Genomic DNA, 70,183 nt, shown 5'->3' with positions numbered 1-70,183 from the left:
TCTCGCACCAGGCTGGCATGGCCTTCCCTGGGGGAGGAGAAAGCAGAGTGAGAAAGGCCCCCATTCCCAAAGGCTGACGTATACACAAACTCTCCTCATCACCACCCCAATCCCCATCCACAGCAAGGGGAGCAGAGACCCTGCAACCCTTAGCTTGCTCAGCATTCATCCATTCAATGTATTCATTCACTCATTCTTTCCCCTCCCCCCACCTCCCAGCCATGTTCTCAGACATTATCCCATTTAATCCCCTCCATGATCTTGGAAAGACGCAGCGTTAGTGTGTGTGTTAAGAGGGGACAAGCTTATCAATTGACATCCAGCAAGTTCTGGGCCTGGGATTTGATGTCTTGGCCATTTACTAGCTGTGTGATCTTGGGCAAGTTCCTTGAGCACTCTGTGCCTGTGGAATGGACATCAAACTCCCACGTCAAGGGCTCTGGGGAGGATCAAATGGATAAATGCGTCCCAAAGCACACTGAATAAGTAGGATTGACTATTGCCATTTCCACTGTACACATGTGGAAACTGAGGCCTGGGGAGGAGAGGTACTTTGTAGAGTCACAACTCTCAAGTGGCAGAAGCAGGGTCTGAACCCCAGTGTGCCTGCCTTCTGAGCCTCTACTCCTCTCTAGGCCTCAGTTTTCCCTTCTGTCCAATGGAAGGACCCCAACTCAAGGAGGGTCTGGGCCCTGAGCTCCATGGGGGAGGGGCAACAAACTTACCAGATCAGGGGGTGGTCAAACGGAGGGACGTTCACCCAACCATCCCTCTTGGCCAACTCTTGCGCCTTCAGACTGGCCTCATCCCAGACCTTAAGAGAAGCGAGGGCCTCAGGAGCCCCAGGAATCGGACTGCTGTGGAGGCTGGAGCAGAGCCTGAGGTCTCCTGCCTGGCCCCAGGGTCTGATGGGCTGGGGAGAACCCCAAGGGTGAGACCAGAGCTGGGGTGGGCCCGGCAGCCTCCTCAGTCAAAGTCGGAGGCTTCCAGTCGGGTAAGTAGATGTCACGTGCTTTCCGCAATCCCAACAGGCTGGCCTGCAGTGGTAGGGGAGGGTGAGCTCCAAGGCCAGCTAAGCAGTTTTTCTGCTTCTAACCAGCCAATAGGTGAGAAGCCCCCTGAAATCAGAGCCCCAAATAGCAACTTGGCCCCTACAGATGGTGTCCATGAAAACCAGCGATTGCCCAGTGGATGACCTGCCAATTGAGTTCAAGCAGCCAGAGGCAGCCTGGGTCTCGACAGACCTACGTGGACCACATCAAAGGTGGGTGCACTTTTCTCGTGGGCTTGGCATCTGTGGCAGAAGTCCATGTCCCTGGCAGCCCAGCGCAGAGGTCACTTGCAGGGTATTTTCTGGCCAGGGGATTCTGCGGGGCAGTGGGCAGGATAGACTTCAGTGCCGAGGGGCAGGCCCTCTGACCCTCCCTGTGTGTGTCCTCCATGGGAGCCCCAAGTGGGGACTGAACCCCAGTTGCCCACAGAGATGACTCCCGGACACACCACTGTAAGCTTTCTTCCCTTCCCTGTCTCATTTCTATGTCCTCACAATCTCTGTAATCACCTTGCAAATAAACTACATGCACCCCATTCCTCGTCTCAGGGTCTGCTTCTGGGGACCCCAAACTAAGACAGGACTTCGGAGGGGCCCCCGCTCTGGCCAACCCCAGCAGAAGCTAAGTGACAAATAACAGCCCCTCCTCCAAGGGACAGAGGGTGACAAAAGGGCCGGAGGTCACCTTCGCCCATCCTCTGGCCGCCAGCAACACCCATGCTGGGCCCAGCCTGTACCAGGGGACACAGAGAAGACAAAGAGATAGTCTCTGTCCACAGAGACTCCACAGAGACGTCGAACCAAAGAGATGGGCCTCATTCTCTAGAGTTATTGAAACAAACATGAGACCCAGAACTATGCAGCCCTTAGTGCCACTCAAGAGCTTCCTGCCTCCTGTCCACGGCCCAAGAGCAGTCAGAATGAGGGCCCACCGTGCCCCTCTCCTGCTCAGACTCCAGCCATGGCTCCCCATTGCCCTATGCCAGCCTCACCTACGAGCCACCCTGTCGGCCAAGGGGACTGTTCCCCTCCCCCTCTCCAGCCTCACCTGTCACCCCTTCCCCCAGGGGCCAGGCCACAGCAAGTGGAGTGCACCAGGCTCACTCCCATTCCAGGCCTTTCCAGGCTCCTTCCTCTGCCCATGACCCTCTCCCCAATGGGAGGACTTGTATTTCCCTTTCAAGATAACACAGGGGACCCTTCTTGGGGAGCCTTTCCTGGATCACCTCCCCAGGTCTGAGGCACAGGACCACTGCCCAGTTCTCTTCCCCCTCCCTCCATTAGAATCACACGTCCACGCCTTTTGTCAGGTGACTGCTGTTCCTCCCACCAGGGGCCAGAGTCCATTTCCTCACCTACACTGATGTAGGTCCCAGCTGTGTGACTTGCTTTGGCCAGTGGCATGTGGCAGAAGTGTCAGTGTAGCCGTTCTGAGCCACAGCCTCAAAAGGGCCTTCCTTCCCACTCCTCCTGCCATTCACTTGGAGAAGAACACGTCCGAGGGGGCCACCAGTCCAGAGGGATGTGGGGGACATGTATGCAAACCTTAATCCTGCCTGCAGCCTGGCACAGAGCCACCCTGGCCCACTCACAAGCCCACAAGCAAGAGAGATCGGGTTTCTCATAAGCCGCTGATATCTGGGGGATGTTTGTTATGCAGCACAATCTAGCAGCAATAGCTGATTAAAACATTATGTTTTCTCTGTTCTTCGTCAGGGCCGGCTCTTCCCATCACAACACTTACTGCAGTCTCTTATCACCATCTGGTTATCTGTGTGTCTCCCCAACAACACCTGAGCTTCATGAGAGTAGAGACAACGTCTTACTATCTCTATATCCCTAGCTCTAACCTAGTACAGACACATAGTATGACTTGGAAGGAAGGAAGGAAGGGAAGGAGGGAGAAAGGTGTTGGGGGGATGGATGGATGGATGGATGGATGGATGTTGGACAGATGGATGGATGGATGGATGGACAGATGGATGGACAGATGGATGGATGGATGGATAGATGGACAGATGGATGGACAAATGGATGGATGGATGGATGGATGGATGGATGGATGGATGGACAGATGGATGGATGGATGGATGGATAGATGGACAGATGGATGGACAGATGGATGGATGGATGGATGGATGGATGGATGGATGGATGGATGAATAGATGGACAGATGGATGGATGAGTGGATAAATGGGTGAATGGATGAACAGATAGATGGACAGATGAACGGGAGAGAGGGTGATGGACGGGAGGACAGTTGAATAGATGAAGAAAGAGAAGAAGGGAGAAAGCAAGGAAGGAAGCTGGACACTAAGTATTTGCAGACCAGCTTTTAGTTTTAATTTTAATGGTTTAAAAAAAAATCTCTTTTCCAGGGAAATGTTTTCCTTCCTTCTAGGAAGGTAGAAGGATTACATGTTTGCATTTCTGTTTCTGTGGCAACAAGATGAATCAGCGCAATCCCTGGTGATGGGCACCTTTCATTATTGGGGTGGTCTCAGAATGAGAAATGATGCCACCATCACCTTTCTTTATACTCTTTGTCTCATCAAATGGCAAACATTTTTAAATGAATAATACCAAGTGTCAATGAGGTTATAAGGAGACGAACACACTCCTGGTCCCTTAGCTTCCTGTTTCTCCTGGGTTCATGCCGATGAAGTCTTCTCAAGGTAGGTAGAGGCAGGAGGTCCCAGGCTTCCATGTACAATATGCCTTGCTCCCACCTCTCAGCTCAGCCAGAAGACTGGGCTCAGGGCATTGCTCATTAAAAAAGGAAAGAAAAAAGCAGGGAGCTACCCTCTCCTAGGGTTGAGGTGGGGGTAAAGAGAAGAGCCCACCCCAGCTGGCTTCTCCTTCCTGGGGTCCTTACCTTTCCAGTCAGCTGCACCTCAGCTCCCTCCCCCTGCAGCCTCCTCACCACCTGCAGGGAGGTGCCCTCAGGGAGCACAATGGTGGCAGGGATGCCCAGCTTCCGAGCAGCATAAGCAGCCGCAATGCCTGCATTGCCCCCTGTGGAAGCAACAGAAGGGGGTGCCATTGTTTTAGCCTGTCAACACACCATCTTCTTTCCCCTCCATTTCCCTTTGTGGGTCACTCCTTCCCAGCACTTGTATGCCCCAACTTTTGAGTTCTCTTTCTGGTCCCAGAGGTGGGTATGTGATCTAGATGGACTCAATCAGAGAACTCAAGCCCCTAACCCATGATTGGTTCAGGGCTGAGTACATAAGCCAAGCTAGGTGAAAAAGACCAAATGATGGATTGAGGAAAACCAGTAAGAAGGGGTTGCTTCCTGTTCACTAGAGCTGACAGGATGATAGGAGGCAGGCCCAGAATTCCTGATGGCCATCTTGCTGCTATGAAGTCTGTATGAAAATAAAGCTAGTATAGGGTGCCTGGGTGGCTCAGTGGGTTAAGCCGCTGCCTTCGGCTCAGGTCATGATCCCGGGGTCCTGGGATCGAGTCCCGCATCGGGCTCTCTGCTCAGCAGGGAGCCTGCTTCCCTCTCTCTCTGCCTGCCTCTCTGTCTACGTGTAATCTCTGTCTGTCAAATAAACAAATAAAATCTTAAAAAAAAAAAAAAAAAGAAAATAAAGCTAGTATAGAAAAAAGACAAGTCAAGGGAAAAGAGATACAAAGGAGAGCTCCTGGATCCAGCTATACCTGAAAGCCACTTATCCCAAGAATTTCCAGTTCTTGGGGCCTGTATCTTAAACATGTATGGAATGGGTTTCTGTCACTTCGGATATGAGTCCTGAATATGGGAAGAGGGCTTAAAGAAGACACATGAAGTGGCCATCTTGAGGGGGTTGAAACCTGGACATTTACTGCAGCTCTAGCCAGCTCTTCCTCCCCCCAACGCAGCCCTGAGGACCCGCCCTGAGGGTCACCTGAGGAGCACACCAGGTGTCTGCATCCCTTCTTGGCCACCTGGGAAGAGAAGGAATGGGGTTGAGGACTGACCCAGGCAAATGTCATAGAGCCTGTATGGGATGGAGTCAGTCCCTTCCCAGCCCACCCCAACACTCCTCGCCCCTCATCCAGCCCCATACAACTTTACTTCTCCCCTCCTGCCCTCACCCCTAGCCAGTCAGCATCCATCTCCCCGCTCCTCTTTCCTGAACCCTCTCACTCCTCCCCTCCTGCCAATACCTTACCTCCTGGCAGAAATGCCCAATGCCTCGGATCTTGAAGGAGCCAGACGGCTGCACATTCTCACACTTGAGGAAGACAGTCGTGCCTGCCACCTGGGAAAGCGCCCAGCTCTCCAGCAGAGGAGTAACTGTGTGGAAGTGCTCAGGCATAGTGCAGCCTGTCAGAGAGTTCTCCATTCCAGCAACCACTGGGAGGCCTGCAGGAGATCATGAAGGCCATAGCCTGGGCAGCTCCAGCAAGAGTCCCCTTCCCTGGGGCACAGGGGTGAAGGAGAAGAGCCTCAGCTGGGCTCCTTAGCCTTATCTGGCTACCAAGTTGTGAGACTCCAGGCAAGTATCTGCTCCTCCCCAGGCCTCAGTTTCCCCATCTGGACAAAAAGGCTTGGACTAGGGACCCTTTCATTCTGTAACTATGGCTGCCCACAGGGCTGGGGGTGTAGAACATGGCCAATACTTGGTGATGAATGAATGAGCGTGGGAAAATTCATTCATTCATTCTTCATTCATTCATGCATACATGCATGCAAAAAAAAAAACCTTTACTGAGCACCTACTATGTGCCAGGTAGGTCCATGTTTTTGGGGCGCACAAGTCGGAGGCAGCCCCTGCTTTGCCAGAGCTCACATTCTAGTTGGGGAGACAGAATCACACAATTTCAAGCAGGGGTGATGGGGGTGGGAAGCAGTGTATTAGCAAACATGGTCAGAAAGGGTCTCTCAAGAGAGAAAAACTTTTTCAAAACTTGAATTATGGAGCATTTAAACACAGCAAAATATCGAGAACTCTCTAAGGAGCCTCTGGTGTAACCCATCACTCGGCTCAGGCAAGTGCTCGTGGCCTGCTTTGTTCCATCCCCACCTGTGCCCACCCCCGTCCCTGTACAATGCTTTTTCCCTCCTTTATTCTCACTAGATTTTCTTCCTATACTACTTCATCTGTAAATACTTCAGCATGGATCTCTAAAAGCAAAGAACTTTTTAGTTTATTTTTTTAAAAGATTTTATTTATTTATTTGACAGAGAGAAAAATCACAAGCAGGCAGAGAGGCAGGCAGGGGTGGGGGGGAGCAGGCTCCCCGCTGAGCAGAGAGCCTGAAGTGGGACTTGATCCCAGGACCCTGAGACCATGACCTGAGCTGAAGACAGAGGCTTAACCCACTGAGCCACCCCGCGCCCCCAAAGCAAAGAACTTTTTAAACAATATAACCATATGGTTTCACAACTGTAAACATTCGTGTAAACTTGTTGAATTCTTATTCAAAGTGAACTAATTTTTTTTTAAGAGAGTAAGAGTGAGCATGGGGAAGGGGTTGTGGGAGAGGGAGAGAGAGAGAGAATCTTAAGCAGGCTCCACACCCAGCGTGGAGCCCAACGGGGACCTCCATCTCACCACCCTGAGATCATGACCTGAGCTGAAATCAAGAATCAGATACTTAACCCACTGAGCCACCCAGGCTAATTTTATTTTATAGAAATCGTATCTCAGTGATGCTAATTTAAAAAAAAAAAGTCACCACAATATCATTATCACATCTAAAACTATTAATAATCATCTCCCAATATCATCCAATATCTGGTAATCGCTCACCGTTCCGATCATCTCGTTAAATGGGACACATGGTTGGTTTTGCAGTTAGTGTTTGGGGTTTCTAACAATTTGGATCAGGATGGAAATCGGATCTGAGAGTATCAGGTTGGCCGAGAGGGCTTTGAATTCTCTTTTCATCTGCAAGTTCTCCAAGGGGAATGTTCCAGAGGAGTGACAGCAGGGAGCCCAGGGAAAAGCATTCCTGCAGAGGAAAGAGCATTGGAGGCACCTTGAGGGAGAAATGAACTCGGGCCATTGCCAGTGCAGGGAGAAGAGATTGGGCACAGGAGGCGAGCAAAGAGAGGTGGGCAGGCCCTCGGGGAACCTTCTAGCGGTCAGGAGCTGGGATGTTATCCTAATTACGCTTGCAAGGGGAAACCGTCGGGAGGTTTGAAGCAAAGGCACAGTTAGTGAATGACCCCCTGGGAAAAATCAAGAAACAAAAAGGGAGGAAATGGGAAGTGAGGGGAATAGAAGGGTTTTTTCAAGAAGCTAATGCAACCCATCTTTTTTCTCTGGGGCAGAAAAAGCATGGAGCCACGCCCTGCAGTTCCACTACTGGCCAGTAGGAGGAGCGCTGCAGCCTCCCTCACCCTCCAGGGCCCAAGCTTCTTGCTCACCTTTTCTTAGTCCTGGCTATGCCCACCAGAGGGTTCCAGATCTCCTGTCTCTGGATTGGACCCCAGGGCCCTGGCGGAAATAGCCCTGAGGTTTCCTGGGCCCGGCAGAGTCTAAGCCACCCCTCCTCCCCCCATTGCGTCAGGACACTGGACATGGCACTAAGGGAGAGAGATCAGTGGGTCACTCAGAGTCAGCATACCTCAGCCTGGGTCTCACCTCGGCTCTGGGCTTAGGGGGTCAATCAGGGACCAAAGTTAGAAACCAGCTCTGTATTTCTAGCTGTGTGACCCAAACAAGAGTCTCCACTTCTCTGTGCCAACATCCCTTCTGCTCTATTCTATGTCAGACATCAGCGGAGTCCTCTAGAGGCACCATCTCTTTGGAGCCTTCTAGCCATGCAGGCACGCTTACCCTTTCTCCCGCATGTCTACAGGGCACCCACGAGGTGTAGGCCCTGACCTAGGAACTGAGGATACCAAGGTGAGCAAGACAGACATCTCCTCTTGGAGCTGATGGGGAGATCAGCATTCGACAAATAACTGTATAGACAAACAACATAACCAAAAATGGTGAAAACTACTAAGGAAAGCACACATACAGGGAGTCTTAAAGAGGAGAACTAGGACACTTGTGGATAGAACAGGAACGGCAGGAAATGACCATTAAAACTGATAAATGAGAATGACTTAATCATACAACAAACTAGAAGAGTTTGGGCATCACAGAATCACCATGCAGACACCATGAGGCCATATCGTGAAGGCATCAACTCTATGCCTGACATATAACAATAGCTAACAGTTGTGTGGGACCTACTGCTGGCAAGGCACGGTGCCAAGGACCTCGTATACCATCTTGTATAATCATTACGACAACCTGGAGATAGGTTCACTTATTAGCTCCATTTTATAGATAATGACGCTGAGGCCCAGACAGGTTAAGTAACCTGTCCGAGGTCACACGGCTGAAAGTGGCATGACCAGGATTCAAACTTAGGCAGTGCACTTTGGCATCTGTGCTCTTAACACGATGCCACACTTTATCTATGAGCTGCTGCTGCTGCTGGTGATGGTGATGGTAGTGGTGGTTAAAGGTATGAGCATTTCCTCTTAATTGCCAGTCATCCTTAGGAGCCAAATGCCCCTGGATCAACCCCCAGGTTCTCCCAGCCCTCTGGGTTACACTAAAGGCCCACAGGAAAACAGCAAGCTTGTCAAATGAACAAGCCCCCAAACTTCCTACAGCCTCATCAAGCCCAGATGCCCATAAGGGCCCAGGCCTCCCAGACTGAGGTCAAGGGCTGAGATGAGACCGTGGCCTAGGGACACATGGCTCTCACAGCATGTGGCCACCACTGGGGCTGAGGTGGGAGCCCTGGGCCCTCCCTATTGTGGAGCAGTACAGTGGGAAGTCTGGGGCTTGGGTTCAGGTCCCAGCAAGCATGACCTTGGCCAAGTCACCTTTCCTCACTGGGCCTCTCCTGCTGCCTCTATGAATTGGGCCCAAGGACCATCTACTGTTTCTTCCTCTTTGTCCCTCAGGCTTTTCCAGAGATCACCTGGGTGACACTAACAGCACTGGCAGTGATATGGGAAACTGAGGCAGAAGAAAATCATTAAAATTCCTTACCTACTGACAAGCCCTTGAAACAGACAGAGTGGCTCTCCCCTGGAGACTCACCTGCCCTCACCTTGAGGTTATGCTAAGGACAATCCTGGCCTGACTGACCCCCTACTCCAACAGGTCCAACCAGGATCCTGTAAGTCTACTTTAACAATTCCTTGAGGAAACTTTATCTCTAAACCTCCAAGATAGTGTCAACAATCATTCCCAAGCATATGACCCACTGATATACATCTAAAGAGTCTCACAAGAAGATTTTTATTACTGGTAATAAATAACCTTTCTCCCAACAATAGCTAGCCCCTCAAGGTCCTAGAGACCTTGCTTCCAAAATTCCTTAGAGACTGACATCATCCCTAATCCCCTTTGTCCTCACCAACAGCCAAGTCCACCCCTACTCTGCCTCTAAAAACTCTGACTGTAATCTGGTTCGGGGTCCAAGTTCCTATTCCGCTGTATCGGGTATACTTGGGCCCAAGCTTAAACTTGTCGAATAAACCCTCGTATGATTGCATCGGTGTTGGCTCCTTGGTGGTCTCTCGGGCACGAAAACCTGGGCACAACATGTGGAGGTCCCACCGCGATTTGAGAGACCCCCAGGACCCCGCCCCGGAGGGTCCTGCACCTGCTGGTGAGTGCACTTGTTTTCCTGTTTGCGCGCATACTTTCTGGGAGCTCCAGTCTGCATTTTTACCTGTAGGAATTCCAAGCAGTATCTGGGTCGACATTGGCTTCAGCAGACGCGCTGGCTGGCGGGCCGTCAACCGGGGGTCTTGGGAGATGTCCCTTGCCCCCGCCTGGAGGACGAAGTCCTCCTCTGGGGGGAGAATCCGCTGCCATTGCGGTCAGATCCTCCCTTAACTTACTTACAGTTTTGTCTTCGCAGCCGTGCTGGATCGTTTGTGTGAGTGTGTTCTTGCTAACTGTCATAAGTGTATTTGTCTTGCTGTGGGCTGAGGGCGTGATGGGACAGACACAGACGACCCCTCTGTCTCTGATGATTACCACTTCTCGGATGTCAGGGAGAGAGCTCGTAACCGGAGCACAGACATACGAAAGGGAAAGTTTCAGACTTTCTGCATGTCTGAGTGGCCAGCTTTTACTGCTGGATGGCCCCGGGAGGGAACTTTTCAACTGCCCATTATCTTACGGGTTAAGGCTGTCATCTTCAGAGAAAAACCACACGGCCACCCTGACCAAGTACCTTATATCCTGGTCTGGCAGGACATGATCGAGAATCCTCCCTCCTGGCTTAAACCTTTTCTCCCTCCCAAAGCAGGACCTACATCTGAGATCCTAGCCCTGCGGAACCCAACTCCTAAGTCTGACAAGAAAACAGAGTCCGAACCAAAGACTCCGCTTTCCCCAGTCCTTCAGGGCACTCCCACAGAGGACCTGATTTTCCCAGCACCCTACCAGGTCCCCTCGCCCCACTCCCGTCTGCCCCTCCAGCAGAAGCATCAGGGGCTGCTGAGGGAGTGCCACGCCCCCTCCCAGATGGAGGGGCCCCCATGGATGGGCTGGCAGCAGAGACACATAGATGGACCCATAGGGCAGCCCCAACCCCAAACTTGGGACCGGCCGATTCCACTGTCCTTCCCCTCCGCGCCATGGGACCCCCCGATGAAACGGGGGGACAGCCAATGTTATATTGGCCATTCTCTACTAGTGATCTATACAACTGGAGAACCCAACATGCAAAGTTCTCTGATAACCCAAAAGATCTGAGTGGTTTTTTGGATACTATTCTTTTCACCCATCAGCCCACCTGGGATGACTGCCAGCTGCTCTTACAGGTTCTTTTTACCACTGAGGAAAGAGAGCGAATCCAGGTGGAAGCCCGAAAGGCCATCCTGGGTGACGACAGACAGCCAACTCAGAACCCCGATCTCATAAATGCAGCTTTCCCCTTGTCTCGCCCCACTCGGGTCTACAACTCGGCAGAAGGTAAGGAGAGGCCCTGGGTCTACCACCAGACTCTAGGGGCAGGTCTTAAGGTTGCAGCATGCAAGCCCACCAATCTGGCCAAGGTATATGATGTAAGACAGGGTAAAGATGAAAGTCTGGCGGCTTTTCTAGAAAGGATCATAGAGGCGTTCTGACAGTACACCCCTATGAATCCAGAGGCCACAAAAACCAGAGCTGCCATTGTTACGGCTTTTGTTAAGTAAGCCGCTCTGGACATTAAAAGGAAATTGCAGAGGGTAGAAAGACTAGGAGAAAAGAGCCTACAGGCTCTGTTGTGGTGGCAGAAAGAGTCTACAATAACAGAGAGAGAGAGCCTGGAGGAACAACAGGCTAAGATAAGTGACCGCCAGACCCAGAACCTAGCTAAGATCCTAGTGGCCACGACCGCGGAAGACCCACGTGAAAAACAGAGACGTCTCAAGACGTTGGGTTCAGGAGCAGGTAAGGAGCATGGCCCCCGTCGAGAACGCCCCAAACTGAATAATTGTGTATTGCAAGGAAGAAGACCACTGGGTAAAAGATTGCCCCAACAAAAAACCAAAGGCCGGGGCGCCTGGGTGGCTCAGTGGGTTAAAGCCTCTGCTTTCGGCTCAGGTCATGGTCTCAGGGTCCTGGGATCGAGCCCCGCATCGGGCTCTCTGCTCAGCGGGGAGCCTGCTTCCTCCTCTCTCTCTCTCTGCCTGCCTCTCTGCCTACTTGTGATCTCTCTCTGTCAAATAAATTAAAAAAATCTTAAAAAAAAAAAAAAAAACCAAAGGCCTCTGCTACTATCCTGGAGGTCAAAGATTTAGACAACTAGGGGGTCGGGGTTCAGCACCCCTCCCCGAGCCCGGGGTAACCTTTAAAGTGGAGGGGCAACCAATTAAATTCCTAGTAGACACCGGGGCACAGCACTCTGTCTTGCTACAACCTCAAGGAAAGTTGACAAATAGAACCTCATGGGTACAGGGGGCCACAGGCACTCAACAATATCCGTGGAGGACCCAAAGAACAGTGGATCTCGGCGTGGGCCGGGTATCCTAGTCCTTCATGGTCCTCCCTGAGTGCCCCTACCCCTTGTTAGGCCGGGACCTACTTACCAAGATGGAAGCCCAATTAGTTTCCACCCTAAAGGGGCAAAGGTTCTGGATAAAGAGGGGCACCCGATCCAGGTGCTTGTCATGAACCTGGAGGACGAATATCGTCTTCACCAAATGCCCCCAGCACCAATGACTGACATTGACCACGGGTTGCAGGTGTTTCCCCAAGCGTGGGCAGAAACCGGGGGAATGGGACTGACCCAACATCAGCCGGTGATATACGTGGAACTAAAGCCAGGAGCAGATCCAGTCAGGGTCCGCCAGTACCCCATGCCTCTCACAGCTCGGACAGGGATCACCCCACACATCCGGCGACTGCTAGACTCGGGCATACTGCGGCCTTGTCAGTCGGCATGGAACGCTCCCCTGCTGCCGGTGCGAAAGCCACACTCTAATGATTATAGACCGGTCCAGGACTTGAGGGAAGTCAGCCGACAGGTGATGGACATGCACCCTATGGTCCCAAACCCCTACACTCTCCTCTCCACCTTGCCCCCAGACAAGACTTGGTACACAGTGCTAGACCTAAAGGATGCCTTTTTCAGCTTACCCTTGGCTTCAAAGAGCCAAGACCTCTTCGCTTTGAATGGGCGGACCCGGACAAGGGCATCAATGGCCAACTCACCTGGACTCGACTACCGCAAGGATTCAAAAATTCGCCCACCATCCCCGACAAGGCACTACACGAGGACTTAGGTGAGTTCCATGCCGAGCACCCTAATCTGACTCTATTACAATATGTAGATGATATCCTGTTGGCAGCAGAGGATCAGGAAACATGCCTACAAAGCACCAAGGATTTGCTCCAAATGAGAGCAACTCTGGGATACCGGGCTTCAGCTAAGAAGGCCCAGATCTGCAGAATGGAGGTGAGCTACCTGGGGTACAGCCTGAGAGACGGACAAAGGTGGTTAACGGATGCACGGAAGGAGACCGTCATGAGGATCCTGCAGCCTCGAAACATCTGCCAGGTGCGTGAATTCTTGGGGTCGGCTGGGTTCTACCGGTTGTGGATCCCTGGTTTTGCTGAAATCGCTAAGCCCCTCTACGAGGCCACAAAGCAAAGACAGGACTTTGTGTGGACTGAGGCCATGAACACAGCCTTCAATGACCTTAAACAAACCCTGCTTTTGGCCCCGGCACTTGGGCGGCCTGATCTGACTAAGCGCTTCCACCTTTATGTGGATAAAAAGGAAGGGGTGGTGAAGGGAGTATATAGTATATATAGTATATACTATATATACTATATATACTATATATACATAGTATATATATATATACTATATAGTATATAGTATATATTCAGTATATAGGCCCCTGGAAGAGGCCGATGGCCGACCTCTCAAAGAATTTAGATGCCATGGCTGCTGGATGGCCTCCATGCTTAAAAATTATTGCTGCAGTGGCCACCATGGTTGAAGATGCTGATGAGCTGGCTATGGGGCAGGAACTAGACGTCACTACCCCACATGCCATTGAACAAAAACCCCAGAATGATGGATCAACAATGCCCGCTTGACCCATGACTAGGGCTTGCTTTTGAACCCTACCAGAATTCTGTTCCAGGCGCCAACAGCCTTAAACCCAGAGACACTGCTCCCTAACCCTGACTGGGAACCCCCTCTTCATGACCGCCAAGAAATCCTGGCTCCGGTGCATGGAGTCAGAGCTGATCTCCAGGACCGACCGCTGCCGAATGCAGGTAACACCTGGTGTAGAGACGGCAGTAGCTCTGTCCGGGAAAGAATCAGGTATGCGGGGGCCACTATGACCGCAGAGACAGAGACTGTCTGCGCAGAACCGTTAGCGGCTGGTACATCTGCCCAACGTGCAGAACTGATTGCGCTAACCAAGGTGCTAACAATGCAAGCAGGCAAGCGGATAAACGTCTATACTGATAGCAGGTATGCCTTTGCCACGGCCCACATCCACGGAGCCGTTTATAGAGAAAGAGGGCTCTTAACAGCAGAAGGAAAGACTATTAAAAACAAGGCAGAAATCCTTGAGCTCCTAAGGGCCCTCTGGCTGCCTAAGGCACTGGACATTATCCATTGACCAGGACATCAAAAAGCAGACACGCGGGCGCCTGGGTGGCTCAGTGGGTTAAGCCGCTGCCTTCAGCTCAGGTCATGATCTCAGGGTCCTGGGATCGAGTCCCGCATCGGGCTCTCTGCTCAGCAGGGAGCCTGCTCCCTCCTCTCTCTCTCTCTCTCTGCCTGCCTCTCTGCCTGTCAAATAAATAAATAAAATCTTTAAAAAAAAAAAACTAAAAAACAATAAGGAGACGATAAAGCAGACACGCTAGTGGCCAGGGGAAACAGGCTGGCCAACTTAAAGGCAAAAGAGGCAGCTCTTTCAGTGGACCATGTCTTAGTGACCACACTGCCTGATCCGGGAGCACCGAGCTTGCCAGATGACCCCAACTACACTGACGCAGACTTACAGTGGATTAAGCGTCTGCCCATGACGCAATGCTACATGGCTGGTGGAGAGCTGCCGATAGCAGCATAATCCTACCAGAGGAACTGGGATGGCGAGTCCTATCCAAAATGCATAGGAGCACCCACATGGGAACAAAAAAATGGAAGACCTGGTGGGACATGCAAAGATCACCATCAAAGACTCCCGATCAAAGATCGAACATTGTGGCAAATTGCCACAATGCAATTAACTAATGCCACCGCCCATGGATCTAACCTGGGCACCCGGGGGGACCGCCCGGGAGCCTGCTGGGAAGTAGACTTCACTGAGGGAAAACCTGGAAAATATGGGTACAGGTATTTACTAGTGTTTGTAGATACTTTTTCAGGATGGACAGAGGCATTTCCCACCAAACATGAAACCGCACAGACCGTGACCAAGAAACTGCTGGAAGACATCTTACCGAGGTCTGGTTTTCCCATTAAGATTGGATCAGACGATGGACCAGGCTTCGTCTCTAAGGTAACATAGGGAGTGGGCACTAGTACTTGGGGCAGATTGGAAATTACACTGTGCATACAGGCCCCAGAGCTCAGGACAGGTAGAGAGGATAAACAGAACATTAAAGGAGACCTTAAGTAAATTAGCCCTGGAGACTGGCGGGGATTGGGTGACTCTCCTCCCCTTCGCCCTATATAGGGTACGAAACTCCCCATATAAGATGGGACTTACCCCCTATGAGATCATGTTCGGTAGTCCCTCACCTATTATTCCTAATTTAAACCCAAGGTGCTTGCTGAGTTTGATGATCACCAACTCCCTTTCTCCCTCCAAATGTTACAACAAACCCATGAACAGGTGTGGCCAAAGCTGAGGGCCCTCTACGAGACTGGGCCACCCCCGGACCCTCATCGATATCGACCGAGTGACTGGGTGTACATTCGGAGACACCAACACCAGACACTCCAACCGCGCTGGAAGGGACCCTGCATCGTGATCCTGACCACTCCCACCGCTCTCAAGGTCGGTGGGATTACTCCCTGCGTCCACTACACCCACATCCGGCCAGCTGACCCACACGCTGTTCTCAAGGACTTTGTTCCAGAATGGAAATGTGAGCCCGACAAGGACAATCCCTTAAAGCTAAGACTGCGCCGTTCTCACTTCCCCCACTAATGTTGCTTATGCCATGTCCCCCTCACGCCAGGGCCAATCCCACCAACCACTTAACCTAACATGACAGGTAACAAGTGTTTCTAATGCAGAGGTTGTATATTCCCTCTCAAAAATTGCCCCACCACAGGCTTGGTTCCCTGACCTTACTCTTGATCTAACAAAACTACTTGGGGGACACCCATCTCCACGGATTAAGAAGCCAACTATACAAATGACATTTTTATGTTTGCCCGGGACACCTTACAGAAAACCAGGCAAGGCAGTGTGGGGGCCCCTCCCACTTTTACTGTGCCAGCTGGAGCTGTGTCTCCACTGGCGAAATTTGGTGGGCGGCTCCCAACAAAGATGATTTAATTACTCTTAAAAGAAACCGCACATCACAGAGCTCTGAAACCAATAATCTGATCACCCTAAAATTCACAGAGCCCAGAAAACTAGATACAAGATGGCAGGTAGGACTTACTTGGGGCTTAAGAATCTATGACGTAGTAAGACTCAGTTCCCAGGACTTGGGAAAACTATTCATCTTGAGACTCTCAGCCCAGAATAATCAGGTTAACCTAGGCTCAAACCCTGCACTAGCACCTCCTCCGCCCAAACCTCGGACAACTGCTAACTCCCCAGCACCCTCCCCTGTACCTACCACGCCGTCTGCGTCCAATAACACCCCTGACGCAGACACCATCACTCCTGTCTCTGCCTCCTTCCCGCAAGATCCTCCCCTTCCTCAGCCCCTCTCAGCACCCACTTTGGGACCTGATGCTCCAAGCTTACAGGTTCCTCAATGCAACCAAGCCCAATCTTACACAATCTTGCTGGCTCTGCTATGACATCCAGCCTCCCTTCTATGAGGGAATCGCGATGTTGGGTCAGTACAACATAATCTCCCACCTTAATGCCCGTAGATGGCATCAAAAGACTCAAGGACTCACTTTACAATCAGTGTCGGGTCAGGGACTCTGTATAGGCTCCCCCTCACCCCAATACCGGTCCCTATGTAATGAGACAAGACCTATATCTAACTTAGACTACCACCTACCTCCTCAAGACGGTTGGAGGGCATGCTCTACAGGCCTTACCCCCTGTCTTCATGGTCAGATTCTAAATCAGACAAAGGGTTTCTGTGTGTTAGTTCAGCTACTTCCTAAAATTATCTACCACTCAGATGAGCAGGTACTTCTTTTTTTTTTTAAGATTTTATTTATTTACTTGACAGAGAGAGATCACAAGTAGACAGAGAGGCGGGCAGAGAGAGAGGAGGAAGCAGGCTCCCCGCTGAGCAGAGAGCCCGATGCGGGGCTCAATCTCAGGACCCTGGGATCATGACCTGAGCCGAAGGCAGCGGCTTAACCACTGAGCCACCCAGACACCCGAGCAGGTACTTCTGTGGTTCGATGCAGATACCCACAGACAGGATAGAAGAGAGCCCATCTTGGCTATCACCATCGCCACGCTGTTGGGAACGGGATTAGCAGGTGCAGGGACAGATATTGCTTCACTAGCCATACAGAACTCCCACTATAACCGTCTCAGGGCAGCCATGGATCTGGACACAGAACAGATAGAGACCTCTATTTCCCACCTCCAAGGCTCCCTAACCTCTTTGTCCTTCAAAACAGGAGAGGACTCGATTTAATCTTCTTACAACAAGGGGGGTGATGCGCTGCCTTAAACGAGGAATGTTGCTTCTTCACGGACCACTCAGGAATCGTCCGAGAATCTTTGGCAAAAGTCAGACAAGGTTTGGCTGGATGCAAACGGGAACGGGAAGAGCAGCCAGGTGGGTTTGAATCACGGTTCAGTCATTCCCCATGGTTAACTGCCTTGCTGTCCACCCTAACCGGACCCCTCATTGTCCTCTCCCTCTCCTTACCTTCGGGCCCTGCATTATCAATAGATTAGTTACTTTTGTCAAAGACGGAGTCGGTGCAGTTCAACTCATGGTACTCAGACAGCAATACCAACCACTGGACTTTGTTACTGAGGCCAGCTTGGACCCATGATTGGGTCCTACCTTAGGTTCCTCTGAGAGGGGGAAATGTGGAGGCCAAGAAAACACGGCTGTACCCGCGTCGAGTCCAGCCCTGGCCTAAGTGCAGCCATCTTGACGTTCCAGATTATCACAAAATATTTCCTGGGTTCTGACCTACTCAAGTGAGCATTTTAAGCCGTCCCTCTCTCCTTTAAAGATTGATTTAAACTCCTGGACTGGAAAAGGGGTTTTTTGTCAAATAGCAAAAAAAAAAACTTATTTGAGCTTCATTTTCTTTTTGTTACGCTAATCATGTTTTGCTATTTTCTCCAGTGTCTCCTCACCGGACTTCAACTCCTTTGCTGTCCTAACTTCCACAGAGGATCCTTTCCACCTGGGAAGATCACCTGAGCATTCTCTCCTGGACTCAGCTGCCTCCGTCTTTCCTAACTCCCCTACACACTCCCCAACTGACCAGTGTTGACCCAAGTAGGTAGGGTCAACTCTACCCCCCTATTCAGCAGGAAGAAGTTACAGAAGATACCTTCCACCTTCAACAACCTTAAAGATTTAAGGGTCAACATTGTTCAGGGGGGAATGATGTGGGGAAACAGAGGCAGAAGAAAATCATTAAAATTCCTTACCTACTGACAAGCCCTTGAAACAGACAGAGTGGCTCTCCCCTGGGGACTCACCTGCCCTCACCTTGAGGTTTTGCTAAGGACAATCCTGGCCTGACCGACCCCCTACTCCAACAGGTCCAACCAGGATCCTGTAAGTCTACTTTAACAATTCCTTGAGGAAACTTTATCTCTAAACCTCCAAGATAGTGTCAACAATCATTCCCAAGCATATGACCCACTGATATACATCTAAAGGGTCTCACGAGAAGACTTTTATTACTGGTAATAAATAACTTTTTTCCCAACAATAGCTAGCCCCTCAAGGTCCTAGAGACCTTGCTTCCAAAATTCCTTAGAGACTGGCATCATCCCTAATCCCCTATGTCCTCACCCGCTGCCAGGTCCACCCCTACTCTGCCTTTAAAAACTCTGAATGTGGGCGCCTGGGTGGCTCAGTGGTTAAGCCGCTGCCTTTGGCTCAGGTCATGATCTCAGGGTCCTGGGATCGAGTCCCGCATCGGGCTCTCTGCTCAGCAGGGAGCCTGCTTCCTCCTCTCTCTCTCTCTGCCTGCCTCTCTGCCTACTTGTGATTTCTCTCTGTCAAATAAATAAATAAAATCTTTAACTAACAAAAAAAAAAAAAAAAAAAAAAACTCTGAATGTAATCTGGTTCAGGGTCCAAGTCCCTATTCCGCTGTGTCGGGTATACTTGGGCCCAAGCTTAAGCTTGTCGAATAAACCTTCATATGATTGCATCAATGTTGGCTCCTTGGGGATCTCTCGGACACAAAAAATTGGGCAGAACAGCAGAGTGCCCAGTCCTGCCCCTGTGGCAAGCGGGACCTGCTGCCCAGCCATCAGAGTCCTTAGCACCCAGCCTTCTTCTCCAGGGCACAGACCACAGAGCACCCTGAGTTAAATCACTGTTCCTGGGAAGGTTTTGCACCCATAACCTTCACTTTCTGTCCGCTCATCCTGAACCTTGCCCCAGAAGCTTCCAGACGGCCCTACACTCACATTCACACATGCACACAGATCCCTAGAGGCACCACTTGGCCCCAGGCCCTCTTACCTGACTGCCTAGCAGTCCCCAGACCCAGCTTGGCTCCAGCCAGCAGCCCACCAGCCTGCCTGGGCACCAGCTCTTCCCAGCTTCCCCCAACTTCCTGTGGTCTTGGCCCCTCCTCCCGCGTTAAAGGGACAGCTCCACACTGTCCCACTGTGAAAGGGGACAAGATCAACTTTCACCCCCTCCCTGTGCGCTGTCCATGGTCCCATTTGACAGACGAAGAACCAGGCTCAGAGAGGGAGACTTACTTGGCCAAGGCCACCCAGCCAGTGAGAGCCACTCTGGACCACCTCTTCCGTGACACAGACATGCCCAGATCTTCTTAGTCCGGGTCCAGGGCTTGCCCTGAGAGTCAAGCCATCACCCCTGACCACTGTCAGGGTCAGCTTAGCGCAAAAGCCCAAAGAAACAATGGTTACCTGCCACCTGAGAAAGCAAAGTTTTTTCTGAAGCACCTTCTCACCTCTAATATTTTACACCCAACAAAGGAATTCAAACAGTCATTTATGGTTCAGATGAATGCCTCTAGCCATTTGTTTGCTCAACAACTATTTACTGAACACCTACTATGTGTCAAACCCTGGGAACTTTAGCCTCTGACAATGCAGCCTGTCCCCTCCTCTCATGAAGTCCCAACAGGCCACCAGAGAGCCGTTGCAATCTGTGTTCCCAGATGTGGTCAGGCAGGAATGGGGCAGGGCTCTGGACAGTCAGAGCGGGACCTTACCTGGCCCCAGAGGGCTGGGAAAGCCTCTTGGAGGAAAGCAGGTTTAGGGTTGGAGATGTGGGCAAGGGCCAGAGTCCACAGGGATGTCTGTGCTATTCCAGAGTCTGGACCTCACCCAGGAATACTAGGGAGCCATAGAAGGCTAGAGGCAGAGGAATAACATGATCAGATTTACATTGTCTCCATCTCACTGGGTGAAAGTGAGCTAGTCATATCCATCTTGGAGCCTCAGTTTCCTTATATAAAAAATGGGAGGTGAGCTCCAGGAAAGACCTGGCAGGCAAAATATTCCTTGCCCTTCTAGGACCGAGTGTGATCTCCCCAGGCTTGATGGTTCACTTCTGACTGCTTGGGGTAAAGTTGAGCTGCTTGGCCATGATCCTTGATGAGGATTCTGGCAGCTTCATTGTCATCTTCCCATTAAACATATACTCACCCTTGTCTGGTGTCCTCCTGAACTGGGGACAGACCCATGGCTAAATCCAGTCTGTACCCTGAGGTGGCCTCTGGACTAGAGGGGAGAGGAAGCCAACCAATTCAGTGATAATTTTACCACCTCCAGGAAGACGAGAACAGAAGGTCCTCACAGGGCAGCTGGGTCTGGGTGAAATGAGGGCGGGCTTCCTGGAAGAGTGGGGCCGTAGCACACAACTCAGACTTGGACGAGAAACATGACAGCCCTTGAACAACATGGCTTTGAACTGCGCTGGTCCATTTGTATGTGGACTTTTTCCAGCACAGGACCATAAGCATAGTTTCTCTTCCTTACAATTTCCTTAATAATATTTTCTTTTCTCCAGCTTACTTTATTGTAAGAAATCAGTATAGAGTATGTATAGCCCACAAAATGCATGTTAACCAACTTTCTGTTATTGAGAAGGTTTCTGGCCAACAATGGGCTTTTGGGAATTAGGTTTTGAAGGAGTCTCTGGTAGAGTTATGTGAGAACCAAACGAGTTAATATATGTAAACTATTTAGAACAGTAGGAAGTGGGGCACCTGGGTGGCTCAGTGGGTTGAGCCTCTGCCTTCAGCTCGGGTCATGGTCTCGGGGTCTTGGGATAGAGCTCTCTACTCAGCGGGGAGCCTGCTTCCCCCTCTCTCTCTGCTGCCTCCCTGCCTACTTGTGATCCCTCTCTCTCTGTCAAATAAATAAATTAAAGAAAAAAAAAAGAACAGTAGAAAGTGCTTTCTGTGTTTGACGCTATTGTTGGTATTAGCATCATTATAAGAGGTGACACAGAGATATGGCAGAAATGCCAAAGGTGGCAATGAATGTTCAAAGGTCAGGGATGACATCATCATATCACAGAATGTTGGCAACATCCCGGGGAGGTGTATGTTGTAACAAAGTCTCTATTGTGGAATCAGACTTAGCTCAGAAAGGCCAAGTCACTTTCCCAAGGTCACACAGCGGTGGCAGAGCCAGTGTTCAGAAGCAGAGGGACCTGGCTCCAGAGCACTTGGCTTGGAAGAGCATAAGGTGGGAATGCCAGGATGGCTGCATCAGAGAGCAGATAAGACTGGAAAGGTGGACCAGGTCACTGACCCTTCCTGTCCCAGAGCCCAGAGCTATGTTCGTCAGCCAGCCCCTGTCCCTGACACCTAGGGCCACCAAACAGTCACCCAGGCCAGTCCCCTGGGTTATTCATTAAGCTTCATTTCACCATCCTCACCTCCAGATGTCCCCAGGGTGAGGGAACAGCATGGGGAGGAGGGATGGAGCCCCAGACACAGGAGATGAGTCCTCCTGAATTGCATTTGGACTCTGTGTCATGCACTTTCCAGGCCACAGAGGCCCAGTTGCACTAACCAGGTGAAAGAAATGGGCCTGGGGCGGTGAAGCAAGCAATCTCGCTGGTGAGTAAGCCAGCAGCCGCCTAGTTTGAGACCCTCTCTGGGTTTGAAATACTTATCTTGGCAAGGCTCAAAAAGTCCGAGACCTCAGCTGAGATCCTGTGTTGTGTTGAATGTCAGAAGACCCCAGTCCACATCTCACCTGGCTTTCTGAATTAAGCCGTTCATTTATGCATTCATCAAACATTACTCCAAAAAACCAAAATCTAGATCCCTAGGAAGAGAGAGATGAAGACAGATACTCCTGGCCCTCCTGGCTTATAGTCAATGTGTCAGTAAACAGATACATGAAGTGTTATAGACACAGCAACAGGAAAATGCAAATCAGAGCAACAATAACTGCCCTTCAACAAAAACAACAGCAACAAACTATTGGGTTGGCAAAAAAAAATTGAAAGGCATAAAAGCAATAACAACCAGTGCTGGTGAGTATGAGGGAAAATAGGCACCTTCCCACATTGCTGGTGGGATCAGAAATTGCTGCAGCTTAATGGAAAACAGATCTGTCAATATTGATTACAACTGATAAATACCCATTCTTTTGACCAAGAAATCTTAATTTAGGAAATTTATTCTCTAAAATTAAAAGTGCCAGAAGGCGGAGATAAGAGTATGAAAATGTTTATTAGGATCATCTTCACAGTAACAAACAAACAGACAAACAGAAAACTGAAAGCTTGGATGCCCTTGAATTGGGAAATGGTTGAGTAAGTCATCATATACCATCAGCATGCAATTTCGTGCAGCTATCTCGAAGAATAAATTAGATCTAAATTTATTGACCTACAGAGATATTCACGGAGCATTGTAAGCGAGAAAATGAAAAAATATATATGTTCAGTGGGTTAGAACTTTTCTTTTTTAACAAAGAACGGTGACCCAAAGTGCCTTAAATACCGGTCATGTAAAGATCTACAGGCTTGAGGAGAATCATGCTGATCACGGTGGTTGTCCCGGGGTGACTAGGGAAATGAGGAGAAGGAGGAGAGGGGGCAGGGGGGCATAATGAAATTGTGGATGGAAGTGTCCCATTATCTGCCCTGCCCAATACACTAGCCGTTCATCCCCTGTGGCCACAGACCCCTTGAAATGTGTTTGTGCGTTTGAAGAACTGAATTGCAAATTTTGCTTAATTTTTACTAAGTTCAAATACTGCAAGCGGCCAGCAGTGACCAGATTGGACAGCACAGGTTTGAAGAATCTGTCTAGGAGATGGTGTGGACCCAACATGAGACAGGTCATTGTCACCAGGGAAGCGGGGGGCATGAATAAATCCTTCAGCTTTGTGTAATGTGCCCCCATCCCAAGACAGACAGATTTGAGTGACCTGCAGATGAAAGATAATTACCAAACAGCACAGTAAGGACCCCATATAAACATCCCTGGATCTGTGTAGCATACAGATGGATGCAACTTTAAAAAAAAATTCCACACCTGGAAAAAAAGAAGGAACTTCCCAATGAAGACACCTGATAAACACCGTCAACCAGACGGTGAAGGTCAACATCAACAGTGTTAAGTCATGTTGGCAGTTGATACAGCCTTTGTGTCATGTGCTGAGAAGAGCACTTTACCTCCATGGTCTTTCTCCGCGGATCTTATAACCCATTCTACTCATGAGGAAAAAAAAAAAAATTACAAAATCCACGACCAGGACTCTCTGAAACTGTCGAGGTCATAGAAAACTAGGGAAGTTTAGGGAACGGTCACAGCCAAGAGTAGCTTAAGGAGACATAATGATAAAATACAGTGCACTATCCTAGGTGGGACTCTGGAGCCGAGAAAGGACATTAGGGGAAAACTAAGGAAGTCCACATAGAATATGGACTTCAATGAATACTAGTGCATCGATATTGGATCAATAATTGGATTAATATTGGGTCAATTGATCCAATATTGATCAATAATGTGACAAACGTACCACATTAAGGGTACTTTTCTTAATAACAGTGGAAATGGGGAGCTGGGAATACAGTGTAGAATACTGTCTACACAGTTTTAGATTTCCTTTTCCATAAATCTAGAACTATGCCAAAATAAAGAGAGGGTTCTTTTAAGTCCCTACACCCAAACCTGCAAAAGTAGTGGAAAATAAGAACACCCCCTTAAGAGTGAATTCTTTGCAGAAAGCTTCTCCTCAGAGAGGACTCAAATAATGAGGCTGTTTTTGTTGTCATTAAAATAGAGCTTCATTGACAAACCCAATCCTTGGACAGAGATGTCGAGAAGCTAGTGGAGGACAGAGAAAAAGCTGAAAAAGACATCGGCTGCAACCATTAGATAAAGAAGGGGCAATGAGTGAGAACTATCCCACGATCAGCGTCTTTATTTTTTTTCCCTTTGCCAGTTATTTGTCTGCACAATCGGGAAAATGCATGCAATGGGGCATGTGTGAGGGAGAAATAATCTTTTGAGAATACTAATGTATCACTCCCTCCCCCTTATTCCCCAGGAAGGAGAGAGAGACAGAGAGAAAAATACAGAGACAGAATGCAAGCAAGCTAGCAAAAAAGAGTCCTGATTTGTAGCATTTGCTGATTTCTATGGTGTTAACACTCCCACAGTGGACAGTTCCAAGCAACGAAAGCTTTAACCACTGGCTCGAAAACGTCCTGCAAAGTTAACAGTTGGTAGGAGTTTAGTCCTGAGCTCCACTGCTGGGGGATGGGGAAGGCGGGCATCCTACAAGCAGGGAGATCTTTCTGCCTCTGGGAGTGGAAATAATAGCAAAATAAGAGAAAGACGTTATGACAATGGCCACAACTCAGGGGGAAGCCAACTTGAGTTGCCAGCCATTCTCTGGAATGGTTGCCATGGGCCCCAGACTATAGGACAAGGACCCACATGGCTGGGGCTGAGTAAGGGGCTCTCAGGCAAGCTGGGGCAGGGGGCAGATAATGGAACCATCCAGCAACCCTGAATGTTCCTGACATCTTAATGTGAAGGGGAAACCCCTCATTGCCTCCAATGAATTATCTTCTTGAAATAAAAATTAAGCCAAGTTAAGGGGAAAATATCAAGAAGTCTCCATGTGTTGCACATGGAGTTTGTGGCCTGAGAGTTAATCCTACTGCAAATATCTTGATTTTTCTACGAACTTTGGACAAAAATCCCTCACGGGCCCTCTGGACCTGGCCAACTCCACCCATCACATGTTGATGGATGGCTGGTGATAAGCCCATGGGGGAGGCCCAGCATGGCCATGTGGTTCTGACCTTGGCCGTGGTCAGTTTTAGCCATAAGTGTCCACCAAGAGACTGTTTGCCACATTTTTGGATGACGCAAAGCGGGGAAGCATCACTACAGATGGCGTTGTCGATTGACCCAAGAAAGGGTCACAAAGTCTCAATCAAATCAAATGATGGACTGAAGCCAGGTGAACGAGCATGAAGAGGGCTGGATGCCAAGCCACAGAGATTAAGTACATCAAAACAAGATAGACCTGATCTGATTGGGTTAATTTCACCAAGAAAATAAATCTTTTAACTTCTCTAGAGGTCGCTTGAGTAGCAGTTGGATATAGAACAACAGGCTTTTAAGATTAAGCTCATTTCACCCACATAGGATTAGTTAATTTCTCCTGGTCATATTAATAAAAGTATAGAAGATAGAATGAGGGAGATATTAGTCTCATTCCATACTACTCTTAGGCAGAGTCTCTCAACCTTGACACTACTGACATTTGGGGCCAGATAATCCTTTGGTGGAGGGTAGAGGGAGCTGTCCTGTGCCCTATAGGATGTTGAGTGGATGGAGGCAGGAGTGAGGAGTCCAGCAAGGAAGGGGTCAGTGCAGACCTGTCCTAAGTCTGCTCATGAGTCCCTGGGAAGAGACTCCAGTGGCTGCCAGGCTGCAGAATCCCAAAGAGGTACCAATCCAGACTAGACGGGGAGGAAACATGAGTGAGGAGGGAAGACTCAGGGAAAAGAGACCAGACGGTTTGAGAAGGTCCTGGATTATAATAACAAAACCAAAGATAATCATAATAGCAGCTATATTCTTTGAGCCCTTATTCCTGTCACAAGGCTGATTCATCCCCATTTCTGGTGGCCAGAAACCAAGGTTAAGGAAAGTTAAGTGAGTTCTCTGAGGTCACAGCTGGGTGTCAATTTCAACCCAGGAGTGATGGACTCAGGAGCCTGAGACCTTAACCAATCAGCAGACTCCAGGGCTGGCTGTTCCAGCCACAGTGGACAAACAGATGAGAGCTGCCCGTTCCTTTCGAAGCTGTGAAAACAATCAGTATCCCCACCTCCCACAGTCAAGGACATACCGATCTGGCCATCCTCGGGGACACTTCAGGGGAAGGTGTGATGTAACAGAGCCAGCAGGCAGAGGTGAGGGTAGAAACTTGCCCAAGGTACCCCAGCCAGACTCCTGCCCCTCCTCCTGGGACTATAGGTTCTGCCCTCACCTTTCTGCATTGGATAAATCCAAACCTCAGTTTGCCCATCTGCTAAATGGGAGAAGGTGACTTTCACTTTCCTCCCCTACTTCTGAAGATATTTTAAAGGAGGACTAGATGGGAGAGGAAGTTCCTCGTGCCCCATCACCCAGAACTAGACTCAAATGCCCTTTTGAGCACCAGAAAATAAAGATGACCATCACCTAGTAAGTGCCCACAAGTCACTGCGCACTATCCTTATAACTTCACACCAGTTGGGTTTAAATCCTCATAACAAATGTAAGAGTTGGACACTACTATCAGTTAAAGAAACCGAGGCACAGAGAGGTTAAGTAACTCATCCAAGGTCACACAGCTAATCGATGACAGAAGTTGAATTAAAACTTGGGCCTGTCAGGAAAGTCACTCACTTGCTGTATGAAAACTGACACACGTTGGGATGCTGTAGTCACCGGCCCAAACAGATGCCCCTGATGGCTGTACACTGACAGCTGCCAGCCTTCCCCCAGGACCCTCCAGCAGCTGCCTGGTCAGAATGTCCCCATCACACAGCCAGGCTTCCTGCATCTGATGCATTCTCTTGGGTGAATTCCCTGCCCTCCTAGGTTCTTGGGTTCCCACCCACATGATAGGATACAAAGGCACACACGCATCCACACATGTATATATATATATTTCAAGATTTTGTTTATTTAGTTGAGAGAGAGTGTGCGTGCACAAGTTGGTGGCAGAGGCAGAGGGATAGAGAGAAGCAGATTCCCAGCTGAACAGTGACCCCAATGCAGGAATCGATCCCAGAACCCCGGGATCATGACCTGAGCTAAAGTCATCCCTACATATTTCTTCTTTTTTTTTTTTTTAATTTTAAGTTATTTTAAATTATTTTCTTGATTATTTAATTATTTGTCAGAGAGAGAGAGCACAAGCAGGGGGGAGCAGCAGGCAGAGGGAGAGGCAAGTGGATGGAGAAGCAGGCTTCCCGCTGAGCAAGGAGCCCAATGCAGGACTCAACCAGGACCCAGTGACCATGACCTGAACTGAAGGCAGATGCTTAACCAACTGAGCCAGCCAGGCACCCTACATATTTCATAAATATTTAAAAATGAAGCTATACCCAGGCAGGAAATGTGTATCCACTGCTGACTGGATAATAAGCACACGGCCCATCTCTATGATGGAATATTATTCAGCCATGAAAAAGAATGAAAGCACATCCTGTATCTGGAAAACACGATGCGGGGGCACCTGGATAACTCAGTGGGTTAAAACCTCTGCCTTCAGCTCAGGTCATGGTCTCAGGGTCCTGGGATCGAGCCCCAAGTGGGGCTCTCTGCTCAGCAGGGAGCCCGCTTCCTCCCTCTCCCTCTGCTTGCTTCTCTGCCTACTTGTGATCTCTGTCAAATAAATAAATGAAAAATCTTAAAAAAAAAAAAAAAGAAAAGAAAAGAATACCCAGTGCAGAGGGAAAGAAGCCAGACACAAAAGGCCACACGCCCTATGATTCCACTGATATGAAATGTCCAGAACAGGCGAATTCACAGAGACAGAAAGCAGACCGGTGATTGCTGGGCGTTGCAGGGAGGTCGGAAGGGGAGCAACTGGGAACAGGTTTGGGGTTTTTCTTTGGGGTGATAAAATGTTCTAAAACTGATGCTCCATAAATGGGTGAAATATATGGTATGTGAATTGTAACTCAAAAGAGTTGTAGTTTTCAAAAAAGGATGCACTCAGGACATGGCGCATTGTTGTTGAAACCAACGGAGCAATATGCAGAGGACCCAGGAAGGACAGGATCGCCTCTTTCCACCCCTTGCCGCTCCCTGCCCTCCCCCAGTCCCAATACTGCCGCGGGGGAGAGGAGACGAATCCAACATGATGAGACAGTTGTCACCCCTGGCCACGTCAGGTGCATGTGATGATAACCTCACATGGACACAGCACCCAAAGCCCACATCCGGGTCCTGTGAATGCGACACCGCTGGGCCAGACGCCCCCACTGGCCTCCACCCGCCCCCGCTCATCAGCCTCATGTCTGCAGAGGGCTCAGAATTCCTGAGCCTGTCCCCTCACCTGGGACACGGGACTCAAAATGCCCACTCACCCGGTGCTTCGGGGGTTCAGTGAAACCCCACGTAGCAACACTTGGCTGGGGATCAGGCACAAGCAGAAGCTCCGGCTACTTGAGGGCCGGCTGTATACACTCAGAGGCACCCAGGGACGCTGTGCCTGCATGGGACCTCCACGACGCCCACGTGGCGTCAGTTCGGCCGCCCTGTATCTCCTGCGCATGCGTGTGGGCATCCTGCTGAGACCAGGGCTTGGGAGTCCCTGAGGAAGGTCAGCATGTCCCACAGAGAGGAACCGTTGTGCAGGCTGCTGGTGCCCTCACTGCCCTCTGTCTCATTGCTATTCTCGTCCTGGCCGGCGGGACAAGAGAGCTTTGTTGAGGGGACCAGGAAAAGATCCGGCTGGACGTGTTTGGACACACCACCCCTGTGGACATCCAGACAGACCCCTGCACAAAGCCAGGGACAGGCAGGAGGCTTGGCATGGGGCGGGGAGTGAGTTCAGGTGCATGTGATGATGAAGATGATGATGACGGCTGCTAACACTCAACACTCGGGTCCAGGCCCCATACCTACACATAACATTGTTATGTCATCTCATCTGAGGAAGGACGCTCCATTTTCATCCCCATTTTACAGATGGGCAAAGGGAGGCTCAGGGATGCAAACTGACCTGCCCCGGGCCACACGGCTGGTAAATGGCAGAGCCAGGATTTGAACCGTGAGCCGCCTGGGTCATACCCATAAAGCCATCTGCTCCTTCAGGACAAGTCATAAGGGACGACAGGGAAAGGCCATTTACATTATAGCAGGCAGCCTGGGTTCAAATGCCTGCTCATCTCTTACTCTCTGGGTCTCAGCTTCTCTTTCTTGAAAATGAGGATAAGAGTACCCCTTCCTCCCGTGGTGTGTTTCCTGGGTGCCTACTATGTGCCAAACACACGCTAGGGCTGGGAAGTGCAGGATCTCAGGCTATCCTCCTGCAAGCCCTTGGGAACAGCCTTGGGAAGCAGGTGCTGTTCCCTCCAGCGAGTGAAGAAGCTGAGAATGGGAAGGGAAGGGGCGAATGGGGGAGAGCCAGGAGGAAGCTGCCAGCAGAAGCTCAGCCAGCTTCCCCCTCGCCTCCTGGAAGCCCCAGGGCAGCGGGCCAGGGGCGGGGCTTGGCGGGGGGCGTGGCCATCCCTGGGCCCTCATTGGCTGCCCGGAGGCGCCCTGGGAATAAAGCCCGGGACCAAAGCTCCAGATCCGTAGCCCCTGGGACAATTTCGGAGACATTCCACCTGTCCATCTACCCTCCATCTCTCTGAGGACTCTCTACCCAGCCTATCCATCTAGACCGTCTCCAGGCCAACCCTTCCCCGACTACTCCCTCCGTCCCGGCCGCCCAGCTCCACCACCTTGGGCAGGTAAGTACCCGCTCCTCCCCCACTTGCAATCTGGAGTGCCTGTGGCCAGGGGCAGGGGGAAGAGGTTCCTGGGAAAGAGGAGATAGAGTCATTTGAGCATAAAAACCCATGTTCTGAAGCCAGACTGGCTGGGTCGGCATCTAGCTCTGGGCCTCAGTGTTCTCATCTCTAAAATGGGGATAATAACAGCCCCTTCCTCGTAAGGTTGTTGTAAAGATGAAATGAGCATGCACTTAAAATGTCCAGGCAGATATAATAATAGTTCGTTTTTATTGAACTCTTGCTTTGAGCCGAGTGAGAGGGGAGTGAGTTCTGACCTAGAGGGGACACGAAGGCAGACTGCAGCTTCCAGTGGCCGCGCTCCTCCATGTTCGGCACAACTTCAAGATGTTGTACTAGAAGGAGTACTAGAAGGAGGGGGTCTCTGCCCCTCACCTGAAGGCAGCCAGCCACAGGTGGGGGAGAAGACTTCCCAAATCTACCTGAAAGGGGTCTTGTGGGGCATCCTTCCCACTCCCAACCAGGAGAGCGTCCTGAGGCCAGGGCTTGGCAAGGTGCACAAGGTCCACTGAGCCAGAACGGGGGTGCCATTGTTTCGGGGAGAACCTCCAGGAGGCTAGTTAAAGTTAATTCAAAATGATACGGGATGTTCCTATAAAGGAGTGCCTCTAGTTCCTGGCTTTGGTTCAAGAGATCTAGAGGAGAACACCCCCTCCCAGGCCCTGAATGTTAGTTAATTCAGACAGACATGAGCTATCCCTGTTTGGGGGTGCTAAGGCTTGTGGGGTGGTCAGGAACCCCATCCCTCACTTGTCTTCTACCCAGGTGTATCTAGCTCAGTCTGGAAGGGCTGGTGGCCAAGCCTAGGGCTGTCCCAGGTGGTGTCATTGGAAATGGGGGGGTGGTGCGTGGAGAGAGACAGCCATCTTTGCTTGGCCTTCTAGCATGAGGGAGGACGTTGTGGGGTGGGGACCAGATAGGCTACTCACCCAACCACCTGCTGATCAAAATCTGGCTCAGCCCAAGTTGGGGAGAATCCAGGAGAAGAGGAGGAAAAAGGGCTGCACGTCTTTGGCCAGACTCTGGGCTACATCAGATTCTCGATCACCTGGAGCTGGTCAGACCAGGAGGTCTGAGCCACGCCCATGGTCCTGGAGAGAACCTAGCTCCTGTGCTAGGCTATCTAAATTCAAATCCTGCCTCCCCCATCCCCCAAGCTGTGTGGCCTTGGGCAAGTCACATTAATATTCTAGTAGCTGTGGCTAGAGTGACAAACCGCCCCAAGGTGTAGGGACCTAAAGCAAGAGCAATCATTGTATCGCTGTCTGTCGTGGCTCTGGGGCTTAACTGGGTCTCACTAGGGTCTCTCAGACATCTGCCCTGTGATGTGTGATGGTAGCTGATGTCTCAAGGTCACCTCCCATGTCTGACAGGAGATACTGGCCATCCGCTGTCAGGTAGAGTATCTACATGTGCCCTCTGCGTGAGGCCTGGTCTTACTCCCATCATGGCAGCTGGGGTTGGAGACGGAGCTGCCGGAGAGAGACAGCCAGGCGGAGGTTGTGTCCCCTTCTATGACCTCGCCTTGGGAGGGGGGCTGGAGTGGAGCCGGCCCACTTGGGCTCCAGAGAGCAGACCGTGCCATCTCTTCCCAGCTCCACGCTCAGTGATGTCATGTTGGTAGCTTGAAAGTGGCCTTTGGGAAGGTCATGTACAGCACAGAAATGCGCACACAGCAAATCAGGGCTTGATTTTTCTTTGCGGAGTCTGTTGTTAAATATTCATCCACACTGCGATGCTTGGAGGCCACAGAGTGTCCCTTCCACCTAGAGCCACAGGCCAGCTCCTCCTCCAGCGTCCCTGAGCAGGAAGCACAGACCCCACCTCTCACTGGGAAAAGCATCTGTGTCACATCATAAGAGATGTGTGTGGGATGGGAAGAGCTTTGCAGTGGTCATTCTGGGAAACACAATCTGAGCCTTTTTTCTTATCAGAATGGACTAATAATGCACCTCCTGCGATTATTAAAAGGATTACATGCATTAATATCTATAAAGCTTAAAACAGTGTGTGGCACATGGTAATCACTTTAGAAATGATTATTACATAATAAAATAATTATTATAAAAAGTCTACTCTAACTGGGGATGGGGCTTTCAGAAGGTCAGTATGAAAAAAATACATGCATTTAAATAGGTATTTCCTATGCACAATAAAACATTCAAAAAGCACAAAAGGGATGCTGAGTGCCAGCCCTCTCCACAGAAGCCCCTCGCACTCATGAGTTTCTTGCATATTTCCCAAGATGTTCTAGCACATAAAAGCTTATGGATTTTGTGTGTGTGTGTGTGTGTGTCCCCATGTTTTTGCACAAATAGACTACACCTGCTATCCTGCCCCTTTTAGCACTGAACCATCTTTGAAACTCACTCTGACTCAGCACCTATAAATCCATCTTCATCTCATGTCCCTTGAAATGTCCAAGGTCTGAGTGTTATTTCTGAAGTTCACAGCTTCCCAGCGTGTTTTGTGTGTGTGTGTGGTGGGGGGGGGGTCCTTGTCCCCATTTTACAGATGAGGCAGCTGAGGCTGAGGCAGGATTGCTTGCATGATGTCCCCTGGTGAGTAGGCAGCTCAGCTGGGATTTGAATTCAGGTCTCCAGGATGCTCCTCATCTGGGCTCTTCCCTCAGCCTCATGGGAAGCGAGGGGAGGGGTCACTCGCAGGCATGCTGAGGGCTACATGGCAGCGGCCAGCACCATGGCCAGCTCTCCTGACCCTCTGGGTGTCCTTTCTTCCTCCCAGCGATGACGTCTGGAGAGCCCCTGCACGTCAAGACCCCCATCCGTGACAGCATGTCCCTGTCCAAAGTGGCAGGCACCAGTGTCTACCTCAAGATGGACAGTGCCCAACCTTCAGGCTCCTTCAAGATCCGCGGCATTGGACACCTGTGCAAGAATGTACGGGCGGGGCTCTGCATCTTTGGAGCGGGGGTGGCTGGTCCTTTTTCCTCAGCGGGGCCAGGCCAGCGTGGTGTGCTGACTCCCACAATGCTCCAGTATCTGCTAGTAGCACTCCCTCTAGAGAAGGAGTGCCCACCACGGAGGGTCTCCTCGTGGACTGATCCCAGAGCTGTCATTTGCCTGCTTCCCCCACTGTCCACCCCTGCAACACTTCCCTGAGCCAGTCTCTTTGGGAGAAGTGATGTCATCTGAGAGGCTAGGGCAGCGCAAAATCTGTGTGAAGGAAGGAGAGGCCAGTGTATACTGGAATCACTGGGAAGCACTCCAGGTGTGGCGGGGAGAGCCCAGGGGAAGACTGGGAGGAGGGCCTCACCCTCCCCACCTTGTCTCTACAGTGGGCTGAGCAAGGCTGTGAACATTTCGTCTGCTCCTCAGGTAAGTGGTCTGCCTGCCTCCTCCTGTGCCCTGCTGTGTGTCCCTGGGCTAGGCGCTCTACCTCTCTGGGCCCTGGTTACCTGAGCAACGAGCCAGGACAAACATCCCCAGTAGCCCCAGTTTGGAATTCCAGGGGGAGGCAAGTAGTCCCTCAGGGAGGTGTTCAGAGTCCCGAGGTTGGAGATGAGCGGTCCCCTTCGGGCTCCCAGGCCCTCCTGCCCTGACACACTCTCCACCCCCCGTCCCTGGCAGCGGGCAACGCGGGCTTGGCAGCCGCCTATGCCGCCAGGAAGCTGGGGATCCCCGCCACCATCGTGGTGCCCAGCACCACACCTGCCCTCACCATCGAGCGGCTCAAGAATGAGGGTGCCATAGTCAAGGTGGTAGGTGAGGTGAGTACCAACCCAGGGCAGGGGCCGCGGAGGGCGTCTGGTGGCAGGGCAGGATCCCCCAGCCCCTCACCCCCTCCGACCTCTGCTGTGGTCTTGCAGACGTTGGATGAGGCCTTCGAGCTGGCCAAGGCCCTGGCAAAGAACAACCCAGGCTGGGTCTACATTCCTCCCTTTGATGACCCCCTCATCTGGTATGTGGAGCCCAGAGTCCCCCGGCGCAGGTGGGGTCCATCTCCCATAGCACTGGGTGGGCACTTGCCACAATGCATGTCATCGCCCCACGGGCACAGCAGTTGTATGTGCTGGGCATGCCAACGGGCATGAGAGCAGGTGCACACGCACAGTTGCCAGTGCCCGTTCCCTGCGGCCATGAGGGCACGTATGAGCTCAGATGCACACGTACCTGCAGCCAGGTCCCCAGAAAGCTGACCCCAAGACAAAGATTTCAGGGAAAGCAGTTTACCTGGGGAATGACGCAACAGAGAAGGGGGCAGGGAGCCAAGGCCAGAAGAGAGCGGATAAAGGGTTCTCAGGGGCAGGCAGACCTCGGTGGACAGCCAGAGCTTACTCCATCAGGGGGACCCCTGGGAGCCAGTGTGGAACCCAAACCAGAGTGATCCAGCTTGTGTGGAAGAGGGTGCTGGGAGCTTATACACCACTGCCACCATTCCGGGTGGCCACAGGCATTGGCTGAAGGCCGCTCTCCAGGGCTGTCATCTCCTCCTACATTTGCAGGCAGCTCCAGTAGCCAGAGGAAGCTGTTGCGTGGGCATGGGGATGCTGGCGGCTGGAAATCAGGGAGGAGCTGGGGAGGGGGTGACTAGCCCAAAGCCCCTCGGCTGCCTGGGATGAGGACAAGGGGCATCTCTAGGGCCCCTGTGTGGGATCTCCAGGGAGCCCAGCCTTAACTCCGCCCCCCCATCCTCCAGGGAAGGCCACACTTCCATCGTGAGGGAGCTGAAGGAGACGCTGAGCGCCAAGCCAGGGGCCATCGCGCTGTCGGTGGGTGGCGGGGGCCTGCTGTGCGGAGTGGTCCAGGGGCTGCAGGAGGTGGGCTGGGGGGACGTGCCTATCATCGCCATGGAGACCGTCGGAGCCCACAGCTTCCACACTGCCACCACTGCCGGCAAGCTCGTCTCCCTGCCCCAGGTTACCAGGTGAGCGGCAGGGCTGCCTCCATTAGCTATTCATGAGCCTTGGGAAGCCCACCTCAGGGCTGGCTGCGAGGTAGACCCTCCCATGTCAGTCCCATTTTACAGATGAGGAAACCGAGGCTCTGGTCACTTGCCCAAAGTCACACAGCCACGAGTGGTACTGCTGGGACTGGACCTGAGTCTGTGTGACTCACTACTGTGAACGTCATGCTTTCTCACACGAAGAGTCCAATATTAAGCAAGTATTGACTGCCCTGTGGCAGGGTTTTGCACACCTCATTCATTTGCTAATCATTTACTGGGCCCCTCCTATATGCAAGCACTGCCAATCCTAGGCCAGAGTAGTAAATAACACAGCCCCTGCTCCCAAGTTCATATCCCAGCCCCCAACCTTTGACAGATGGTATTTAATTAGGATTAGGTTTGTCACATTATATAGGAGCCCCAAATAACAGTGTCTTAAACCAGATTGAACTTTACTTCATCTCTTACATAAAATGAAAAAAAAGTGTCTACAGGTAGGCAGTCCAGGGGCTCCAAGAAGCCAGGGCACAGGTCCCTTGAGTTTGTTCTCCATCATCCTTATCATATAGCCCTATGGCCCAAAATAGCTGCTTAAGTGCCGACTATCACACCCACGCTCCATCTGTCAGGAGAAAGGGAGGGCAGAAGTGATGCCCCTTCCCTTTAAAGACAGACACAGTACTCCCAGTTACCTCTCATTGGCCAGAACTTAGTCACATGGCCACAGCTACTGCAAGGGAGGCTGGGAAATATCTTCTTACCAGGTCTCCACGTGTGCAGCTAGAATAGATATTGGGTAGATAAGTCCTTACCACAGAGAGGGAATACTGCGCCCCAAATTCTGGATTCCTGAGCCTGGCACCCAGGAGCTACCACGTTGGGCTCTGATCCTGCACTGTTAGGATTGAGGAATTAATTGTCGAGTGCCTACTGTGAGCTATGCCAGGCTTAGGACTAAGGTGGTTCAAGCCCCAGGTGCTCCTGGGCAAGATGGGAATAGAAAGTGATGACTCCAGGGAGCAGGGAGAAAGTGAACGCACTGATGATGAGTGCAGGTCCTGGAGGTACAAGGATCCTGCTTGAATTGCTCCCACCACCACTGCCTAGGCACATAACTTTGGGCAAGTGACCGGCACACTCTCTGCCTGGATTTCCTCTCCCATTAAAATCAAACCAATGAATAGCAAAAATGGTTGTGAGAATTAAATAATGCCTGCAAAATCCTTGGCACTTAATACTTGTGCAAGAAATTGTCACTATGCCTGCATCATGGGGAGGACCCTTTGAGGAGGTGGCCTTAATCCTGAGCCCTGAAGGATAGGGCCAGACCTGGGCGGGCAGAGCCCCTTTCAAGGAACCACAAGGCGGTCTCTCTGGCGTTTGTTCCTCAGTGGGTGTTGAGCACAATATGCTATTTACCCCCAGTCAAGCCTCTGTGCTTTATTAGAAAAGACTTCACTGTCGGGGAGCCTGCCCACGGACCCCGCTTTCCTGCTCTCTCTCAAATCCGTCTTACTCTTTCTATCCCTCCTCATCCCAATCTCTGCCTCCCTCCTCCCTCCTGTTTCCCCCATTCCCCTCCTTTTCTCCATCCCCATCTCTCCCAGTGTGGCCAAGGCCCTGTGTGTGAAGACCGTGGGGGCTCAGGCCCTGAAGCTATTTCAGGAACACCCCATCTTCTCTGAAGTCATCTCGGACCAGGAGGCTGTGGCTGCCATTGAGAAGTTCGTGGGTATGTGCTGCGTCCTTTCAAGACCTGATCTGCTAGCTCAGGAACTAACTGGCTATCCCCGTGGCATCCTAAGAGATCCCATTCCCTGCAAATTTTCCCGACAGTCCTATCTCCCACCCCGATCTCCCACCCCTTCCTAGAACTTCCCACTTGTGAAAGGTAATACAGTGCAGTTATAGAAGTAGAAAGACCAAAGCCACAAGTGAAGAAGTAAGTTTGATAACCATGACAGCAGGGAATAGCAATTAAATATTTTAAAATGCGAACTGATAGCCCTGGTGAAAAGGGAAAGTATGGGCCTCAAGCCCAGCTTCAGAAATGGGTCTGTAAGTAGACTGGTTTCCTTCTGGGTTCAGTCTAGGTCAGGGATGACACATGTATATGTGTGCAAGCGCACACACACACACACACACGGCAAGCACTCACACTGCCACTTAATCTGTATTAGCACCCAGTGTGCACATCAAACACGGCTGTCTTGCTCAGATGATGACTCAAGCCTTCTCCACATAGGGATGAGGCAGTTACAACCATTTTACCAGTGCCCTCACTCATAATGAAACCTAGTCGTGATGCGGACTTGGAAGGCCAAGCTGGGGCAGTGAGGGGAGGTTTGGCCTGGGACCGGAGTCTGTGGCCAGGTCCGAGAGCGCAGCAGCTCACACCCTCAGGCTTTTCCTATGGCCCAACAGCACCCCGCACCCTGCCCCCAGGCCCCACCCTCATCACTCCCTCCTCCACAGATGACGAGAAGATCCTGGTGGAGCCCGCCTGTGGGGCAGCCCTGGCCGCCGTGTACAGCCGCGTGATTCAGAAGCTGCAAGGAGAAGGCAAGCTCCGGGCCCCGCTGTCCTCCATCGTGGTCATTGTCTGTGGCGGCAGCAACATCAGTCTGGGCCAGCTGCAGGCCCTCAAGGAACAGCTGGGCATGAAGAACGGGCTGCCCAAGTGAGGGACCATCCCCACCCGTCTGCCTCCCCTCCCCGGGGGACCCCTGGAGGAGCTGGAGTTTTATCCAGCACCTCGCTGTAAATATTCTGTCTGGGAGCCTCGGCCCGGGCCAGCCGATTCGTTTCTCAGTCCCATGAGCCCGCTGTGCCGAGGGGCCGCAGCTCCGAGGTGGAGCCGGGCCGGCAGCCAGCGAGGCCATGAACCGAACCTCTCTGGCCACAGCGCAGTGGTTCTGGGACTGTCCCTAGCCACCGTGGCTCGGTGACGGCTGCCCATGTATCCTACACCAGGTCCCCAGCACGGGGCGGGGGGGACGGTGGGCAGGAGGGGGTAGATAGTAGCAGGACAAGCGTCCCCTCCCTGGAAGGCACAGAGGGCTGTAGTCCAGGACTGAGAACCGTCTGTCCTCTCCCCCAGGAAGCCCAGCCTGGCCCCACCCCCCAGGCATTTTTCTAATTGTAGCTTTTTCATTGAAAACGAAAAAAAATGTATTTATGAAATGAAGATCCTTTAAGTTTCTCCTTCATCACCATCTGCCTCCCTCCCTCCTCGCCCCGCACCTGCCTGCTTGTAGCCCTGCCCCCTAACCCCTGCCCCCTAGAACCTTGGTGCCCCATGGCTGTGGGGGCCGGGAACCCTGCTCCCAGCTGGGCCTGCATGCTGGGAGGCCGGAAGCAGGAAGGGAGGAAGGTGAGCAAGAGCTGGGGCAAGGGCTGCCTCGTTGGAGCCAGAAGTCCATCCTGCTATCAGAATGACTTGATCACAGAACCAATGGGAGCAGAGCAATGAGCCCCCCCCCCCGACTGGGGGGGGTGTAAACTGACACTGGACACCCATCTCAGGGATTCAGAAGGAGCGGACTTGGACTTGAGAAGAATGCCATGCCAAGCCTCTCAGACCTGAAACCCTCTTCCCAGGAGAGCGCTGCTGACGGGAAACAGGGAAGAGGGCCTGCGGGGGGGGGGGGGGCGGGGGGGCGCCCCCGGGGCCGGGGAGGGGCGCCACCACACCAACCCCCGCCGCCCCCATGCAATTCACTGAGTCCCCAAGTTCAGAGTGCAGCTTGAGACCCCTGCAGTCCCTCAGGACATGATGCAGATCCACACGGGTCTGCAGAGCCCCTGCCCACCCCGACTACCAGCAAGGACTGGGAGATTCAGGGGAGAGTGTCAAGCCCACCCCAAACCCACCCCGGACACAGGCTCATCCACTGACTTCCAGCCAGGAGGGACAGAAACATATTTTATAGGTGATGGGACATCAAGGGCGGGCAGGCAGAGACAGCAAACCATCCGTCCCTTGGCCCCAGAGTTCTTCCTGGGGGACAGAGTGGTGCTCAGTTCAAGAAAGCCTGTGCGGAACAGGGTTGCTTCCAGCCTCGACTGTCCCACTTGAGTCAGCACAAAACCCCCCAAAGAGGCAACGCCTACACCTCTGTCCACTAGAAGAGCTGAGGCGTGGAGGGCTGGGGTCAACCAGCTGGCTAAGATCAGATGGGGAGAGACTCTGTTTCGTGTCGGCCTATATCCCACAGTGGAAGTTGGGAAAGTCTTGTTGGTTACCAAGGCCCTGGGATAGGTGCTCAAGAACATCTGAATGGATGGACGGATGGATGGATGGACAGATATAGATAAATGAATAGGTAGATGGATAGATGGATGACAGATGAATAGGTGAGTAGATGGAAAATGGATGGATCTATGGATGGGTGGATGGATGGATGGACGGACGGACGGATGGATGGACGGACGGACGGATGGACGGACGGATGGATGGACGGATGGATGGATGGACGGACAGGTAGGTGAATGGACGGGTGGCTGGGTGGCTGTGTGGATGGACGGACAGATGAGTAGATGGATGAATGAATGGAAGACCGCAGGTGGACATGGGTAGGCAGGTCAGCAGACGAATAAACGGACAGATGAACAGACAGAAGAATGGACAGGAGGATGCATGGGTGGATGGTGTAGAACCCAAACCAGGGAGGACAAAGGGCACCAGCCCAGCCTCCCCCACTATCTAAAAATGCACAGCACACGGGCCACGGCCTCTCATTTAATGGCAGCACAGTCTGCAATTTGGTTCCTACAGCAGGGGAGCTGTGGGCACTGCCCGGAGGCCAGGGGCAGGCCCAAGCTGGGGGCAGAGGGCACGAGGCTGCAGGAGAGAGGCTGACACTCTTCTCTGCCCCGAAGGCCCCTCCAGCCTCAAGTCGCCAGAAACTTTGGTTTTGTTTGTTTTCAAGTTTCTGTCCTCAGGGAAGCTGTCCAGAAGGGGAAACAAAGGGGCTACTTCCCGAGCGAGCAGAGCAGCTGGGGCTGGGAGACGGAAGGACCGATGCCAACCAGAGGCAATGCCCAGGTCTTGGGCCAAAACCCCACAAGTCCCAGAGCCACTGGCAGGAATGACACTGGGAGGCGGGAACTGGAAATGTCCCCTCCTGCTCCACCAGAGGCCCCAAACCCCATCCGAGGACCCCTCCCAAGCCCTCAAGAAGAGGCAGCATGAGGACAGGGCTCCAGCGTAGGAGAAAGAGAGAAGGAGACAGAGGAGAGAGAGAGATGCAGAGAGGCGGGGGACAAGGGAGGCACTCCCTCACTGAAGGGGAGCGAGCGAGTCAGTGCTGGGCCCCATCAGGCCGCGCATCCCAACCAGGAGATGATCCGGAGGCCAGTGAACCTGGCAGACCCAGGCCCCCCAATCTGGGCACAGCAGGGGACGAAGGCCACAGAGGGGGCGGGCAGGAGGTCAGGTTGGCGGCCGATGGGTGGCCCCAGTGGCTGTCAGCAGGGCAGAGAAGGAGAGTCAGTCCCACCAGACCTCGATGGGCGAGAACTTCCAGAGGTCAGGCTGGCCCATGTGCAGCAGGCCACTGAAGGGCGAGGAGCTCCACTGGAACGGAGGCAGCTGGTCCCACGTAGGCCCACTGACTGCGACGATGTGAAAGGCCCTGGCCAGCGCCATGCTGGTCATCTGGAAGCCAGGGCAGAGGTCACTGAGCACCAGCCTGGGCTGGGCTCCGAGCTGCCCCAATCCAGACGGCCCTGACCCCAGCCCTAACTTGGCCCCCACCCGCAGCCCCGTGCCAACCCTGCCCCCTGGTCCGCCATCTGCTCTGACCCCAGCCACCCCGTGCCCCGCAGCGATGACACCACCCCAGCCCACCCCCTGCCCCCAGGCCCGGGGTGGGGCAGCACCTTTACGTCTATGCCCCCATGGGAGCGCTGGTGCAGGGCCTGGAAAGGGTACGAGCCGTTGGCGGGGTTCAGGTCAGAGCGGGCCGAGATGGCGTTCTCTGCGTTGGCCTGGGGGTTGCAGGCTTTGCACAGGGACAGGGGGTCGTGCAGGAAGTCATTGTACCTGGATGTGGGAAGGGAGGGGGCATCAGGCGTGCTGGGCGGGGGAGGCCAAGCTCCCACTGGTGGCAGCCCCGGACACAAGCCACCTGCGTTCAGGTGCCCAGCTTCCCTCACTCTTCACCCCACCATTCCACGCCTGTCCTCACATCCGCCGAGGCAGCCCTTCCTCCAGAGACCCTCTGGGGCCCCCACCCCCGATCTGGGCTAGATCCTGCCCCTCACAGCAGGGCTGGGGGCTCAGCCCGTTCCACCCTCCGTGCCCACATCCCCGAGAGGGCTTGACGGATCTCACATCTCCCACAGCGGGGGCTCCCTGCTTTGGGCCATTCCTCTGGCTGGTGCCCAGCTCCAGGGGGCCACTCAGCAGCGGGCCAGCACCCACACCTGTAACGTGTGCTTACAGCTGGCCACTGCCCTGCAACCCCCGGGCTCGTAGTGAGGCTTACACACGGGGGCCAGTGAAGCGCGTGTAAAGCTCTATGGGACTCGCGGCACACGCTCCCCCACGCACCTCATGAGCCGGAGCATGGAGTCCAGGTCGTGCACCAGCGACTGGTTCCGTCGGAAGATCTGGGCTCGGGGGCTCCCATCATAGGAGAACCAGTCCCCGTACTGGGCCACCAGGGCCTGCATCCCGCTGGCGTTGAACACACTCTCAAAATACCTACGGGGGGAAAAGGACGGTCACTTACTGCCCCTGCCCATGCTGGCTGTGCGCGGGAAGACAGAGGGGTGGTCACACCAGAACAAGATCACTAACAACCACAACAGGACAGTGACAGTCATGTCTTCTGTGTGTGCTGGGAGGTGGCTCACTGGGGTGACCAAGCTTGGGCTCTGTGGTCCAAGAGACATGGTTCAGATGCTGACTTCACCGCTGAACAGCTGGGGAACGCGCCTTGTTTGGAAAGTTAGGCATTTGCTAGAGGCCTCAGTTTCCTCGTCTGTGAAATGCGAATGGGGGTCATGGCGACTGTGCACTGGTTGTAAGGAGCAAATCTCTCATTGGTAGGGTACAGTGAGTGTCCGGAGGTGATGGCCGTGCGGCCTGGTTACAGCAGACCTAATGGGGGAGACCCAGCGGGGGCGGCACCTGAGCCTGGCCACCCCCGACCCTCCCCCCGTGGGCACAGCCCAAAGTCCCACTACTCTCAGCCAAAGAAAGGCCAAGGTGGTTTCTTCATTCTGTGGGTTGAAAACATCACGCAGGGAAGAAGCCCTGACCAGCAAGGAGAACTGAGTAGGGGTGAGGCATGGGCACGGGTGGGGACATACGGTAGGTTGTAGCTGGCCCAGTAGGTCTTCTGGTAGAGTTCTGAGGTCTTATCGGCCACCACCACCATGCCCCTGGGACCAAGAAGAGAGATGGAGCAAGACTGGTGAGAAGAGCGGCACCTGTGGGCACTGCCCTGCTCAAGAACCCCACGCGGCTCCCCATTGCCCAGAGGTAGATTAAGTCCTGGATCTTCCACCGCAGCCCGAGGCTGCCTCCCCCTCCCACCTGGCCTTCCTTAGATGGTCACCTTCCCACACACATTCCGGCGTGCATCCAGACCTTCGCCTAGGCAGCCCCGGAACCCCCTGCTTTCCTTTCCAGGCTACTCACGGGATCTGCTCCAGGACGGTGAGCACCCTGTTCCCGGGGCTGGGCCCGCCAGGGACAAATGCCTTGTAGTCCACAATCATCCACTGGTTGTTGTACCTGCCGGGAAGGAAGGAGGAATGAACACACCTTGGGGCCACTGCCCCAGCCTCCCTGCAACCCCAGGGCCCCGCGCCACCAGCAATCAAGAGAAAGAAGTGGCACTGGGGGGGAGGGTGAACTGACATCTGTCACCCTGACAGTGCAGCTTGACCAGGTGTCCTCGGCTCCCACCATGCTGTCTGTCTGCTCCAGAGAAGGCTACGGCTCCCCAGTGCTTATAGGAATACAGATCGATTCTTCAGCCCGACGTTGTAAGTCCCTGCACCATCTAGCTCCAATGTCTCCGGCTCAGAGGGCCCCCACTGACGCATGCCCACTTGCTCAGACAGCTCTCCCACCTCCAGGGCCCTCAAATCCCAAGTTCACTTCCTGGCTTCCCTCTGAGGGCCTCTCCCTAGATGGAGAGCCTGCAGGGGAGAGAAAAAGCCCCCGTTTCCCTAAGTATAAAACAAGGGAGAAGACTTTAAGACACCTTCTACCTCCAGCAGGAACCATGAGAGGGCTCTGCAGAGGGTATGGGGGGGGTGTGGCCCTGGTGCCACGTCCCTTGGGCTCTGTCAATGGGGAAATTGGCCCATTTCTAAGTGCTGGGAGCCCACTCACGTGCCACTGTTGAACCTTTTAAAGATGTCTGCCCAGGCGTCCCCGTCCAAGGCCAAGCGGTTGGCCGCCACATTACGCAACCACTCCAGCACACAGTCCTTGGGCTGCACATACTTCCAGAGGGCCGGGTTCCTGTTGCCGATGGTGGTCTCCAGTGTCACCTGTGGGAGGGCCAAGGGGGTGCTGCACAGAAGGGCCCCCTCACTTAGGATGAGGGCATGCTGTCACCAAGTGGCAGTGCTGATCAGTCAGGATCCGTACATTGATTAGTTTTTCGAAACCTCACGTGCTGCTTTGGGTGCACATTCCTACTGGTTCCCTGGCTGAGCACCGAGAGAAATTCACAATCATGCATCCAGCTTTGCCCTGGGAAAGAGCCCCTGGGAGAGTCAATGGCACTGCTCCTATGGACCTAGTCCTCCAACCGAGTCAATCAACTCTTTCCCCAGAGAGACAGCATCCCATTTCTACCCTTTCTTGCAGTTTTGCGGAGAAAATCAGCCAACTCGAAGCTGGGAGCCTGGCAGACCATCACAGTCTCACCGACCTCTTCCAGCCCTCCTGGGAAAAACACAGCATGGCTACTAATGCTCCTTCTTACTGAAAGGTAAACTGAGGCCTGAAGAAGCTAAGAGACGTGCCAAATGTCACAGCTGGTCAGTGGACGGGCCAAGATTCCATCAGCAAACTTCCAGCTCTTAAATCAATGTCCTCTCCTCTATGGCAGGATATTAGCACGCTTCCTCCTCTCTTATGCAAAGCCCCCAAACCAGCTAAAAGATAGCAAGAACCATAAATATGATGTTAAAAGGAAGAATCTGGAAGGCAAGCCTCTTAACAGCAATACCCAGGTGAGAACACTTTCTTCCACTCTTTTCGGCCTGTACCTCCCTTGTCCCTCAACCAGCCACTCTGGCTCTCCAGAGCCACTGCCAGGATTCAGATCAATGCGGCCCAGAAAGCCCTGGAAGGCAGTTTCCCCTCCCAGGATGGGGGAGTTCTGAAACTGGGGCTGTACTTAGGGAGTCTGCAGACTTACAGGGGAAAACACCACCTCTTCCTTCCCACTGCTGCCAAACTGCATTCAGCATCTCCCTGCACCGTGAGCACCGGTGACCCGCCACCGTGACGTGAGTGGTACCTGAGACCGTCACCAACAGAAATCAGATGTGTTCCCACCATACGACAGGGTTGCACCCGTCTCAAAATATCACTTATGTGCCCCGTTCCTTCGAAATTAAGGTAGTTAGCACATCCGCTCCGAGAGCCTGTGATTTACTAAGTTCACAAAGCAGCGCATATATAATGTTAAAAGGTTATTTATGTAATATTTCGCCAAACACCTTTTAATATCACTGGTTTCCTTTATGATCCCATGTATTTTGGTGTCTGCATCTGAGAATGTTATTCTGAGAAGGGGTTCACAGCACCCCCAGATTCTGCCAAAGGGGTCTGTGGCTTAGCCACCGTTAAAGACCCCGGTGGGAGGTACGTTTCCTGCTGGGACCCCTCCCAGGTCACTGGGTGAGACCTTCTCAGCTGTTCTTCCCCAGACGGTCCTCTCCTTGCCCCAGCCAGACCGTAGCGAGGGGGTCCCCTCAGTTACCACCTGGTCCTCTCACGCCTCCTTCCCCATTCCAGGGGACTAAGCCCCCCGCTGCTCTCAGAAGGCAGCAAGAAAAGGAAAGAGCCCCTTGTCACCGAGCCGCAGGGAAACTGGCACCTCCTGCTTGGAGGGTGTTTTTAGGGCAATGTTTTCCTCTCCTCCGCATGTTGCAATCTCAGGGCTCAGTGCCCCGGCGAGGGGTGCCAGGAACAGATTTCTAAACGAGCCTGGACCCCAGCCAGGAAAACCGATAAAAACAACACATTGTAAAGAGCATTTATTCAGAAAACCTGGCCGGGGTTAGAGGGAGCGGAGGCAGGATGAGAAACAGCAGGGCACGGGGGAGGGAGGGATGGCTTATGCTAAAGACCGCCAAACAAACTAGGTCACTGAGGTCAAGGTCAAAGATTTTGCAAAAGGGCCCCTCAAGTGCAGCGAAGGCTGAGGAGCTGGCTCAGAATGCCGAGTCCAGGGAGAATGCCGGATCTGGCAGCCCCGACCAACAGGGACTGGGAATCTGTTTGTAAGAATCAACCCGCCGCTCCCCAGTGGTCCAAGCACCAGAGCAGAAGAGGCCCAGCGTGGGATGGTGGAGAGGGCGGGCGCTGCATCTACCCACCTGCCCAAAGCTGCCCGGTGACCCAAAACCCCTGGGAGAGAAGGGTCACATGGGAGGGACACTCACCAGCCCGCTGCCCATGATGTAGAAGTCGTCACAGGAGAAGAGTGTGCCAGGGTAGGACGAGAAGACCACCTTGTTGCCTGGAGCCAGGGGAGAGTTCTCTGCAGGGGGGCGGCGGGGTGGGGGAGGAGAATGAGCCCAGCAGGGGGTGGGGGTACAGGTCAGACAAACCCATCTGGGGATCCCCGCACCCCAACCCAAGAGCCAGAGGCTCCAGGTAGGAGAGCAGCTGGTCTTGGGGGAGCCTCCATCCGTTCTGATATTTTAGCAAACCAGGCCATGAGCCGCTGGTGGGAAGGGGGACTGGGGAATGATGGCTTCCTGGGGTTTCCTTCCGGGGTGATGAAGGTATCCGGGAACAAGATACGGGTGATAGGACACACACACTGCAGATATTCTAAATGCCACTGAATTGTTCGCTTTACGCCGTGTGAATTTCACCTCAATTAAATTATAATTTTTTTACTACCAGAAAAATTTTTAAAAAGTAATGCAGGTTTTTTGTTTGTTTGTTTTTCTCTTCTAGAATAGGCATAACTACCTAATGGGAAAGAAACCAGAAGAGTCGCTACCTGAAGAATAACTATAAAGGGGCACTCTTTACTGAGCGGCGGTCACAGGACTGCATGTGTGTGTCCAGACCTCCCAATATAGACATCCTAAAGGTGTGTGTAAACTAGCCATCAGTAAAGTTAATACGGGCCCGGGGGGTGGGGCTCAGCCCAGGATGTCATGTAGCACCTCTCAGAATGAAAAAACTTGAAATGAAAAATGAAAAAAACAGAATGAAAAACTTGAAAAAGCTTGAAATGAATATAACACCCAGTGCTGGCAAATTTGGGGGAAAGTTGACACGCTCATAGACTCGTGGACAGGTGTAAACCAGACCAGCCACTTTGGGGGGCAATTTGGCTGTATGTATCCAGAGACTAAAATATTTAATTATACCCATCTTTTTTTTTTTTTTTTTTTTTAAGTAGGCTCCACACCCAGCGAGGAGCCCAATGCTGGGCTTCAACTCACAACCCCAAGATAAGACCTGGGCTGAAATCAAGAGTTGGACACTTAACCAGCTGAGCCACCTAGGCACCACTAATTATCCCCATCTTCATATTTTTTTCTTTTAAGATTTTATTTGAGAGAGAGAGCAAGTGGGGGAAGGGGCAGAGGGAGAGGGACAAGCAGATGCTGTGCTCAGCGCAGAGCCTGACATGGGGCTCCGTCTCACAACCCTGAGGTCACAACTTGAACCAAAATCAAGAATTGGATGCTTAAGCGCCTGAGCCCCCCAAGCACCCCTACTTATGTCCATCTTTTAACCTAGGGTTCCCACTTGTCTTGCCACAGCCCCAACCAAAAACACCAAACACCCGGACATGGCCCAAATCCTCAGTCGAGAACTTGTTAAAGTTTAGTATCAGTGGTTAGAAGGTGGACTGAACATGACAATATCCAAAATCCTCCAAGGCCGGCTGTTGAGCAAAGAGAGCAAGCTGCAAACCATCCATCTGTTACGGTCTTATTTAAAAAAAAAAAAAAAAAAATCCAGAAAGCGAACTGCTTAGGGCTGCAAAACTGCTGTATAGAACCATAAAAGTAGATACCCACCATTGTGCCTTTACCAAAATCCGTACAACCATACTATTCACAGTGAACCTGAATGTCAACTGTGATTTCCACTGAGAGTAACGTACTGACATTGACAGATAATTATAACAAGCGTACCACGCCAATGCAACACATAACAGGAGAAAGGAGCGGGGAGGTATACGGGAACTCTCTGTATTATCTACTTGATTTATCTGTAAACCTCTAGCTTTTCTAACAAATAGAGCCTATTAACTAAAAAAAAAAAAAAAAAAAAAAAAGTTCAAAAATACACAATAGAAGTGCATCCTAAAAATCCAAAGTCTAGACAGATCCAAATCAAAATGGCAGCAAGTATTCCCTTAGGAAGGTCTAGAATTTGGAAGAAGGGTATCACAAGAGATATATTTCTTTATCTGCATTGCTGGAACTTGCATCAGCAAGAATACATTCACATATTACTAGCATAATAAAAATCAATGAAAACAAATGGGAAAATAAGGAACATTTCATTTAGAAGAAAAACAGAACCAGATATTCACAGAAATTATCTCCTGTGAGTTACGGGGTGTTCAAGTGATTCTGATTGTATATGAATGTTTTAGTGCATTTTCCAATTTCCTATACCCTATGTGTATGACTTATGTAGGTTTTCGTTTCGTTGTTTATTTTCTTTTTTTTTTTTTAATTTATTTGACAGACAGAGGTCACAAGCAGGCAGAGAGGCAGGCAGAGAGAGAGAGGGAAGCAGGCTTCGCTGCGGAGCAGAGAGCCCGATGTGGGGCTCGATCCCAGGACCCTGGGATCATGACCCGAGCCGAAGGCAGAGGCTTTTAACCCACTGAGCCACCCAGGCGCCCCTCGTTCCGTTGTTTAAATAATCGCTACTCCCAACACAGAGCTCAAACTCACAACCCCGAGATCCAAGAGTTGCGTGCTCTGCGGACTGAGCCAGCCAGGCACTTCCTCACAAAGGTTCTCGTCGGAAGAGACTACAATGTTCATGGATCTAGAGCAATGAACCGGACAGATCTGTGGCTACAAACAACAACACGAATAAAGTTCACAGCCACTGCGCTAGACAACAGAAGTCAGACACAAGCAAGCCCGTGCACGTAACATGCAAAGTCAGGCACGCCACATCTACGCTGTAAGAAGGCAGATGGAGATTACGCTGGGGGTGGGGATACGTGCCTGGAAAGGGCCAGGAGAGCAGCTGCAGGGGGGCTGGGAACGTTCTATTTCTCAGTCTGGGTACACACAGGCAGCAACACTTGCAGCCGTACTCGTGTGATGTGCACGCTTCTCTGTGTACATGTCAACGCAGAAATCTGCTTAAGTTCATGGACATGAGCTTGTTTCCCGACCATTACTGTAGTTGACATCCTGTACACCATCGCTGTGCAGAAGGCAAAATGGCTCCCTAGGGACAGATCTGAGCCAAGAACTGCTGGACCACGGGAGTGACAGATTTTGAATTTTATCAGATACCGACGGGGTTCTTCTCCAAGTGACAGCGCTAACCAGTACTGCCATCATTAGCAGGGGGACTTGCCAACTTCTGGCAACAATGGATTTAATTTTAAGTTTCGCCAAGAAGGAGGTACTGCAAACATCTGGCAGTGGCTACCTCTGGGGTGGACACTGGGGCCCGGGATTGCAGGAGATCGCCATGCTGGGGTACTCGGGCCTTAGCTGCGAAGTTTTCACATTTGACAGGAAGGGTGTATTCATGTCTTCATGCATTGCTTGTGTAGCTGAGCATTTGCCCTGAGTGTCTGCTGCAAGTCCGCCCAAGCTTGCGTCCCTACTGTCCGCCATGGGACCCTGTGACTCCTCACATCAGATGCTGGGCTCTGTTTTCCCCTCCTCTCAAATCAGAGCTGGCCACTTGCCTTGCTTGGAGCAGCAGAGGGTTGTACCCATTTCAATCAGCCTTCAAGAGGCCTTCCACATTGCCCCGCTCAGATGTCACCTGAATAAGCCTCAGCTCACCCAGCTGCCCCTGCACCCAGCAGAGAGCCACCCCCCCGACACGCGGAGGAGGCCAGCCTCAGTCGCCGACCGCAGAACCATCAGTGACTCAGCCAAGATCAGCCAGGCCTGGCCCAGCATAACAAAACTATCCGGCTGACCCACAGACACGTTGAGCAAAAATTAATGATTGTGTTTTAAGCTTTTGTTGTTTTAAATTTGGGGAGACTTGTTACGCAGCAGCAGGAAACTGATACGCCTTGTGATAAGGAACTAAAAGAAACCAAGATGTCAACAATAAGGTGGACGCCTAGAATGGTTCCATGGTGTGCACAGGGCCAAGGCCCACAGGTCCCAGCAACCCCCACCCCCTGCACTGTGTGCCCCGCACGCACACTCACACACACGGACATACCCACGTCCACCCACCTAGGGGGTCTTCCCGGAACTGGAACCAGTACTTCTTGATGATGCGCAGCATGTTCTGGTAGGAGCTCCAGGTGTTGTGGGCAATCAGAAGGTCTGTCTGGCCAGGCAGCAGCTTGATGAGGGCAGAGCAAGAGCCTGAGCCCATAATGTGCTTGGTCTTGGTCTTATTCAGGGCAGGCTCCAAGTCTCCCAGGTCCCCCGAGAGCTGCAACAAGCTGAGGAGGGCAGGATGCTAGAAGGTTACCACATCGGCCTGCCGGCAGCCTGTTTCCATGCCCCGTTCACAGAGGAGGAAGCTGAGGCTCTGGAAGGCTAGGTGAGCGGTCCGAGGCTGGGCCAGGAGGAGGCAGAACCCATACGGGAACCCAGGTCTGTCTGACAATAAGGTGCATGGCCCTCTCCCCTACCCTGTCCGCTCCGGGAGTGGCACTTACAGGAACCCCAAGGGTTTGATGGTAAACCTCCCAGTTGGAAAGGTCATACTGCCTTCATAGCTGTCCTCGAGGCCTTTCAGCTGCAGGAGGGTCAGCCGCACCTAGGGGGAGGGGCACAGGTGGGGTGAGGCCTCTCCCCCTAGGGCTCACGCCTTCTCTTACAATGTGAGGGGCCCCGGTGCACCCTCCAGGATCTAGACAGCCCTGATCCCCCCTCACCCAGCCCTCCATGCCAAGCACTCTCTTGCCATCGCTTAGCTAACTAGATGTTTCTGCCCTCTGCCAACCTAAATTACCCCCACTTAAGAGCCCAGCTGAAAGCCCCCTCCTCCAAAAAGCCTCCCAGCCGACCCTGACCCACTGTCAACTGTTCCTTATTCTGAGCTCAGCTCCTGGCTGCGCTGCCACTCCGAGCATATGTCTCACTAGCTGACTCGTCCCATTGTCATTGTCACTATTCTCTAGCTAGGGAGATCGTCACGGGGTCCCCGAGCGGCCGTGGTCGGCTCCGGGTACACACCAGGCACTTTGTTAGCATCTGAAGCAGGGATGGACAGATGGACAAAAGGGTAAGATACATGGACAGACAGTCAGACAGCACTGAGAGATGGATGCGCGGCTGCTAAGTTAGGCAGAAGGGAGGCAGGGACAGAGAAGCAATCGTCCAGGTGGAGGGCAGGGTGGGCAGAATGACAGCTGTCCAGTCAGGTGCGGAGCCTGGATGCGCAGACAGGACAAGACAGATCCATTCCTTCATCTATATATATTCAACCAATCTTTACATGTAAAGCACCTACTATGTGCTGGCCCTCGCGCTAGGCGCCTCGGATCCTGTGGTGAACAAAGCAAGACTGATCCCTGCCTTGTCCTCACAGGGCTCGGGTCTCGCTGAAGACAGACTCTGAGTCCCTCACTATAGCGCCACAGGTAAGTGTGGGGACGGGACAGAGGTTGGCGGGGAGGACGTGCTCTGGGCAGAAGGGGCAGCAGGTCATCAGCCCCGAGGCAAGAGGAAACACATCTTGTTCAAGGAACCAGGAGGTCAGGGAGGCTGGACCACAGAGCAGGAGGTCAGCAGGAGATGAGCCTAGGGATCGAGGGCGCAAAAGGGGCGCGGGCATCGTCCCCGGGGAACCAGACGGCCCCAGGTGGGGAGAGCGAGCGGCGGTGGTGGAGCTACAGATGGACAGACTGCCACCTGCAGGGGCCCCGATCGCCAGGAGGCAGGTGGGGAATGAATCAGACAGACAACGGGGCGAGTGAATGGGAAGAAGTGTAGTGGGCAGTGGGCAGACGGGTAGACGGTGGGCGGGAAGCTGGACAGGCAACCCAAGGGGGTATGTCAGTGGCTGGGGCGGTGGCTGGTGGGAGAATGGAGCTGGCCTACGACGGGCAGCGGGTGGCGGGCGGGTGAGAGCGAGGGAGGAAGATGGATAAGCCTGTGTGTGGTGTGTGTGCGGACAGCCGAGCGCCGCGGATGGCTGCGTGGGAAGGAGGGGCGGACAGGGAGCGAGGGGGATGAATGGGAGGCTGACGGCTGGCTGGGTGGGTGGGTGGCTCGGAGGGAGGGACAGAGGGAGAAGAAGGAAGGGAGGGAAGACTGGATGGATGGACAGACAGATGGAGGGAGGACTGATGGATGGATGGCTAGACGGCCGAAGAGAGGGGAAGGCAGGGAGGGGAAAGGGCTGGCGAAGAGGGGCTGGCGAGACAGGCAGCCGGCCAGCCGGGCCAGCAGCAGCCGCAGCCGCGGCAGGTGCCGAGAGCAGACCCCGAGAGCAGCCCCCCCGGCGCGTGGGGGCCGCACCCACCTGATGCCAGTAAGCGGACCCCTGGTTCAGCTCCATCTCCTCCTGCATCCACTCCAGGTTGGTCTCCAGGAAGCTCTTGAGCCTCTCGCAGTAACCGACTTCGTACTCGAAGGGGCCACAGTAATTCACCATCGTGTTCATCCAGTGCATGTAGATGAGCTGTGGGGCAGGCAAGGTGTGCGAGGGCAGGTGCAGGGGGGGCGGGCTGCCAGCCTTGCCAGGGACCCCGCTGATTCCCCACTCGGGCTCCGACTCCTCAACCTCAGCCAGGCCTCTGAGAACCACAGTGCCCTGGTGAGGCCCACGCCTTTGCGCACGCGGGTTCTCTTCCCCCCCGGGGCCCTTCTCACCCATCCCACTCTTGTCCCATCAGGGCCCAATGCTTCTGGACATCCCCCTCTCTTGAGAGACTTTAGCATTCCAAGTCTGTTCTAGACCAGGCCTCCTCGGCTACCGGAGACCCCCAAGCTACAGATGTATTTGGTCAGTCAACAAAGTACGACTTTCACACCCCTACCACGTCCTGTCCTAAGCCCCGAGGACACAACAGGGAACTTACAATGGACACATGTGCAAGTGAATGCCGGACCAGTTCAGCCAGCCCTCAAGTGGCCTAATGTCACGTGAACAAGTCTGGGCTGGCCTGCTGGCAGGTTCAAGACCATGTCAGCCCCATCGGCCCCATCACTCCCGTCACCCCGGCTGACAGAGAGCCAACCCCCAGACGCATGAAGGAGACCATTCTAAGCCACTCAGCTGCCCCCTCTCCAAACTGCCAGCTGACCGCAGAAGCACGGGTGAGCCCGGCTGAGGTCAGCCAGGCCTGGCCCAGAATCTCAAATGCACCCAGCTGGCATTCCAGCAGGGGGAGGGACGTCCCCTATATTGTGGCACTACAGGGAAGGGGTCCATGCCCAGAGCTCACAAGAATGGCACTCTGTATGAACAGACCTGTGCAAACCTCACGGCAACTCTGGAAGGAAAGTGCTATCCCCACCATCCCTGCTTTATAGCTGAAGACATTGAGGCACGGGCAGGTGACTAACTTACCCAAGGTCCTCCAGACAATGAAGCAGAGTCAAGATCTGAACCCTGGAAATGTGTGGATTTGTAATTTCCCAAAGCACAGACCTCACGGGGCCAAGGCTGGTGGGTTAGCTTCCAGCCACACCCCTCACCACGCTGGAAATATTCCCAAGACACACAGGCCAGTGAGGGGATGGTGGCAGCACCCTGTACCCCAAGACTGATCGCTTAGGGACTCCCCTGCTACACTGCCATCTCCCTGAAACACATCCAAATTCTCCTCTGCCCTAGAGGCCTCAAAGAGATGCCACCTCCTCCATGCAGCTTTCCAGTACTTCCAGAAGCATTTCCCAAATGCCTGTCCTCTCTCAGGCTCTGGCCTGGTGCAGGGGTCACAGCTGGGGACAGGACACAATCACTACTCAGGAGAAGCTCCCAGGCCAGTGAGGCTGGGGGGGCGGGGTAGGGGGCAGCCGAGCAAAACGCTTAGAAACAGAAACTCTGGTCAGACAGAGCTGGGTTTGAATGCTGGCCCCTCTGCTCACTGGCTGTGTGACCCTGGGTAAGTAATTTCAGCTCTCTGGGCCTCACTGGGCTGGTCACGCCTCGCTCGGTAGGGCGGGGAGGCCAGTGTGAGGGCTGAGGCTCTCATGGGCCAGGCTCCTGGTATGTATGTCCGGGATTCCTCATAGCAGGGCCCCTGGGGCCTTGCCTCAGTTCCTGGCAGGCTAGGGGCCCCTCGAGAGACAGACTCCTGCTCATTCACTATACCCCAAGCAGCACCTGCCAGGCCCAGCGTCTGAGTAGCTCCACAGACATCAGGGTCCCAAGTGGACGTCCAGGTCCCTGCCAGCTGTCAGAATGAGAAGTGTGAGTTTCACCACAGGGTGTCCCCTGTGTGCAGTCATCTGTCACCTGCTCTTTCCCGCTCAGCAGCCAGCCTGTGGGAGGCGTCTGTACTGCCGATTCCTTCCCAAAGCTCCATCACATGGTGCTCGGCGGCCCTAGGGCATGTGCAGGTTCAAGGCCACCACTGCCAAATGACCTTTCCAAGTGGTTGTCACACCTCCACCCACACTGCGGGGGACTGGCTGTCACTGTGACAACTCACCCACTTCTGCTACGGGCCACCTTCTGAAATGGAGGTTCGCACTTTTCTAAAACCCCAGATCGAGTACAGCAGAACGGTATGTTGCCTGAGGATTCAGCACACGTGATTAAACCAGTTTAACGAAAGAGAGTGGAAATAATCCAAGAGTCTGCCCACGGATGCGGGGATAAATGAAATGTGGTCCGTCATACAAGACAGTATTACTGGGCCACAAAAAGGAGTGAGGGACTGACACGGTCCAGAACGGGGATGAAGCTGGAAAACACGATGTTGAGGAAAAGAAGCCAGACACACAAGACCACCCACTCACATGAAATGTCAAGAATCAGCAAACCCATGGAGACAGAATGTAAGTTAATGGTTGCCAGGGGCTGGGGTGAGGGAGAGAGGGGAGGTATGGGTATGGAGTTTCTTTCTAGGGCGGTGAGAACGTTCTGGAATTGGGTATTGGAGATGGTTGGGCAACCCTGTGAATACACTAAAAACCACTGAATTGTGCATTTTCAAATAGTGAGTTTTATGGCATGTGAATTATATCTCAATATAAATGAATGAATGAATGAATGAACAGACATTTAGGGGGATGGTGCCTCTGGGGGCTGGGGTTGGGAAGTGGGGCTCAGAGGGATGAATAACATTGCACATTTCAGTCCGTATGTTTCGCTACTGGGCTTCATGATTGCATATGCATCAAACAGTACCTAGCCTAAGTTTTTAGGGAATGCACGTGAGCTCTTGCTGCCCAACGACATGGAGGGCGGGAGCAGCCCTCCCACCCAACCCCACCACACACACCTCATCTCAGGACCCTTCCAAGCTTCCGGGGGTGCGCGCCGGGTGGGGTGGGAGGCGGGAGCCTCAGGCTCCCCAACCTGGCCCTTACCTCCTCAGACACGGCGGCCTCCACCACGCCCGCGGCGTAGGCCTGCAGGCTGTCATTGTAGCGGCCGTTCGTGCGCAGCTCCAGAAAGGCCCACCTAGACGGAGAGGGGAGTGGACACTGGTCAGCCCAGGCGGCACACGCACAGCCAGCCCTAGGCTGGGCACACGGCCATTTCCAGTGTTAAACCATAAAAGACGCAGTGAGGAACGGACATTTATGTGAATGGCCGTCTGTCTGTCTTTGTGCACATGTCAGGGGAAATCTCTCAAAGGGTAGATGCTTTGTCAAAGGGCACAGGTATTTTTAACTTTATAAGCACTGACAAACAGCCGCCGGCCCAGAGCTGTACTAATCCATGTCCCAGCCTCCACCATCACACCAGTCGGGGTCAACCGAGGGCTTCCTCTGGGCCAGACGGCATTCTAGTCACTTCTTGTCCACGGACTCATTCGATCCTCGCGACAACCCCATGATCCTACCAGGCAGGCACTGCTGTTCCCCGCAGCACAGAAGAGGAGGTGATGAAGGCACAAGGCATCGCAAGCGAGGAAGCCCACGCTGCTGCCCTCGTCCTATCCGGGGCCTCTGCCGTGTGGCCTTGAGGTCCTTTCTACCCACGTCCAAGTCCGTCCCCGCCCCACCAATCTGGGCTCAGTCATCTGGCTTGCTTTCGCCAATGGAGGGCAATGCCTGTGTGCCAGGTCGAAGACGACCCTTTGAGAAGCCTCCTTTGTTTCCACTTGCTCTGCTATGCCTCTGCTGCCTGCAGGAGAACACGCCCCGGCCGCCCGCTGCTCTCAGGGACATGAGAGAAACACGGAGCAGACCCACGGCATGAAGCAGAGCTGCCCTGCTGCCCCCCCGGATCCTTCAATAACCCTTGGTTATTTGCGAAGCCAGCAGGTTTGGCGGGTGGTTCGTTCCAAGGCACTGGTGCCCAACATGAGCGGATACATTTGCCGAAGCTTACAGAGCTGGCAAAGGACAGGGCTGGGGTTCAATTCCAGGCTCCTGCTCCTTCTGGGAAGCGGCACTTTCCAAACTCAGATGTGCAGCCATGTCACCTGAAGACCTGGTTTGGAGGCAGACTCGGATCAGGATCTGGGGCAGGGCCCGAGACACTGGATTTCTAACTAATGGCCGGGTGAGGCCAACACTACCAGCCCACTCCCACACCGGGCTGTGCGCTACCCCCCCCCACAACGTACCCGGTCCTGTCTGCCCACTCCCTTGCTTGAAATGATTCCTACCAATCTTTCTCATCTTTGCCAAGGCAACGGTGGAAAAACACAAACACAATCGTGTTGTTTTAATTATAATCCTTTAATTACTTCAATTACATTTGTTTTAATTTTTAAAATTTAATTAATTAATTAATTTTGAAAGTAGGCTCCACACCCAGCGCGGACCTTAAACTCACAACCCTGAGATTAAGACCTGAGCTGAGATCAAGAGTCAGACTCTTGCCCAACTGAGCTACCCAGGCGCCCCCTACACTTGCTTTTGAATTTTTATTGGTCAATTATAGTTCTTTGGTTCAAGTGCCTGAGTCACTTTTCTCCATTGTGTTTATCTTTTCTTATTGATTCGTGAAGTTCTCTATGTATACATTAGCCCTTTGCTTGTCACTAATATTGAAAATATGTTTGTGTTTTAATTGATTTAATTGAATTTTTTGCTTTTGCTTTTACCCTATAGAGGTTTTGGGGGGGTTTTGTGCGGCCAATCCTATCCATCCTTTCCTTTATGGTTCTGGATTTCATTCTTGCTCCTAGGACACAAAACTATTCGCCCAGGTGGCTTCTGTAACTAGGAACAAACATTTGTTAAGGCAATTTCCACGAAAAAAACCAGGGGCACCAAGAAGAATCTCCAAACCAAGGCAGAGCCAGGATCTGCCAGGACAGTCTCATGGGCAGGCAGCCAACCACCCAAGAGCTCCAGGGCGAGAACGGCTGTGGCCAGGGAGGACTCTAGAGAGGAAAAAACGATCAAAACACGCTCACCTGATACTTTCATCAAGTAAGCCATTTTGAGAGCCTACCGGGTGCCAGACATGGAGGGCAGGGAGTGCCAGAGTGAATGGCATTCAGGCCTGGCCTTCCCAAGGCTAATGCAGGGGTGACGGGTGGCTGAGGGGAGGGGGGCTGGCATGTAAGCAGGTAATGACATAGCAGGGCAACTGCTGTGATGAGAAAGAGGTACCATGTGCTGACAAGATGTCAGAGACAACATTAAAAAAAAAGAAAAAAATAGGATCAGAGAAGGATAAATGGTAGACTCAGGACAACACTGTGTATGACAGCATTTTACACAAGCACGCATGCATACCTGTGCTTACACATAGTATGCACATTTAGGCCTATTTATGCATAGAAAGTTCTGGAAGAAAGAGCTAACAGTGGTTATATATGGGAGAACTTACCTCATACATCCTGTCTCACTTTTCTAAACTGCTGGGATTTTTTTTAACCACGAAAGGTTAATTATTTGTCTCCTTGTGTGCTGCCTTGTTCCAGAGGGCAACTGGGGGGGGGGGGTGGATTCCATTTAGATGGGTTTTAGTGACTTTGCCCGAGTCCTCAGAAAACCTAGATAGATGGGTTTCCCCCATCTTTCCAGAACACTTTGAGTGGGGGGCGTTCCCATATAAGAGGTTTTGTTCAAGCCACCAGACTTCAGTGCCAGAGCCCGAGGTTGATCTCTGAGGATCCCTCTGTTGCCTCGGCCCGAAGCCTAATCAAATGATTCCTCGCCACCTCACCACCCCCCATCTCCACCCCCGCAACTCTGCAGGGTTCTCACCATCCCCACCACAGAGATAAGGCAGGCGAAGATAGGAACCTAGATCGGTCTGAGAGTAAACCTAAAACTCTGCTCTACACTATACTTCCTGGCCCTTCCAGCCTCGACCTCCCCATCTGTAAAACAGGGAGGCTCGAACTAGGGCAAATGGCCTCTAGAGTCCCTCACTGCTGTGCCAACTGAAAACTTTGCAAAACTCCCCATCCCCAGTCAAAAGAAAACCACGAGAGTTTAGAAACATTCGTTTCTAAACTGAAATGTACCCATTAGACTGTTCTCTATGAAAGAACATGTCCTTTCTGCTCACTTGATTCTAAAATAGCTGATCTTTTAGAAGAGAAAATTTAACAGAGGTCAATAAATGCAGTTCTGTTTTGTTTTTAATGCACTTATTCAAAAAAAAAAATAAGAAGCTGGCAGCACTGATCTCTTTCTCCAATCTTTTTTCTTTTTCTGGAGAGTCTATGGGCCACACTGGGATTTTATGTCACGGGGGCCTAATGCCTGATGACTCCTCTAAAGAGGCCACATTTGAGGAAAACCAGACCACTGCTGTGTGCTAGCAGGGCATCACACACCTCCTCTGGTCCCCACACCCTGCTTCGGGGGACAGTGCACCGTGGACACACTCGCCTACCTTAATCTGTGGCTACCAGTCCTTCTCACTCTTGGCGGCATAGGTTCACCTTTTCTGACTTCCAAGAACAGCCGGATGGTATCTACCAACTTTACTGGACTGGGCTGCTGCTTCTTAGCTGGTGGATTTAAGCGGGTTCCCTGCTTCTTAATAGGGTAATTCCTTCTTACTGGCACTCACTTCCTGCCCCAGCTCCACGGTGACTCGTGATCTGTGTCAACCAGCTGGCTGGGGAGTCAGGCAGGGCTGAAGGGGTCCAGCCTCCCCAGAATCAAGGCTGGAACCAAACACGCAGGCCCTGCCTCCTGGGGCACCTCTGATGGCCAAGCACCAAATCCTCAACGTTTCAGGGTTCATGGGGAGTGTTGTCCAAGGTCAGATACACACAAATGAAAGAGGACAGACCACGGGGGGGAAGAGGACATAGAATTTATCCTGACAATCCCAGGATCCCCCGTGGCCAATTCTGGGGGACAGGAAGAGGAGAGATCCCCAATCCAGGTAAACAGAAGAGTCAAATCCCTGGCCCTCATCCTTTGAAAAATGAGACAATCACCCACAATTCAGAGGTTCTGCTGATCGGGAGCCAGGAAACCTCAGATGTCTTTCTTTCATCTTATCCCTAAGTTCTAAGAGGTCAATCTTAAGGGTCTCAGTTTCCCTGCTTCCAATATGAAAACTTCTTTTCTTTTTTCTTTAATATTTTATTTCTTTGGGAGAGAGTGAGAGAGCAAGCATGAGCAGAGGGGAGGGCCAGAGGGAGATGCAGACTCCCTACTGAGCAGGGAGCCCAATGTGATGCTTGATCCCAGGACTCTGGGATCATGACCTGAGCTGAAGGCAGACGTTTAACCCCCTGAGCCACCCCAAAATAGGGGTTTCTAATACCTTCTCTCTACAGCACAGCCCCCAGGGCTAAAGGGGCCAACTGGACAGAAAGGATGCTGGAAACGGGATGTGAGGGCGAGAAGTGTGGAAGAGACCTGGGCTCTCGCCTCATTCCTCAGTGTCCCTAACTATAAAATGGGGGCAGAGGACACCTGCTCCTTTCTCTTTCACTCATTCCTTCCTTCAGTAAACAAACACAGGTGCTTTCTGTGCTCCCACTGAATTTCCCTTCAAGCCTCACTTTTAAGAGAGGAAACAGGTTCAGAGAGGCAAAGTGATTTGTCCAAGGTCACACAGCAAGGGAGCTGGGCCACAAAGAGCTCTCCATCCAGCACAGTCATCAAGGAAGCCCTCTTTCCATAATTCAGAGCAACACAGCCCAGTAGGGGTCTCCAGTAGGACAAGGCCCCCTCCCCAACCTGGACCTCACCTCCGTGCCTCCTTCCTAGCTAGTGTGGAAGCAGAGATTTGTCATGCCCTCTTGGTTTTGCTACACAGGGCCAAAAACACGTGTGAGTCAGCAGAGAATGGGTCACCAGATTTCAGAGCCACAGAGCCACAGAGCTCTAGCTCCCCCCACAGATAGTAACTAGCAGACTCTGTGGCCTCCTCTTCCCAGGAGCCTTCCCAGATTAGCCCCACCCACCTCCTACATCTACGGCAAATCCCTTCTTCATAATCTTCCCTCTATCTAATACCCTCCCCAGTGCCATAAAGCATCAAAATGGGGATGTCCTCCGTGTCCTGTATTTCTCCAACACCTGCAGGAATTAATGCATGCCAGCAAAATGGATAGGTGGAAGAGGGGAATGCAGGGTACACTAAAATCCCCAGCATAGCCTTAATCCAGGGCCTGAGCGCGGCTGACAAGGCTTTAAGGTGGATTTTCCCCACTACCACTGACTCAGGTTACCCTTCTGGCACTGTCTCCCCTTCTGAATGAAGACCCATCTTGCTCAGCTCTGTGTCCCCAAGGCCAAGTACATCAGGTGAGTGAATGAATGAATGGTACAGGGCCTGAGAAGGGTACCACCCAACCTCCCTGCCAGAGCATACCCTCAAAATGTGAGCCCCAGACAAGGAAGCTCACACAGGCAGTGGGGGTTAGAACAACAGCTAATCATGACTACCAAGGACGGAGCACTTGGCTGGTACTATCTCGGAAAGCAACTTTCGCCTGCACCAGGAGGGAGGAGAGAAAGAAGGAGCAGAGCCCCAGCAAAAATACTATCTGGGTCTACATGAATTTAAGGATCCTGGGTTTTCACACTGGCCTAGAATCCAGGCGAGTCTTGCTGCCCTCGTTCTGGAACAGAGGCAAGAGGAAGGCACCCACGGGGTATAAGCCACCGTCAAGGAAGTGAGAGTTTCTCCCTTGAAGAGCTATCACAAGCCTTCTGGCCCAGAGGCGGGGTAGGGATGGCGGGGGGGGGGGGGGGGGCGGTGCTCCGCGGACCTGATCCAGACGGAGGCACTGGGGCCTGGGTGGCAGGGATCTAGTCTCTAGTGTAACCGAGGTACTGTCACACCCTTAGCTGAAGGCGAGGGACTGATCCCCACGAGCTGAGGGATACTGCATTAGCCCCGATCCAACCAGGGACCTGGTCCAGGTGACTGTGCTGCAACCTAAAAGGCGGGGAAACTGACCCCCAGGGAGCCAGGAGCACTGCCCTAGGGGCAGGCGAGGCCCCGCGCCCGTGCAACCCCCTCCCCCAGCCGGTCCCGCGCGAGGTCAGGCCAACCCTTACCCGGTCTCGCGGATGGCGTTGGTGAGGTTGGCCCAGGCCACGGCATCCGGGTGGCGGCCATCCACCAGTCGGAGCTGGCCGGTCTCGGCGTCCAGGAGCACCGAGCGGCTGCGGGAGTCGGGAGGGACCGGCCCCTTGGGCCCCCACTGGCGTCCCGAGATCGGGATCGCACCCGTCAGGCCGCTCAGGAACAGCCCGACCAGCAGGGCCAGCACCAGGGCCAGCGCCAGGGCCCGCGTCAGCGCCCGGGCCAGCCGGCCGCCGGGAGAGCCGTACATCGGGGCCACCATGACGGCGCGGAGCGGGGCTCCGCAGCCCGGCTCACGTGACTTGACTCCGCTGTGGAGGGCGGGGCCAGAACTGACCGGGGAGCGGGCGAGGAGAGGCGGAGGGCGGGGCTTGAAGGAGCCCTTCCGGGGTGGGAGGGGCCAATCTTAAAGGGCCCCCCACGCCTCCGTCAGCGTCCGCAAACTCTGCTTAACAGGCTTTACCCCCAGCTGTTTATTTTTCAAATTGTCAAACTTTGAGAAAAGTTGCAGCCGTGGTAAATACCCGTGTGCCTTCCATGAATTGCTAATACTTTGCTGCATTTACTTAATTGCTCCAGGATCCACTCTTTACACCATACACAAATAGAAACTCCTGAATGATGGGCCTCTAAATGTAAAAAACAGAAGTGCATATGCAGAAGAAAATACGGGAGAATTCCTCCACAACTTGTATGTGAAAAAATACATACATGTCTAACTACATACATACATACATTTAAGTCTATCTATGGCTTAAAATTCAGATGTAATAAAAGATTTATACAATTGACTATATGAAGTCTTCTGTAACTTTTACATGCGGAAAACACCATAAGCAAAGTCAAAATATAACTGACAAACCAGAAGAAAATATTAACAACATATATCATAGATAAAAGGCCAATATCATTAATATATGAAGAATTCTTTAAATTTGAGGGGGGAATGTGAAAATCAGATAGAAAAATGGACAAAAAATATGAACAGACAGTTCATGAAAAAATGATCGAAAAATTATCCTTAAACTTAGGGAAAATGCTCACTTCGTTGACCATAAGAGAAACGCAAATTATAGCTACATTGAGAATGAAATTCCATAGAAATACACACCAGAAGTTTTGAGTGTGTGTGAAACTGGGGAGATTGGAATGAGGTCTGTAATTTAGTTAAAAGTGAGGTGTTAATGTCAATATCCTGATTGTGGTCATTATATATTGATTACGTGGGATGTTATCTTGGGGAGAAGCTGGATAGACTGCACAGAAAGTGTACTACTTTTCAAAAAACTTAAAAGAAATGATTTCTCACCCGTCAGATTAGAAAAAATTAAGAAGCTTGACAACATACTCTCTTGATGACCCTGGGGAAATGGACATAGGTACATGGCTGGTAGGGATACTAAATGGAGGGGAAATAGATAGTGTCTTTTAAAAAACTTCACATGCATTTACCTTCTGATCTAGCAATCCCACCTAAACATTTACACATAACATTGTTCACCACAGCACTGTTTGTATTTTTGAAATACTGGAAACACCAAAATGCCCATATGTAGGAAATTCATTGAGGAAGTGATCAACCCCACAATGGAGTACTATACAGCTGTAGAAAGGAATGAAGGAAGGAAGGAAAAGGAAGTTTTCTATAAACTGGATTGGAGTGATTACTAAGACATAGTGTTCATTGAAAAAAGCAAAGTGTGAAAAAGTATATATAGTACACTTTATTTTGTGTAAAAAATGAAAGGAAGATACAATGTACTTAAATCTTCTAATTTTTTTCAAAGGAAACACAGGCTGGATAAAGCCAAAACTAATGAAATTAGTTCCCCCAAGGAGGTGGGTGAGAATGTCCTGGGAGGGTTAGGAGAGAGAATGACATGTCTATAAGGATATCTTTTTGTAGTTTCCTTTTTTAAAATTTCAGTATCATTAACCTACAGTGTTCTCTTTTGGTACAGTTTTGACTTTTGGAAATGTGTTGATATTTTGCATAGTTAAAAAAATTCGAATCAACACTTTGGGGAAATTCATAAAAAGGAATGCAAGCAGAGACGAACAAACTTGACTGATTTCAAATAAATCACAGACACACACTGAATGAATCTTAAACTCTGTGTTATAAGTTTGTTTTTCCAAAGTGGTATTCTGAAACTGTTCTCTGTGTAGTGTGGGATTCAGCAAATGAATAAATGTAATGCTGATTTGGGATCCAGGTTTGTTCCTCAGATAAATACAGATATTGGAGAGCTAGAAGCCTTGGAAGGTTATTGTGGCAGTGGGCTGTATTGGAAATATCAGGGTGAACTCGTGGTTTTTCAGATATAAACAGAGAAATCTACATACACAGTCCCTTGCTCTGTCCAATTAAGAAGCCACAGGGGCAGTGACACCCCCGTGATAAGGAGCACACCTTGTGCCCAAATCCACCAAAAGGTGTCGGGACTCCACAGAGAAAAAGTTAACTTCAGAGCTGACCCAGGGAGAGTATAAGATCAGCCTGGAATGTCTTGTGCCCAAAACCATGGAGCTACTCAAAGAAGGTTGGAGTAATGTCCAAAGGGCAGGAGCCCGCTTGCCGAGGCTCCCATTGGTTAAAACCAGGACAGTTGGAACATAATAACAGGGATGGAATTAAATAAAATCCATGAGGCTGAACTAAGAACACTGGCCCCTTGACCTTGGTCTTCCCAGCCTTCTGAAACTGCGAGTAACAAATGTGTATTGGATAAGCCGTAAGCCATGACGTTGCAGCCGAAGTTGATTAATACACTGAGTCACGTGGTAGTTCTATACGTAGCATTTTGAGGAATCGCCAACCCGTTCTCCAGAGCAGCGGAACTGCTGTACATTCTCACTACTGCTGGAGCATTCCATTTTCTCCACGTCCTCTCCAACACTTGCTATTATCTGTCTTTGGAAGCCATAGCCACCCTTCGGGGTGTGAAGAAGTATCTGAGAGTGTTGACTCCCATTTCCTTAATGACGAGTGATATGCTTCTAGGCCCTTTGTATGTCTATTCCAAGAAATGTTCACCTGATCCCTTGACTAGATTTCAATGCATTATTTGCCTTTTCATTATTGAATTGTAGGAGGTTTTTGTATGGGTGCTAAACCCAAGTCCTTTATCAGATAGAAGATTTGCAAAACTTTTCTCCGCAGGGGAGTGTGGAGCAGAGTGAGATGTGATCTGATTTAGTATTTTGACAGGGTTCCTTTGTTTTGATTGGACAGGGAGAGGGTTTGAAAGGATCCGTTGAAGGTGGGTTGGTGGACAGTGAACTTTGGGAACCATGGGGAGCTGTGGATGGTGTTTGAGCTGGGGAGTGACGGCAGTGAGGAAGGCAAACAGACTCAGGTTCAAATCCCAGCTCTGTCATTTGCTGGCTGTGTGATCTTAAGAAAGTGTCCTGACCTCTCTGAGCCCAACTGACAGGAGGATAATAGTCATATCGGCTTGTCCAGAAGTTTGTGTGTCATCCTGGCCACTACATCCTGGGCACTACGTCCTACCTCATAATACCGCCTCCCTGAGCCACCCAGAAGGGGCAGACCTCATGTCTCAGGATCCTGGCCTGCCCCCCACACCCTGGCCCCTATCCAGTTGCTCACCTTAGCATATCCAGTTTTGAGGTCCCCACCATCCAAGGCAGCCATTCATTCCAAGAACATGGGGCTCCCCATCCAGAAAGGACACCGGTCAGGCTCAGTGATGGTCCAGCCTGTGTTAGGCAAAACCCCTGCTGTGACAGCTGTGTCCCAGCCTGGCCTTTTGATCCTTCCCATGGGCCATGTGATCCCCTGTGACTACTGCTGGTCACCTCGGGTGTGCAGCATGTGACCACAGAGCAATTCCATGTTCCTGTAGACTCGACCCCTAATAACAACATCTGACATCCCCCAGCTGAGCGCTTGTGAATTCCAAGCATCTGATGTTCACCTAGTCCTTCAATCTTGGCAACAAGCCTAAGAGATCCAAGAGCCCTGAACCCTATTTGAAAGGTGGAGACCCAGCGTCCCAGAGGAGAGGTAACTTCCCCCAGGGACAAACTCAAGTAAGTAGGGTAACCGAGTCTGGCTGATTCAAGATGTACTTCTTACCCACGACATATTGGGGGGATCCCAAAATGAGCAGAGCTCTCACACACAGAGTCTCCCCAAAACGGATTGAACAATGCTGTTTCATACTGGTAACAAGGACAAGAGCCCCACAGAAAAAACATTCCAAAGACGTGAGCCAGCAGTTCATGAAAAGAAAATGCAGGTAGCCACAAGCCTCTGAAAATGTGCCAGCCTTGCCCACAGAGAAAAAATACAAATTAAAGCAATGATGAGAAAGTAAATCTCCCCACACACACACATTGGGCTGGTAAGGGTTAACAAAATTGTCAAAAATCAGTGCTGGGGAGCATGCAGGGAATGCACACTCCCTGACCCCTGACATTGCCAGCAGGACTGTGGGAAGTATCTGCTGGAGCCTTTTAACATTTAAAATATCCATGCCCAAGTTGATCTGCCTCTGCTTTGGGGATTCTGTCCGACAGAAATAAAAATGGTTGCACCAGAGGAAATGTCTGCAATGATGTTTATAGAACATTGTTGATATGGGGCAAAAACCCAGAGGCCCACCGATGCAGGAGTGTTTGCAAAGTTACAGTGCCCTTCTTTGTCCAAAAGAATATTGAACAACTATTACAAATAATGATTGTAGACTTAAGTGTCCCTGTGTGAGGGACACCCATGAAATGTCATTAATTTTTTTTAAATGCAAGTTACAAAATAACATCCACATCATGAGTCTGCCCTATAAAAATTTTATGAAATCCAAGTTGGGATACCTATATGAATATATTTGCATACACCAGCTCCTAACTGGCTGTCTGGGGCAGGGCAGGGGCAGGGTCGAAGGGTGTCGGGTCCTTAGAAAGGGTTGGGAGGGCAGAATGAATTTCATCATTTATTGAATTGGCTTTCACACTTCAACTGCCATTCTTTCGCTGTCCCGGTAGTGAAAGAAAAGACGGAATGATATGTGCAAAAACGCACGTGGTGGGGCACCTGGGTGGCTCAGTGGGTTAAGCCTCTGCCTTCGGCTCAGGTCATGATCTCTGGGTCCTGGGATGGAGCCCTATGTCGAGCTCTCTGCTCAGCAGGGAGCCTGCTTCCCCCTCTCTCTCTGCCTGTTGCTCTACCTACTTGTGATCTCTGTCTGTCAAATAAATAAATAAAATCTTAAAAAAACAAAAACGCACACCATGACTCCTTTCCCACCTTGCTCCTTGCCCTGGCCCAAGCAGTCCCACTTCCTGGTTTACACCGATGAAGGTCGTAGCTATGTGTCAGCTTGGCTGGGCTATAGTCCCTGGTTGTTCCATCAAGCATTTGAGCTACTGGTGGCCATGAAGGAGTTTTGTAGATGTGATTAAATCTGTTGATTTCAAGCAAATGAGACATCTTGGGTCACCTTGTCCTGAACCAATCTGTTGAAAGGCTTTAAGAGCAGAGCTGACACTTCCCCCAAAGAAGAAATTTTACTTGTGACAGCTCATGCCCAAGACTTTTCTGCCAGCCTGCCCTCTGGATTTGGGACTCTCCCAACCAGCCCCCCACCCCTACCCCACCACCAGTCTTATAAATCCACTCCTTACAGCTCATCTCTGAATTTCGATCTTCTCCTGATTGTCCTACTGGTTGAATGCTGGCTGACACCACTGTTGCCAGACTGTTAGGGGGTTTTAACTGTCGCACAGCTGCAGACGTGGCTGTCCTGAACACTTGTGCGTACGGCATGGCTCACATCTTCTCTTCTTCACTTTAGAAAAGTCCCGGAGCAAAGGCATGTGTGTTTTTGTGGCTCCTAAGATGGGCAGCTATCAATTACCTACTCACTTTCTACAAGGATGATTCCAATGGAGGACTCCCCCTGGCAATGTCAATGAAGGCACTTCCTCTGGAAATTGGGCTGCCGTGAGAGATAGTGAGCACCCCGTCCCTGGGGGGAGGGGATTAAGTAGGTATGATGTGACCATTTGCTCACTCCTAGGGCAGCTAGGCTCAAAAGGGAACTAGGACTGTTTGCAGGTAAGACTCAGGCATCCTGAAGGAACTTTCCAAGTTTCTGGGCCTCTTTGATTAAGACTGAAATTTCTGGTTCCCTGGTTCCTCTTTGATATACCCCTTCAAGCCTTACCACTTCTGCTCATGTTTCAAAAGAATTTGCATTATTCTGGGTTTCTGGGTGTTGGGCAGAGCTGGCCTTATCTTTGAGTGATGCAGTACACTAGGTCCAGGGTGATAAAGCGGACTCACTTGAGGTCACACAGACGTAGGTGCAAATCCCGTCTCTGCCACTTCCCAGTGGGTGCCTTGGGGCCGAGTCACTTTATTTCCTGAACCTCAATTTTCCTGCTCTCGGAAATGGGGATTACTGTAGTCCTCATCCCATGGGCTGTTAGATGGGACAAGCATGTGAACACTCCCTACAAATATAAGTCTTTAATAAACAGTCCTTATTTATTTTTATTTGTTTGGGGTTTACTCATAAGATGCTAAGGATGGGACCAGCCTGCGTGTGATGCTGTAGGCAGCTGTCCACCCGGTGGGATTTGAGGGTCCTTTCTGCTCCTACCTCCAAAAGTATAACTCCCCTCTTCTGCTATGTTGGCCACTTCCATATGCACCATTAGTCACCTCTGTGGAGTAAAGCAGGCTGGCACATAGCACTTTCCAGATATGGTCACATTGAGAGCTCACACATCACACACTCTTCCTATGGCATGACTTTGACGTATTTCCCCCTGAGAGGTGGGGTCTGTTTCCTATCCTTGAATCTGGGTGGACCTTCGCCTACGGTGTGACACACTGTCACTTCCACAACCAAGTCTTAAAAGGCAATGTCACCACTGGCCTGTCCCTTAGAACCTCACCCACATAGCCTGAGCTGCCCCCGCCTCTGGCCATGCCATCTGGGGAGTCCAGCAGCCTGCAGCCGCCCTGCTGCAAGAAAGCCCAGAGACCAGCTCATGCAGAGAAACCCCACGCAGATGCCCCAAGACCCCATGTAGAAAGAGGAACAGGCAGCCCCTAGTCACCCCAGCCCAGCTACTGCTGGATTGCAAGCATGTAAGAACCCGCTCCAGGGCCACCCAGCAGAGCCCTTCCTGAATTCTTGCCTGGGGGAAGACTGAAATCCTTTATATACAACCAACATTTCCACCTACTGTGTGTCAGACCGTGTGGCAGGTCCTTCTACCCTCGGCAGTAATAACAATGGTGATAATAATACCAGTAGCTTCTGCACACCCAGCTTTTGCAAGGACCGGGCAGCGGGCTGTGGGGTTTGTGTGTATGATCTCAGTGCATCCTGACAACAGCCCTGTGAGTGCCCTGCAGGTGCTGTCCTTAACCCCATTTCCCAGATGAGGACACTGAGGTCAAAAAAATTGAATGAGGGGCGCCTGGGTGGCTCAGTGGGTTAAGCCGCTGCCTTCGGCTCGGGTCATGATCTCAGGGTCCTGGGATCGAGTCCCGCATCGGGCTCTCTGCTCGGCAGGGAGCCTGCTTCCCTCTCTCTCTCTCTGCCTGCCTCTCCATCTACTTGTGATTTCTCTCAGTCAAATAAATAAATAAAATCTTTAAAAAAAAAAAAATTGAATGACTTTTCCAAGGTCAGGTAGCCAGGAAGTGGCAGAGTTAGGATCTGAACCTGGATTGGGTGACTTCTGAGGTCTTCCTATGACTCTGTAATGTCAAAATGGCCTTTCCCAGACTGGAAAATTGACCATAACCCAGAACATGGCCAACCAGAGCAAGGGGAGGTGGGGGCTGTGTCCCAGGCAACGTTTGTCTCTCCTCTCTGTCCCCGTGATCATTTTCCTCCCTTGACTCTGTCCTGGGATCTCCCAACACACATTCATCACCCCCTCTATCCCCCAACTGCCCTAGGAGACAATGAGATAGTGATCCACTCGTCCAGCTGACCTAGGATGGTGAAACTGAGTTCTTATGCTGGCTGGGCCACTGAGTACCAGTCAGGGCCCCTCAGGGAAGGACTTTGGCTCCAAACTCAGCAAGTTTGGAGAGACCCACCCCAGAGCGGGCTCAGTCATTGCGGCGCACAGCTGCGGGCACCCTGTGCTCATTGCCTGAACAGGCGTGCAAGTGAGCTTGGCTTTCGCCCTGCTCTGATGGGCTCCCCGCTGATGGGGTATCAGGCATGCGGGTTCCCATATTGCAGAATGCATGGAATAATGACTGCAACCATGCCTTCCGAGGAGGGAGTGTTTACTCAGCCACCAGCATGGGGTCCAGGGCTTTCTTTACACGTCGTAGTGCTGGATTTCACCCTGCGGGGACCCCACGTGGTAGGTCTTATTATCCCCATTTTTCAGGGAAGGAAAGTGAGGCTCCAACAGTGTGTTTACCAAAGTTTGCACAGAAACCAGATGCTCTGAGATTCCAAACAGAACATGCTCTAGACCGCAGTGTCATCTGACCCAGAGTGGGGAACGAGAGGTATGCTCTCTTTGAAGGTAAGGGACCCGGGAGCGTGGGGGCGATGGCGCCGTTGGAGGGTGGCGGGGAGGGTGGAGAACCGGCGTTTGAGCTGGGCCGGGCGCCCCAGTAAGAGTTGATCCGGCGGAAAAAGGGAAGTGTGGCCTCCCCGGCGGGGAGCTCAGAAGGAGCAGAGGTGCAGCCGGTGTACGTATGCAGCAGGGTGTTCGGGGAATGGGGAGCCTTCCCCGGCCAGCCAGCGGGAGGGGGCTGGCGGCGGGGATACCAGATGAAGTCCGAAAGGGACGAGAGGGCTGGACGCTGAGGGGCTCCGCCCGCTGGAGTGGGGCAGCCGCCTGCAGGTGAAGGGGAAGCGGGGCGGCCCCAGAGCTGGGCGGAGGCGTCGGAGGTGCATTTGCAGAAGCAGGGTCCGGCTGAGGGGCTGCCCCGTAGGGGACGTCAGCCCCCCGCTGCGTTCCAGCCCACCGCCCTACAGCCCAGCGCACCGGGAGACGGAGGGAACCCGAACCTCCCCAGAGTCTGGGAATCCGGGAGGCGGGTACGAGCGCAGCACCGACTCCCCTGTCTTGATCTGTTCGCAGTATTTTTCTTCTAAAAGCGTTGCTACGGAGCGGAGGGCTGGCCCTAATTAGGAGGTCTCACGAACAGGACCATTACAGGCAGGACCGCCGGAATATTTGTGGGTGAGGCAGGACCTACCCCCTCCTAGGACTTTACCAAGCGTCCCTTATCACCGCTGATTCCCAAAGCATCTGGGAATAATACCCTAGTTTCATCCTCTAACTGCCCCTTCTCTGGCCTCCTACCATCTTTACCCGTCAGGTTTTATCTCAGCTTCTGCTTCAGCCGCACGAACCGACAGGCTCCGGACTGCGAGAAAGAGCACAGT

General features: G+C 52.1%; 3 protein-coding genes across 3 annotated transcripts in view; 1 reads left to right on the top strand and 2 right to left on the bottom strand.

Annotated features, from left to right (window-relative positions):
* Positions 1-19,436, bottom strand: part of SDSL (serine dehydratase like) — a 25,403-nt gene extending 5,967 nt beyond the window's left edge. Inside the window, exons 1-6 of the mRNA XM_059408497.1 lie at positions 19,352-19,436; positions 5,213-5,406; positions 4,946-4,985; positions 3,928-4,067; positions 726-814; positions 1-27 (exon numbers count right to left, since the gene is read on the bottom strand). The exon at positions 1-27 is cut by the window's left edge and continues 201 nt beyond it. Of these exons, the coding sequence (XP_059264480.1) occupies positions 1-27; positions 726-814; positions 3,928-4,067; positions 4,946-4,985; positions 5,213-5,386 (470 nt within the window). The 5' untranslated portion in view covers positions 5,387-5,406; positions 19,352-19,436. The remainder of the gene's footprint in view (positions 28-725; positions 815-3,927; positions 4,068-4,945; positions 4,986-5,212; positions 5,407-19,351) is intronic.
* Positions 19,437-29,623: 10,187 nt separating this feature from the next.
* SDS (serine dehydratase) lies at positions 29,624-37,968 on the top strand. Its single transcript, XM_059408495.1, has 8 exons — positions 29,624-29,809; positions 32,615-32,769; positions 33,168-33,207; positions 33,460-33,599; positions 33,699-33,790; positions 34,529-34,756; positions 36,385-36,509; positions 37,253-37,968. The coding sequence occupies exons 2-8, from the start codon at positions 32,617-32,619 to the stop codon at positions 37,459-37,461; spliced, it is 987 nt and encodes a 328-aa protein (XP_059264478.1). The 5' UTR covers positions 29,624-29,809; positions 32,615-32,616; the 3' UTR covers positions 37,462-37,968.
* Positions 37,969-39,505: 1,537 nt separating this feature from the next.
* Positions 39,506-61,087, bottom strand: PLBD2 (phospholipase B domain containing 2). The gene is made up of 12 exons (XM_059408494.1): positions 60,752-61,087; positions 54,674-54,767; positions 51,654-51,812; positions 49,843-49,943; positions 49,409-49,623; positions 45,422-45,519; positions 43,131-43,291; positions 42,429-42,524; positions 42,098-42,169; positions 41,334-41,486; positions 40,661-40,823; positions 39,506-40,436 (listed from the first exon to the last, which is right to left on the bottom strand). The coding sequence occupies exons 1-12, from the start codon at positions 61,039-61,041 to the stop codon at positions 40,269-40,271; spliced, it is 1,770 nt and encodes a 589-aa protein (XP_059264477.1). The 5' UTR covers positions 61,042-61,087; the 3' UTR covers positions 39,506-40,268.
* Between the last annotated feature and the right edge of the window lie 9,096 nt (positions 61,088-70,183).

This window comes from Mustela nigripes, chromosome 8 (genome assembly GCF_022355385.1).
Source record: "Mustela nigripes isolate SB6536 chromosome 8, MUSNIG.SB6536, whole genome shotgun sequence".
Lineage (NCBI taxonomy): Eukaryota > Metazoa > Chordata > Mammalia > Carnivora > Mustelidae > Mustela > Mustela nigripes.
Note: the sequence above shows the minus strand (reverse complement) of the source record. Positions and strands in the feature narration are given on the sequence as shown.

Excerpts from the sequence above, each read along its gene's own strand:
- SDS (XM_059408495.1), top strand. The coding sequence starts at position 32,617 with ATGACGTCTGGAGAGCCCCTGCACGTCAAGACCCCCATCCGTGACAGC. Across the intron at positions 32,770-33,167 it reads TTGGACACCTGTGCAAGAAT|TGGGCTGAGCAAGGCTGTGA; the intron begins GTACGGGCGGGG and ends TTGTCTCTACAG. Across the intron at positions 33,600-33,698 it reads TAGTCAAGGTGGTAGGTGAG|ACGTTGGATGAGGCCTTCGA; the intron begins GTGAGTACCAAC and ends GTGGTCTTGCAG.
- PLBD2 (XM_059408494.1), bottom strand. The coding sequence starts at position 61,041 with ATGGTGGCCCCGATGTACGGCTCTCCCGGCGGCCGGCTGGCCCGGGCG. Across the intron at positions 45,520-49,408 it reads GTTCCGGGAAGACCCCCTAG|AGAACTCTCCCCTGGCTCCA; the intron begins GTGGGTGGACGT and ends GCCCCCCTGCAG. Across the intron at positions 43,292-45,421 it reads ACATCATGGGCAGCGGGCTG|GTGACACTGGAGACCACCAT; the intron begins GTGAGTGTCCCT and ends GCCCTCCCACAG.